The sequence below is a fragment of the Oryctolagus cuniculus genome, chromosome 16 (assembly GCF_051225735.1).
Source record: "Oryctolagus cuniculus isolate XC-2025 breed Fujian yellow rabbit chromosome 16, ASM5122573v1, whole genome shotgun sequence".
Lineage (NCBI taxonomy): Eukaryota > Metazoa > Chordata > Mammalia > Lagomorpha > Leporidae > Oryctolagus > Oryctolagus cuniculus.
This window is the reverse complement of record NC_142882.1, coordinates 13,783,863-13,855,951: the sequence shown is the minus strand read 5'-3', so window position 1 is coordinate 13,855,951 and position 72,089 is coordinate 13,783,863. Positions and strand designations below refer to the sequence as shown.

The following is a 72,089-nucleotide window of genomic DNA, read 5'->3' as shown; positions in this document are numbered from 1 at the left end:
CAAAATCTGCAACTATCAGGCAGCAGGAACTGTGGGTCCATTGTTGAATATGAGACCACTCCCGATACACCTAAGCATAAGATATGCCTCCTGAGGTACAGATAGATTTTTCATCCTAGCTTCTCTGGAGCCATTCCCTGTATACAGAATATGTTTATTAGCCCTTGTTTGAATGTACCAGGCATAAATGAATTAATCAAATTTGTTGAATAAATTAAATAAACCTAATATCTAGGAAAGCTAAATATGTATATTTAGAAGTTAATAATTATAGCTTTCCTCCAGCTTCATCCAATCTGGAAGAAAATCGAGTTTATCAATAGTGCTGGGGATGATGTATCTCCATGAATCAAGACACCATATGGCACACTATGATATCCACAACATTGTGAATTTTCCTGTGGTTCTTGGGTTGATGGTTAAAATTGCAGAGTTTTCCTCCAAGAGTGCACATGTTTATGTGCCCTTGTTTGAATGTTCCTTGGATAAATAAATTAATCTAATTTGTTGAATAAATTAAATAAACCTAATATCTAGGAAAAGGTAAATATGCAGATATAGAAAATAATAATTAACTTTCCTCCAGCTTCATAAATTCCTGAAGAACATCCAGGTTGTTTTAAAGATTTATTTGTTTATTTGAAAGTCAGAGTTACACAGAGAGAGGAGAGGCAGAGAGAGAGAGAGAGATATGTCTTCCATTTGATAATTCACTCCCCAATTGGCCACAACAGCCAGAGCTATGCCAATCCAAATCAAAGATCCAGGAGCTTCTTTTGGGTCTCCTGTGTGGGTGCAGGGGCCCAAGGAATTGGGCCATCTTCCACTGCTTTCTCAAGCCAAAGCAGAGATCTGGATAGTAAGTGGAGCAGCCAGGTCTCAAACTGGCAGCCATATGGAATGCCGGTACTTCAGGCCAAGGTGTTAACCTGCTGTGCCACAGCACCAGCCCAGAAAATACAGTTTACCAATAGTTCTGCACATGATATATCCTTCCATGAATCAAGACACCATACGGTGCACTATGATATCCATAACATTGTGAATTTTCCTGTGGGTCTTGGGTTGATGGTTAAAATTGCAGAGTTTTCCTAGAAGAGTGCACTGACCAATGCTTGGTCCTCAATGAAGAAATGATATAATGGCCTACCGACTTCAAGGAGGTGTGCTTACATTTCAATAGGGTTACACACAGATGGACCTGATATCCTTCTGAGACGAAATTGTGAACCTCTGAAATAAATATCAAACTTTAATTTCACTTCTTGACTATACATAATGTAGTCTTACTTACACATATTCTACGTTGATGTCTATAGAAAATGAAAGTTTGTAGAAGTCATCATACTCTTAGATTGAGCATATTTGCTCCTGTAGCAGTTGAGTGAATAAAATAAATGCAGCTAATGGATATGTTTTTCTTTTTATAGTGAAATGTACACGGCGTTGACATTACCTGTAGCTACCTGACTGTGCCATAGAACTCCAGAACATCTAACTCCCATTGAGTGAGAGAGGGAGAGAGGAAGGGAAGAGAGAGAGAGAGAGAGAGAGAGAGAATTTTCTAAACACCAATGTCCTTTCTCCAGAGATTGATTTTTAGCTTGTTTGTCAAAGATTAGTTCATTGTGTTTATACAGATTAATTTCTGGGGTTTCCGTTCTGTTCCATTGATCTACATACATATTAATATGACAATATTAGGCTGTTTTGATTTTAGTTTCTCTGTAGTATATCTTGAAATGTGGTATTGTGGGGTCTTCAGCTTAATTTCTATTGTTCAGTATTTCTTTAGCTATTTGAGTCTCTTGTGTTTCCCTCTAAATTTTAAGATTTCTTTATTTGAAAGGCAGAGTTACAGAGAGAGATGGAGAGACAGAGAGAGGAGGAGAAAGAATCCATCTGCTGTTTCACACCCCAGATGGCCACAATTTTGCTCAACAGGGAAATATGAAGAATTTCAAACAAAGAAACATGGAGTCTTTTGCCCCTTCAGATGCAGAACAGTGCATCCATGTGCAGATCACGAGTACTCAAACCAGGCGAGAAGTCACTGCCTCCCCAGGCTGGTGATCTTCTTAGCCTTTGAGGAATACCTGGGGATGTCTCTGGCCTGCATGGCTCTGTGCTTCTCAAAACAGTGACCATTTCCACCATGCTGGCCAACACCATCTCTGTGATTCTGGTCTTCTGAAAACCTGGAAGAACAATGAGGTGATTGCTGGTATCAGCTTTTAACTTCATCATTCCCATCTGCTCCTTGATCCAACTGGCTCTATGTGGCATCTGGTTGCGAACCTCTCCTCCATTTATTGAGTTAGATGCACACTCTGAGCAGGGTGTCTGGCTATTTGAAAGAATTATTAAGGGATTCAAAGGGAGATATAGACTCAAATACAATAATAACAGGGGACTTTAATACCCCACTTTTAGCAATGGACAGATCAACCAGACAGAAAACCAACAAGCAAACAACAGAGATAATTGACACTATACACCAAATAGACCTAGTAGATATCTACAGAGCCTTCTACCCCACAGATACAGAGTGTGCATATTTCTGCCTGGTGCACAGAACTCTCTCTATGATAGACCATCTGCTAAGTCATAAAGGTAGCCTCAGCATATTCAAAAAAGTGAAATTATACCATGCATCTTCTCAGACCACAATGCAATGAAGCTCAAAATCAACAACTCAAGAACCTCTGTATCATATGCAAACATGGAGAATGAACAACATGATTCTGAATGACCAGTGTGCCATAGAAGAAATCAAAAAATCTCTAAAAACAAATGAAAATGACAATACAACCTATGAAAATTTATGGGATACAGCAAAAGGAGTATTACGAGGAAAGCTTTTCAGAAAACTCTAAGATGGTGGAATAGGGAGGAAGCACACTGATAGTCCCAGAAAAGATAGTTTAATAAAAGTGGAGATACTATAGTCTCAGGGAAAAAAACTGAGAGAAAACTCAGTTAGGGGAAAAAACTGAGATAAAACTCTTCCAGAACTAGTGGGACACGGTGGACCTACATGGAGGGCACAGGCACCCAGGGCTTGGGACCCCAGCCACCTCATCTATGCACCAGCACTGGAAAGGGAGGTGAGGCAAAACCACAGTAGCCTGAGACACTGGCAGAAAAGCAGCAGGAAGTGCCTAGAGGGGAGGAGGCTTGAAGCCCCATGGGGGAAAGTTCACCAGCCTAACTAGAGGAGAGAAAATAAGTAAATAAAAGGGACAAGTACAGACACGATTCTCTCCACTTACCTTAAAAAGGCAGGGAAAAATACAGCTGGCACCATTTTGGACATACATAAAAGCTGTGCCAGCTCAGGGCTGTGCCCACCCTCAGCCAAGCAGAAAAACCTGACTCTGGTGGGGAGAAATGACAGGAGACTAAGATCCAGTGACTATGTGGAGCTTATGAACTGGGACTGTGGAAAAAAAAAAAAAAACAAAACTGAGGGTGTGTGGGAGAATTCACAGTGTGCCTGAGATGTGAGTACTCTCAGTGGGAGAAGCCAAAAACTCAGTAACCTCGGCAACCCGGTGGGAGACATTGCAGGGGAATCTGATTACACAGAGGACTGCACAGATCCTTTGTGAGGTTTTTGGGACAGAGCAGATGAATATTATACCCGTTGGAGCTAGCGCTCAAGTATTGATTGTCATCAAGGAGAAGAGGTAAGCTGAGCAGAATTATTTCCCTTCTGAAAAGAGAGAGAGAGAGAGAGAGAGAGAGAGAGAGAGAGAGAGAGGTTTTACCACGCCAAACATGGGTGTGTCACATTTGGCACACCTTTAACCCTGAAAAACTGAACAGAGCTCTCTGGCCACACCTACCACAAGCCTCTAGAGATTCACCAAAAGCAGACAGTCCACTTAATCTAGAGTCATAGTATAACCAGAAAAGCCACCACGGCGAGGGAAAAAAAGAAGAAACCAAAGAATATTTATACAATGCCAAAAAACAAATGCAGAAACAGAGGAAACAAGAACAAGGAAGACATTATGATGCTCCCAAATGGACATGAAACTCCAATACAAGATTATGAAGACGATGAGATAGAAGAAATGCAAGATACGAATTTCAAAAAATTTATGATAAGAACATATAGAAGTTATCAAAAACAAATGCATGAACTACCGAAATCCATACTGGAAGTACAGAAAAATCTCTCTCCTGAAAATGAAATCTTAAGGAGGAATCAAAATGAAATGAGGAATTTAATAGAACATGAAATTGAGATATTGAAGAGACATCAAAATGAAATGAAGAATTCAATAGAACAAATGACAAACACATTGGAGAGCATTAAAACAGAATCAGTGAGATAGAAGACAGAATATCAGACTTAGAAGACAGAGCACAGGAAAGTATATAGCCAAACCAAAGACAAGAAGAGTAATTAGAAATCTAAAAAATATTGTTGGGAATCTACAGGATACTATTAAAAAACCCAACATTCGGATTCTAGGAGTTCCTGAAGCATGGAGAGAGAAACTATTAGAAGGCCATTTTAGTGAAATACTGTACTTACAGTATGGACTTCTGTAGTTCATGCATTTGTTTTTGATAACTTCAAGATGTTCTATTATAAATTTTTTAAAATTCATATCTTGCATTTCTTCTATCTCATCGTCTTCATAATCTTGTTCATTTAGGAATGTCATGATGTTTTCCTTGTTCTTGTTTCCTTGATTTCAGAATTTGTTTTTTGGCATTGTGGAGATATCTTTGGTTTCTTCTTCTTTTTTTCCTCACTCTTGTGGCTTTTGTGGTCATACAATGACTCGATTAAGTGTACTGTCTGTTTTTGGTGAGTCTCTAGAGGCTTGTGTTGGGTGTGGCCAGAGAGCTCTGTTCAGTTCTGCAGGGTTAAGGGTGTATCAAAGGTGACACACCCAGGTTTGGCGTGGTAAATCTTCTCTCCCTTTTTTTACTCAAAAGGGAAATAATTCCACTCAGCTGAGTTCTTCTCCTTGATGGCAATCAGTGCCTGGGCGCTAGCCCCAGTGGGTATAATATTTGTCTGCTCTGTCCCAAGGACCACACACAGGATCTGTGCAGTCCTCAGTGTAAGCTCAGATTCCCCTGCAATGTCTCTCACCACATAGCCAAAGTTGCCCAAGTTTGTGGCATCTCCCAATGAGACTACTCAAGTCTCAGCCACACCATGATTTCTCCCACAAACACTCAGTTTATTTCTTTCACAGTTGCAATTAATAAGCTCCATATAGTCACTAGGTCTTAGTCTCCTGTTATTACTCCCAACCAGAGTCAAGTTTTTCTATTTGGCTGAGAGGGGCGTGGCCCTGAGCTGTCACAGCTGTTACGTATGTCCAAAATGGCACCTGCTCTATTCTCTCACACGGCTCTGTAAGGTGAGTGGAGAGAAAGAATAGTGTCTGTACCAGTCCCTTTTAGTTTTTTCTCTCCTCTAGTTAGGCAGTGCACTTTCTTCCATGGGGCTTCAAGCCTCAGTCCCTCTAGGCTCTCCCTGCCACTTTTCCACCAGTGTCTCAGGCTACTGTGGTTTCGCCTCACCTCCCTTTCCAGGGCTGGTGCATAGATGAGGTGGCTGGGGTCCCAAGCCCTGGGCGCCTGTGCCCTCCATGTAGGTCCACCATGTCCCACTAATTCCAGAAGAGTTTCCTCTCAGTTTATTCCCTAACTCTTCCCTGAGACTACAGTATCTCCACTTTGATTAAACTATCTTTTCCCAAACTGTCTGTGAGCTCCTTCCCTATTCACCATTTGGAGCCTTCCATCTGCAATGCATCATCTACTACTCAAATATACAAAATGCTTAGATATAAATATGTTCAGTGTTGAAATTCTAGGCAAATATAACTTATACAGGTAAAGCCAGTATAGTAGTATTTCACGTGATATGACTTCATGACGACATTTCTTAATGGTTTGCTTTTTAATGAATATTTTCTTAAATATCCATTTCATAATTCATTTATTTTATATTAATTTTTAAAAAAGAAATATTTTTAAGAATAGGTAATTATGTTCTTTAATAATACTGAATGATGATAAAATACTCAAGTGTTCTAAGGGCTTTGCTAATGAGTACACCCATCCCAGATTCTTTCACACATATCACTGCCAAACATAGAACACAGTAGCTTTGGAGGATTCTGGGCTGGAAATTGATTGTATTTCCAAGGTAACTCAGGTTATGCTATGGTAAAATATGAACCCCAAAATTGTGAGAGATCAAAGCAGTAAAGATTTACATTAGTTTCAGAGTGAACATATAACAGTGGTTTCTTAAGAGAGGGGGTTGTGTCCAGCGCCGTGGCTCAATAGGCTAATCCTCTGCCTGTGGCACTGGCACACTGGGTTCTAGTCCTGATTGGGGTGCCGGATTCTGGATTCTGTCCTGGTTGGCCCTCTTCCAGGCCAGCTCTCTGCTGTGGCCAGGGAGTGCAGTGGAGGATGGCCCAAGTCCTTGGGCCCTGCACCTGCATGGGAGACCAGGAGAAGCACCTGGCTCCTGGCTTCAGATCAGCACGATGCACCGGCTGTGGCGGCCATTGGAGGGTGAACCAACAGCAAAGGAAGACCTTTCTCTCTGTCTCTCTCTCCTTTACTGTCCACTCTTCCTGTCAAAAAAAATAGGGGGGGTTGTGCTCCCAGAGACATGGAGAAAAGATGAGGGAAAGACCACTGTCCTGATGATGCTATGTGCAAAGTTCATGCCTTCTCAGTTGGAATCGCAAAACTTATACAGCCTGTGGGAATCTTGCATGTTTTCTTCCATGCTCTTAGCAAGGAGTAACTCTCCTTAAAGCAAGGGGCATGTGAAATGTGATCTTATCTGTACTCAGAACAAAGGACTGCAGCATGGGGATGGCCTCATCCACAACAATGTTCCATGTTGTTGCCATGATCCACACCGTACCCCTGTGAAGAAGTATTTTTCCACAATCTGTACATTGACAAGACTCTACATCATCATGTAATAAGCGCACATTTGCAGAGGAAACTGATGCTCCTCTTGAAAACAATAACACTAGTTACTGGGGAAGCCTTTTCTTCACACATTATAGATGTATTTGTCTGGATTTTATCCCTTTATTATCTGAATACATCACTAACATGTACAATATATTTAGGACTCGTATATGCATGTACATAGCACAAACTCATTAATTAAGCTAGTTGGAAAAATTAAAGTCTAGGAAAAGGCAAATGACCATATGTAAAAATTAACCTCAGAAATTTATTTCACCCTCTAATTTCTAGTTTTATTTATAGTAATAGGACTTGAAAATGTCTGTGTCCCTACTTATAGACAGTCCTTAGAAAACAAGTGAATTTTTCAAAGGATTCCAAAGATATATTCCTCATATATCCTAAATTAGAAATCATATGACCCAGAAAGCAAGAGTTAGATCAAACTATAAATAATTTAAATATAGTCAGAAGATTTGGAAGTTTTATTTTTGGTCATACCCAGATTCTCATAATATCAAAGAAAATCACACTCTCATTAAATAGTCCAAGGGTAGAAATGTAAAATAATATAAGTAAATATACATACAATTGCATTTATAAACTGTATACATTTTTGTAAGTTTTGACCTACCAGATAACACAAGGTGTCTTTAAACAGAAATTGTGAACTCTGATGATCTGTGGATCGACTTGTATTTGTTGAATCAAAAATTGACCTTGAATTTCATTTATTCAACTTAAAAACAATTTTTAAAAAACCTACACAAAAATCACAGTAACCTATCCATCCATGTTTTGCTTATGTTATTGAAGAACTACAATTAGCTTCCATAAAGATGCATCCAACCATTGCCACTCTTGCAACTACATTTATTGATCGAGTTAAATCAATCACCAATTTGTTGTAAGGGTGCATGGACAAATGTTTTTCATCATTTGAGCTCATGTCACAGTGGCTACCATACTACAAACACAAAAACTCAGCTTCTACCAAAAAGAAACCTTGACGATAGGGAGATTGAGGGAAAATAAGGACTGCTGAGTACACTTGCATCCCCCACATCTCATTGAGTGCTCTCTCTCTTTCCAGTTATGACTGTCCTACAGCTTCAGCACTTCCAAGGAAAATCCAATTTACAAATAGTGTTTGGGATGATATATCCTTCCATGATCAAGACACCTTGTGGCAAACCATGATATCCAGAGTGTGTGGATTTTCCTCTGGGTCTTGGGTAGTTGGCTAAAACTGGAGTTTCTCTGCAAGAGTGCACATGACCAAAGCTTGTTCATCAGTGCAGAGATGATAGAATGGCCTACTGCATTTAAGGGGGTGTCGTTCCGTAAGAAGAACCAGAAACAGAGGGGGGTGAGAAGAGATGAAGTATGAACCTTTACTGTATTTTGATGCACTATGAACACAATTAGTTTACACAAGATGATGTATAATGGTAAGTTCAGGGATGACCTACTGCCCTTCTCTGGGTGTGTTGACTTATTAGCAATTCATGAAGCCCGTTTCTCTGTTAAAGTACTATGGGCTGAGAGATATTAGGCAGAGCCATGAAGAGGCTTTTGGGGTGTACATATGGTCATCAGTGGCAAATGTGACCTTTCACCTTCTTGATGAATGGTCATGTGGAATGATGAAACTGAGTGTGTTTTTTTAATTCCAATGTTAATTCTTTCTACAGTTGCCAAATGCCTCAAAACAGTTGACTGGCCTAACAACTCTTGGCCCCTCTGCACACAGGTTTACAGAGCTCTGTTCCAGCAATGCCCTAGGGAGCAATGAGAGTCCAAAGCATGTTTTCCAAAGCTGTTTTTCCCCATAATGGAGAGTGGCAGGTGCATAGCCTCAGGGCAGGGTGATGCCATGAGTTCCTGGATGGGACAGAAATGAAGCAATAAAATATATAAAAGCCAGAGTTCTTCTTATCAAAGGGACATTATGGCAAGGCCTCAGCCCTGAGACTCTTTTGATATTTCTTCCTTGAGATTCTGGTTGTGTCCCTGTGTGACTCAGTAGTTAGCACATATTGTCTACAGCTTGAGGGCATACAGAAATACTAGCATCAGTTGTGCCCTACATAAAAATCTGGTCTCCCTACGGGGGTTGAGGCAACAGACATAATCAAAACAATTTTCTCTTAATATCAGCAAAGACTTCAGCCTTTAACTTTATGTTTGGTTCACTTGACATGTTGTTTTCTGTGATTTTTCTCAACATACTCCTGAATTCCTCATACAGTTCACAGGACATATCTCCCAGGAACTGTTATAATTCCATGAGACCAAGTGTCTACAGAGATGGAGTCCTGGTACTGGGTGGGTTTTTCCCCCTTTACTTCCTGGAACCAGAATCAGACATGGTCCGGTTATCTTTTTTATCCAGGCCAATGGATAAAATGGAGACATACAGGTAAGTCCAACATTGATTTATGTGTCAACTGTGGTTCAGACTGTGAGAGAGTGTTTCCTTCTATCTGTGAGTTGTTGATTGCACTTAAGAATTTAAAAAAAAAAATCATATACAGAAGCGGCAGGAATGCAAATCAATGAATCAATGAAAGCTGAGTTCCTTCCCTTCTTTTGCTTTTTGCAACCTTCCCTTTCCATTTTCTGCTTGCTCTCCACTACTGCAGAGAGTGAGAAACAGACATTTTGTATTCACTCTATTGATCTCACCTCCTGATCAGCCTCCAAGAGTCTTGAAATTAATGTGCAGGGACTTAAGACCCGGCAGCCTTCTATATGGGGAAAGAAGAAGTAAACTCATCAGCTTGCAGCTGACAGCAAGTGCTATGAGTGAATAAAAATCACCTTATAGGGGAATTAATTGCAATTAAGCAAAATGATAAAAGTAAGAAACACTTCAAAATGTTTCAAAATGTAATGCTCTTATTTTTCATTCAGATAAGTTAAAGTAAGTATGGAACAGTTTTCAGTAGCATATTTTTTGATGGTTATACTTAGTGTATTATAAGTAAACACTGTTTCTGATATAAAAAGCTTTTGAAATCAACCGTTTACTCATTGGAGGAAAATTTGACTATTTTTAGGTAAAAAAGCAAAGTTTCAAATTCTGTAAGAATAATACAAAATTGTGTGAACCTTGAGAAAAATGCACTTCCCCTAAAATCAAACACTGCCATTTGCAAAATATGTAGACATAGTGCATGAATGTAAATCATCTTGAAATGACAATCTAACAACTACAACATTCAAACACATGAATCAATGCACCTAAACAGCAGATAATCGCATAAATTTATTTAATCCCACATAATCTATTGACAAGTATGTATTTTCTTGACACTCAAATTACATTTAAAATATAGAAGTAAGGAAAAATTTCAAAGAAGAGGCAAAAAGCTATCCACTGTGTGAAAACAAAACATCTAAACTCTTGTTCAGGTAACATTTGTGAGCCATTACTAATACCAACAAATTATAATTCTGCATAAGTCATGCAGAAAATGTTAAAGAATAAAAAAATGAAATGATAAAATAGAATTCAGTGATGTGGGAAACAGTGTATAAAAGTAAGGTGAACATTGTAAATATTCTGAAATTTCACATTCTGAAAAAAATGCTCTTTTTCAAGGCAAATATATTTGAACAAAATTGCTTCTGTGAATGATGATACAGGAAAATTACAGAAAGGGCTCATGAAAATGGCTTTGGTGAATAGATTAGAGATGTTCCCAAATGATAAAATGACTGATAAGTCAGATGGTATTCAACTATTTCAGAAGGTACTGAAAATAGAGATGTTTGCCTCTTGGGTTCCACCCCTAAGTAGAAGTGAAATCCCATGTTGGGACACATCAAGGCTTTTTTTTTTAAGGGATCGAGTAGGTGAATGTGATCATTACAAAATTTTCTTCAGAGGAGTCCAAAGGGGAATCCCACAATTTCCTAGAGCCCTTGGAACCTCACTCACATCTCCTCCAGTTGCCAGAGCTGAGACACCACTCAGTGTGACCATTTCTGCTTCACGGCATGGCTGTGGTGTTGTTCTGAATTCCTTGGTCTCACCCATCTCCCTGATGTTGCTCCTCTCTTTAGGTGGCTGTGGAAGAACTACCAATACGTGCTGGCCTTCCGCTTTGCTATCCAGGAGATCAATAAGGACCCCCAGCTCCTCCCCAACCTGACCCTGGGTTTCCAACTCTACAATTCTGTTACCAGTGGCCAGTTCACCCTGAGGAGCACTCTGCACTGGCTGACTGGAAAGCACCATCTCATCCCTAACTACACCTGCCAGACACAAGGCAAGACGGTTGCCATAATTGCTGGAACCACATCAGCATTTTCAGCTGAAATTGGGACAATGTTGGAGCTATACAAAACCCCACAGGTAAACGGGTTGTGAATTCTTGTGAGAAATGCTTCCATCTCCCACCAGACCTGTGACATCTAAGGCAAGGTCCTGTGGAAGCCAAGTGACATAATCCAATATTAGTTGAAACAGACTTTGGGGAATTCCTTGGATTGTGAGAAAGGGAAAGAGCAGTGGAAGGTGAGAGCCTCAGCCCAGATCCACATCTAGGGCCAATGTATGATTGTTGACTTTCAGAGAAAATACACACAGCAAAGAGATATCCTAGGATGACTGCATGTTAGATATGCATATATAAAGACCTAGGACAGTACTGTCCATTTGGAACCCACTTAGGACAATGGCAGTTCCAAAGATCATCAAAGAGTGTTTGGGGCTGAGCTAGATTTAGATATTTCACTCTCTCCCTATGCTCAGTCCTTCCTTCCTCACATTCAGCAGATTCCTTCACAGGGCCTCCAGTTCACTTTCCATGTTCTACTCAGAGATTTCAATCTTAGTGTGTGTTTCATGGACGGAGAAACAAAGACGTAGGTAGACAGTGTACACCCGTTCACTAGTTTAACAACCAAATCCTGACTATGGTGCTGGTGCTGATTGTCCTTCGAAAACCGAGGGGCCTGGGACTCAATTCAAATCTCCCAAGTAGGTGTCAGGAACCCAGTTACATAAGCCAATTAATCTTCTCCCAAGGGTCTGCATTCACATTCCCAGGACTTTTAAAGGAGACCCACTTCAAACAAGTAGCAATCTACACACATCACCAGCAAGCTCAGACAGGAACGGTATAGAAAAATTCTTTGTGAAAAGCAATTTTAACAAAACTCTGAGATCAAAGGTGAGTGTATTCTTCAAGGCAATTTAGGTTATGCTAGCAAAATTAATGAAATTCAAACTATCAAGAAATCAACACAGTAAAAATTGTCTCAGAGGTAACATATAACACCAGTTTCAGGGGGAAATTTTCCACATACGACATAGGGTGAGAAGTGCGAAGGACCAATGTCCTGGTCCAAAATCCATGCACATTTATTCCCTCAAATGAATATGAAGATTTACAGGTATCTTACACATTTTTGCATGCTGTGAATGAGGATATCCATTCTCATCCTGAAAGCAATAAGCATTGAAGCATGGATTTCTCTGAACCCAGATGATAGAACATGGTCTTCTCTACCCACAAACCTCAGATCATCATGGTTTTCTTTCCATTCAGATCACATACGGTCCTTTTGATCCCATGCTAAGTGAGAGAGACAAGTTTCCATCACTCTATCAGATGGCCACTAGTGACAGCTCTCTGGCCTATGGAATGCTCTCCTTGCTGCTACATTTTGGCTGGATTTGGGTGGCGATCTTTGTATCTAATGACATGAAAGGAGAGCAGTTCCTCCAGGATATTGAAGCTGAGATGGTAAAGAAAGGTGTCTGCTTGGCCTATTCAGTAAAGCTCCCTGACACTAAGTCAAGGTATGAAGAAACTGAAATCTCTTTCCTAGAGGGGATCCGAATTTCATCAGCAAATGTGCATATTCTATATGGTGATGTGATGGGCCTCTATACCATGGAATTTCTAAGCAAATACTGTTTAACCCTGGGGAAGGTGTGGATCATGGATACAAAGTGGGAGATAGTTGTGAAGGAGACAGACCACATGCTGCACTCTTTTCATGGAGGCTTCTCATTTTCACACCACAAGGAAGAAATCCCTGGCCTCAACCACTTTGTCAAGACAGTGGACCCTTCCCACTACCCAGAAGATTTCTTCCTCAGTCAACTATGGCTTCATGCTTTTCACTGCTTACCTCCTGGGCCACTTTGTGGAACAATTGGAGTCTGCCCACCAAATGCTTCCTTTGAGTTTTTCCCAGGACGCATTGACATGCTGACCATATCTGACTCCAGCTATTTCATCTACAATGCTGTGTATGCAGTGGCCCATGCCCTCCATAAGATGCTTTCAGAGCAAATGGAAAAGAGATCTCCAGGAGACACATCTCAACCTAGGATTCTTCCATGGCAGGTAAACGTCTCTCAAAACAGGATATGCATTGCACTTCTGATGGCATTCTCGGGTATTTCTATTGTAGTACCACATGACCATGTTTTCATGCTGAGATTGGCATGATGATTAGTGGGCTCTTTCACACCACACCAGGCATAGATACACCTTTAATTGTTATCTGTGTGTGGAGGATTTTTTTATCTGCTATCGAACACTTAAAAAACATTTCCTGCTATGGAACTTGTTGAAAATATTTAAAAACAGTATACATACTTAGAAATGCACTTAAGTCTACAGATAAATAGTTTTGGTCATCTGATCACACTGATAACCAACACCCAAATATACAACATAGTATTTCTAGTACCCAAATGAGCTCCGTATCCCCCCCACTCAATTTCTTTTTTCACATGTGAAAGAGGAGCATATTGTCATTAACAAGATATGATCCAGTGAAGCAATATTAAAATTACATAGCCAATGATCTGACACCACAGAATTTTATACTCTATATATTAACTAGGACAAATAAGAGAAACATGATATTTTTGTAGTTCAGGCTTATATAATTTACTGTAATGACCTCCAGTTTTAAATGTCATGATTTCATTCTGAATCATGTCTGAGTAATATGCAAATATATATCACAATTCCTTCACCCAGTCATCAGTTGATGGACATCTAGATGGTTGCACTTCTAAGGTATTGCACATTGAGCTGCTATAGAATTCTGAGTGCAGGTGACTCTTTCATGTGTTGATGTCATTTCCTTTGAATACATTCTCAGGTGTGAGACTACTGGGCCATGTGGTAGAACTAGTATTGGTTTTCTGAAAAATTCCTCTCCTGTCTTCCATTATGGTTGTACCAGCTTACAATCATTCTCATAAAATGTATTGGGGTATTTTTTTCCAGACCCTCAGCAGAATTTATTTCTCAAATTTTGGATAATATTCATTCAAAGTGGGGCAAGTGAAATCTCACTTCAGTTTTTATTGGCAATTCCCTGATGGTTACTGGTCCTGAGCATCTTTTCATGTTTCTCTTGACCATTTTTATTTCATCCTTTGAAAAATGCCTGTTCATATCTTTAGTTCACTTCTTAACTAGATTGTTGGTTATGTCGTTGTTAAGTTTTTTGAACTCCTTATACAATCTGGAGATTAATACTTTATTGGATCCATGTTTTGCAAATATTTTCCCCCATTCTGTAAGTAGTGTCTTCACTTGGATGAGTGTGTCTTTTGCTGAGCAGAAGTTACTTAGCTTAATGTATATTGTTGCCTTTATTGCCTTTATTTCTTGGATTTTATCCAAGAAATTGTTGCCTAGGTAAATATCTTGCAGTGTTTCCCCAATGTTTTCCTCTTGTAGTTTGATGGTTTTGGTTTAAAGCTTAAATCCTTGATAAATTTTAAATTGATATTTGTATAGGGTGTAAGGTAGCAGTCTGATTTCATATCTCTAGATGTGGAAATCCAAATTTCCCAACACCACTTGTTGAAGAACTGTCTTTTTCTTGGGAATCAATTTAGCTCCATGTAAAATTTTCAATTCATACTCAATAATGACAGATCATAGAAGAATAATGTTATTCACTGTAGGATGAAATGCTATAAAATACCTTAATAAAGGTCATTACAAAGACTTGGAAGAAGGAAATGATTAAAACTACTCTTTTGTTTGGAAGGATTGCAAAGCTAGGAAATATGGACTATCATGTATCCCACAGCAGCTAAAAATCTATTTGGTTATAAATATTCCCTATAATCTCAAAAGGTAGCTGTATTCTCAACAAAAAATAGTCAAAGTGCAAAGAGAGAAATAAAAGCCATGGAACAATAAACTCTACTGAGGTAAAAAATGTTATACAAATAAACTACACATACACAGCATACACATTTTTGTAAGTTAAGAACTACCAGCGGCAGCCAGAGATGTACAAGCAGATTCGGTAAAATGTTTATTTAGAAAAATTATGCTTGGATTTCTAATTCATTGAATTTAATTCAACTGATATTATTTTCAGTTTTCTTAAACTTTTAAAAAATTATTTCAAAATCAGAATTACTATGAGAAAGAGAGAGGCAGAGAAAAGAGGAGACAGATCTAGCATCTGCTGATTCACTCCACAATGGCTGCATGTACCAGGATTAGGCCAGGTCAAGCCAGGATGCAGGAGCATCAGTTGCTCTCCTACATGAGTGCAGGGGCCCAAGCACTTGGAACCTCAAGTGCTGCCTTCCCAGGCACATTAGCAGAAAGCTGAATCAGGAGTAGAGCAGTTGGGGTTTCCATCGGCACTCACAGGGGTGCTGGGAATTGTGGAAAGTGGCTTGACCTGCTGCACCACAAGATCAGCCCAAATGTTGTTAAATTAAAACAAAATTTACTGATATAAAAGAACAGATTTCATGTATTTCATTGATACAATTTTAAGAAGATAACCATCCTTTCTTCCTTTCCCTTCTCAGTCACCCCTTCTTCCATTCCTTTTTTCCTTTTAATTTTTGCAACAACGTAATTTCAATTTACTTTAAATCATAGAGTTAATGCCTCACTAATCATGATGTTCCTCAAATGAAAAGTAGAAAGATAACTGCTCCAAGGAATTTACACAAGGGCGATAAACACAAATCAAAGCCTGAGATGTCAGTTTCATTTTTATATATTGTGTTTTTTTTTCTTCTATTCTATATTATATAGTACCCATCACCAAAACACACTTATATATTCTATTTAAGGAACTGGTATATTTCACTATGCATAATGGTATCCATGTGAATCTATTTTTTTGCTAAAGAGAGAATTTCACTTTTTGGTGGGGAGACAGGGTCAAAATTTTAAAAGTGCACACAAGTGCACTCACAATAATCAAGATATTTTGCATATAAAGTCATGCTATAAAAAAAAAAGTCATGCTATTCTCATGTGGAAGAACTAAGATGAGCTTTCCTAAACCAATAACCAATCTTTCATGGTCAGCAACCCTGTGGGACTCATCCTGTGATTTCTCTGTTTAGAATCAGATGCTCCCCGGCCGGCGCCGTGGCTCACTAGGCTAATCCTCTGCCTAGCGGCGCCGGCACACCAGGTTATAGTCCCAGTCAGGGTGCCGGATTCTGTCCCGGTTACCCCTCTTCCAGGCCAGCTCTCTGCTGTGGCCAGGGAGTGCAGTGGAGGATGGCCCAGGTGCTTGGGCCCTGCACCCCATGGGAGACCAGGAAAAGCACCTGGCTCCTGGCTCCTGGCTCCTGCCATTGGATCAGCGTGGTGCGCCGGCTGCAGCATGCCGGTTGCGGTGGCCATTGGAGGGTGAACCAATGGCAAAGGAAGACCTTTCTCTCTGTCTCTCTCTCTCACTGTCCACTCTGCCTGTCAAAAAAAAAGAATCAGATGCTCCCCATCACTTTAATAGGGGGGAGGCAGAATTCCCCACTCTTGAACCCATGATTTTTTAAATGTATTTCACAGGTAGAATTATAGACAGTGAGGAGACAGACAGAGAGAAAGCTCTTCCTTCCATTGGTTCACTCTCCAAATGGCCGCTATGGCCAGCACTGCATAGATCCAAAGCCAAGAGCCAGGTGATTCTTCCCGGTCTCCCATGAGGATGCAGAAGCCCTAGCACTTGGGCCTCCTCCACTGCTTTCCTGGGCCACAGCAGAGAGCTGGACTGGAAGAGGAGCAACTGGCACTAGAACCCAGTGCCTGTATTGGATGCTGACACTACAGGCAGAGGATTAACCAAGTGAGCCATGGCGCCAGCCCCAAACCCATGATATTTTGATCAGTCAGAAAAAACAGCCTCTGCCCAATAGAAACCCTGAGGATAGACAGGAGGGAAAAGAAGAATTTCTAAGTCGTGTGCACCTCCACCTCTAATCTGAATGTTCTCTCTCTTTCCAATTGTGCCTCCCCTCCAGCTTCATCCACTTCTGAGGAAAATCCAATTTACCAACAGTGCTGGGGAGGATGTTTCCTTCCATGAAACGAGACACCATATGCCACACTACGATATCCACAACATTGTGAATTTTCCTGCTGGATTTCGTTTGCTGATTAAAATCGGGGAGTTTTCCCCTGAGTGTGCACGTGGAGAATCCTTGGTCCTCAATGAAGAGATGATAGAATGGCCAGTTGCATTCAAGGAGGTGTGGATCCATGGGAATATTGGATACATACAGAGGGTTTGATGAAAGTATGGGAGGATATTATGTGTGAGAATTTACATAAGCATTCAATTCTCAATTCACATATTGGCTTCAAAAGATATGGTGTTCCTTACACATATATGAGCCAGTGTGTATTAGAAGTGCATGTTTGGATTAGATATTGTTGTTTTTCTCTGGGCACGTTAATGCATTCCTAGGTTGAGTGACTAGAAAGAATGTTAAGAAATAGAGATAGAGATCAATACTTAGACATAAAATTACTAAATGTATGTCACTACAAATTCTAAAATTTTATTTCAACTTTGTATTCATATAATGTGAAAAACTTCATGTATTACATGTATATTTATAAAGATAGTGATGTTTTCATCATTTAGTGAGTCATTATTATGTTTTGATGCAGTACAAACACAGTAAATTATGAATTGAACATTTGTAGAAAAATTTCTGATTTTCCTTTGTCATTGTGGGTGCTAATCAGTTCAGTTTTTTTTTTTTTTTTTCTGAATACCACCTCACAGCTGTGATCAAAAATTTTATCATCATTGTGCTGTTGAAATACCCCAGACAGTTTTGCGGGTATTTTTTATAACTATTGTGTGTTATATAACAAATGCATTGGCAGTATCAGAAATTGATGCCCTCCCTGGGTATAGAAGTCCAGAAGTAGATAGATGCACAATCAATGGATTATTACATTTGTTCACCTTTTCTTTGTGGGCTTGTCTTTTTCTTAGTAGTTACTATCAGAAGTGTATCTAGTCATCAGGCTTTTTGAATATTTTTCTGGCATGTAAAATCTTCTACTCAATCAAAGAAAGAGGCGTGTAAAATAGTCTCAGACATACACATTCTAGAAGAATTACCACATAAAAAGCTAAACTGAAAAGATTTCAGAGGAAGCAATTCAATAAAGAGACAAATGCCCAGAAGCATAGATCCAGTGATGAGCAAAATTAAACCCATCAGGTGGCCTCATAATATTTGGTAGGCAGTTGACAAACCTGGAATGAGCATCTTAGAAACTCCAATTGGATGTCTAAATAAAATCAATAAGATACAGCCTGAGGAAGACATAGTGATGACCTTGGGGTGAAAAGGCAATTAGAGACATCCTATCACAGTGCCTAATGTCATGCAAAGCAATGACCATCACTTCTCTTTCCCCATCAGACTCCTCAGTCTTTGTGTAGCCAAAGGTGTGGTCCAGGATTCAGGAAAATGCCACAGGAAGGAAAACATGTCTGCTGCTATACTTGCGTTGTTTGTCCAGAGAGAGACATTTCCAATCATACAGGTAGAATACATATAACTTACCTTGAGAACTCTACCATCTTAACTATTTCTTGATAAAAAGGAAACCAAGAATATTTACGATGAGATAATAGTTTTCACTCACTATTTCCATACCCTTGTTGTATGCTCACTATTGCCATCTCATTATGTGTAAGCTGTTTTCTGGAGGTGCTAATCATCTCAAGCTCAACTGTGACACTGATTCGATCTGGTATCATTCTTTTCGATCCAACACTGAATGAGATTCTCTCAATCTGAAATCTAAACAAGAAATATAATATTTGTATTTGTTAAGGCTCTGTATGGTTATCTAGAAGTCTTGAATTCAAAACTTTTTCATAGACAACTGAAAAACAGGGAGCTAATCCACATGAATTGTGATGGGAATATTGTATTACTTTCTGTGCTACATCTTTGACATGTTGCATGCTGTTCAGTACACAGAATGAATGACACCACTTGTCCTTTTATGGATATACAAGAAGAAGAGAAAAAATAAGCTGAAATATAGACACAAATATCAAATTATATATCAAAGCCAAATGTTTGAGAAATGTAAAAGTGTACTAAGACTCATTGGTAAATAGTTCCACTGTTCAATGTATAATAAATATGTTTATAATAATTTGAATTCTTCCAAAATAATGTTTCAATTCACATCATCTTAGCTCTAGAGATATTTTGATTTCAGTATCTTCAAACATTCTATACAGAGTTTCCAGTATGAAGAAAACAGAAAAATGACTTCAAGTGTCAGTGAAAATATTCAACATGCAGTAATTTAGTGAAAGAAAGAAAACTAAAGTATCATGCACTGACCCATTGTACAATATACACTTGCCTATATATTCCTGGTGTATCTCCAAGATAGGTGCCAGATGTACCTACAGATTCCATGAAAAGTAAAGGGAACACATTGAAAAGAATTTGAGGAGAAAATTCCTCTAAATTTTTGCAAATATTTATATTCTATTTTTTTACAAAATAATTTATTTATATGTTTGAAAGTCAGAGTTGAAGAGGGGGGGAGAGCATAATAGAGAGGGAGAGAGGATACAGTGAGGATCTTCCATCAGGTAGATTCACTCTCCAGATAGCTCCAATGGCCTAGACTGGGCCAGGCCAAAGTCAGAAACCAGGAGCTTCTTCCAGGTCTTGCAGAGGCCCAAGCATTTGGGCCTTCCTCTGCTGGTTTCCTAGGCACATTGGCATGGAGATCGTTTGGAAGTGCAGCAGTCAAGACATGAGCAGGCACCTGTTCAGATGCCATCATTGCAGGCAGTGGCTTTAACCACTACATCACAACTCCACTCCCTGAAGCTTGTACTCTTGCAAGAGTACCAAGGATAAAAACAGAGTAGGACTCTTACTGCAAGTATAGCTCAACTAACACCATTTTCTTTCTTTCTTTCTTTCTTTCTTTCTTTCTTTCTTTCTTTCTTTCTTTCTTTCTTTTTTTTACAGACAGAGTGGACAGTGAGAGAGAGACAGAGAGAAAGGTCTTCCTTTGCTGTTGGTTCACCCTCCAATGGCCACCGAGGCTGACACGCAGCGGCCTACGCACCGCGCTGATCCGATGGCAGGAGCCAGGTACTTCTCCTGGTCTCCCATGGGGTGCAGGGCCCAAGCACCTGGGCCATCCTCCACTGCACTCCCGGGCCATAGCAGAGAGCTGGCCTGGAAGAGGGGCAACCAGGACAGAATCCGGCGCCCTGACCGGGACTAGAATCCGGTGTGCCAGCGCCATTCGGTGGAGGGTTAGCCTAGTGAGCCACAGCGCCGGCCCACCATTTTCTTTCTTTTTAAAAAAGATTATTTTATTTGAAAATCAGAGAATCAGTGAACGAGAGAGAGAGAGAGAGAGAATCTAATTGTTCACTCCTCAGATGGAACAATGGCCTGGGATGGGCCAGCAGGTACTGGGAGCCAGGAGCTTCCTTTTGGGTCTCCCACATGGGTGTTGGGGTCACAAGTGCTTGTGGAATTTTCTGCTGCTCTTTCTAGGTGATTAGCAGGGAGCTGGATTGGAAATTCATCAACTTAAACACAGAAAAATGTCCATAAGGGATCTGGCATTGCAGTTGGTGGCTTTACCTACCATGCCACAACACCAACCCTATTTTGGTTTGTACAATTGAAATTTGATTGAAAGAAAGACATATTTTCCAACTGGCCTGTTCTTAATGACTTCTTTCATGCTGTAGCAGTAGAAGTGCATTATTTCAAGTGAGACAATGTGGTGTCCAACATGCTGTTCACATGAGCTATAATGGTGAACAAGCCATAATTTCAAGTTAACAAGAATGCCTAGTTGTCTTTGAGTAACATGATGAAAATACCACTTATTTCCATAGAACCACAGAATGACAATCAGCTACAATTCCCATCTATTCAACCTCAGTATCACAACATTTATATGGAAACATGGACAAGATGAATCCATGTAGGAAATTAGGAATGGAGGTCCCAGGAATGAAAGATCATTTATATAGGTCATTTCCATTTGAGGATAAGGAGGAAAATCCTTAAACCTGATGATCCCAGACAAATATTCTAACCCATGTGAACAAAGGATTTCTCTAGAGATGACACTGAGGACTGTAGAGAGGAGGGCTGGGAAGAATCCAAGCCCATATGAAATATAGAAAATTCCTCATTGTTTAGAAATTAAACACTGAAAAAAATCTCTGACAGATAGGATGAGAACGCAGATCCCCATGTGCTAAGGAGCTAGTTTGAATGAGTTTCCTTCACCTGCAGATGAACATTCTGCCTTGGTTAGGTGCACAGAAATACTTTAGTGTTTCTTGGTATACATCACCCCAGGCTGAATTCACCATGAAATTGCAAAGGTGAGCTTTTTCCTTAACAGGGAAAAAGGAGCAAATTGTGAAATGGAAACACAGAGTCTTCCTTTTCCCCACAGATGCAGAGCAGTGCATCCCATGTGCAGATCACGAGTACCCAAACATGGAGAGAAACCGCTGCCTCCCCAAGCTGGTGACCTTCTTAGCCTTTGAGGAATTCCTGGGGATGGCCCTGGCCTGCATGGCTCTGTGTTTCTCTGTCCTAACAGCTGCCGTCCTCTGGGTCTTTGTGAAGCACCGAGACACTCCCATCGTCAAGGCCAATAACAGGACCCTCAGCTACATCCTGCTCATCGCCCTCCTCCTGTGCTTCCTCTGCTCCTTACTCTTCCTTGGCCGTCCCAACACAGCCACTTGCCTCCTCCAGCAAATAGCATTTGGCCTTGTGTTCACAATAGCTGTTTCCTCTGTGCTGGCCAAGACCATCACTGTGATTCTGGCCTTCAAAGCTCTGAAACCTGGAAGAACGATAAGGCGGTTATTGGTATCAGGCACTTCTAACTTCATCATTCCCATCTGCTCCATGATCCAACTGGTTCTCTGTGGCATCTGGTTGGGAACCTCTCCTCCCTTTATTGAGGTAGATAAACATTCTGAGCACGACTACATCATCCTGGTGTGCAATAAGGGCTCAGTCACTGCCTTCTACTGTGTCCTGGGCTACCTGGGTTCCTTGGCCCTGGCCAGCTTCATTGTGGCTTTCCTAGCCAGGAATCTGCCTGACACATTCAATGAAGCCAAGTTTCTGACGTTCAGCATGCTGGTGTTCTGCAGTGTCTGGGTGACCTTCCTGCCTGTCTACCACAGCACCAAGGGGAAGGTCATGGTGGCCATGGAAGTCTTCTCCATTTTGGCCTCCAGTGCAGGGCTCCTCGGCTGCATCTTTGCCCCCAAGTGCTATGTTATTCTCATAAAACCTGATAAAAATTCTTTGAAAGCTTTAAGGAACCAATGCACTTGTAGGAGACCCTAAAATATTTTTCTCAATGGTTTCTCTACATTTTCAAATTTTGTAAACAAAAACCAAATTGGTAGTAGATGTCCAACATTGTAAAATAAGCAAAACTAAAAAAACATTTCTGTTTAGGTATTTGGCCTAGCAATTAATTAATCTTGTCCCACATGACAGTAGCTAGGTTTGTGATTTGGTTCTGACCCCTGATATCAGATTGCTACGATATTAAACACTTTGTGTCCCTGTCAATTTTTTTCCTGGCTCCTGGCTTCTGGACTCAATCCAAGATAAACCACTATGGGAAATGAGACGTGAAGTAGTGAAAGGTTGGACTCTCAACCATCTCTCTCTTTCTCTCTGCTGCTCTCTCTCCCTCTCAAAAATGCAAAGCAGGCTAGAAATATTTTCATATAAACTAAAAGGAATCACTGTTTAAAACCGAAACAAAGCTGAGCATCAACATATAAATAGCAATTACATTTCATATGATAGGGCTATCCCTGAAAATATGCAGAGTAATTAATTTCATCTTTGTTTATTACTTTAGATACCATATATGTTCTTATTTGTTGTTTTAACTTTTCTTTAATTAATAGAAATTTCCAAAGTACAGCTTTTGGATTACAGTGGCTTTTCCCCCCATAACTTCCCTCACATCCACAACCCTCCAATCCCCAGCACCTCTCCCATTCCTTTCACATCAAGATGCATTTTCAGTTATCTTTATATACAGAAGATCAATTTAGTATATAATAAGTAAAGATTGCAACAGTTTGCACCCACACAGAAACACAAAGTATAAAGTACAGTTTGAGTACTAGTTATAACATTAATTCACAGTGTACAACACATTAAGGACAGAGATTCTACATGAGGAGTAAGTGCAGAGTGACTTATTGTTGTCTTAACAATTCACACTCTTATTTATGGAGTCAGTATTCACCCTAGGCACTTGTCATGAGCTGCCAAGGATATGGAAGCCTTTTGAGTTCACCAATTCAATCTTATTTAGACAAGATCATAGTCAAAGTGGAAGTTCTCTCCTCCATTCAGAGAAAGGTACCTCCTTCTTTGATGGCCCATTCTTTCCACTGGGATCTCATTCACAGAGATCTTTCATTTAGGTCTTTTTTTTGCCAGAGTGTCTTGGCTTTCATGCCTAAAATACTCTCATGGTCTCTTCAGCCAGAACCAAATGTCTTAAGGGCTGATTCTGAGGCCAGAGTGCTGTTTAGGACATCTGCCATTCTATGAGTCTGCTGTGTATCCTGGTTCCCATGTTGGATCAATCTCTCACTTTTTGATGATATCAGTTAGTATTAGCAGACACTAGTCTTGTTTATGTGATCCCTTTGACTCTTAATCCTTTCAATTTGATCCATTGTGAACGGAAACTGACCACTTGGACTAGTGAGATGGCATTGGTACATGCCACCTTGATGGGATTGAATTGGAATTCCCTGGCACGTTTCTAACTCTACCATTTGGGGCAAGTCAGCTTGAGCATGTCCCAGTTGTACATCTCCTGCCTCTCTTATTCCCACTCTTATATTTAACAGGGATCACTTTTCAGTTAAATTTAAACACCTAAGAATAATTTTGTGTTAATTAAAGAGTTCAACCTATAGCATTAAGTTGAACAAAAAACACTAAAAGGGATAAAGTATTAAGTTTTTTATGTTCATATTTGAAAACATGTCTCAGTTATAACTGCTTTATGTTGTTTCTCTAAATGTCATGGAGAATTTGTCATTTTGTGGTTATAAAGTGGAGTTTGTTTCCAAATACAAGAGTCAACTAGACCATGAGCATTCTTCTCTTTGAACACTGTATTGTTCACAAACATCTTAGTTACTAAGTATTTTCTAGCTATTTGGAAATGGCATTTTTATTTTTACCACATCTGGAGGTGTTTTTCATGAATACATAGGAGTGATTCTATAACTGTCTCATCTACCATTGGACTGCTATCATTTTGGCCTTTGCTTAGAGTTCTTATTCCAGGAGACAATGATGCTATTATTGAGGTGAAATTCACATACCCAGTAAGAACCACTGTAGTATTTGACAAGGATGTGGTATTACAGTACTTTCACATTCAAATTCTACATTGATTTTCTATAAAGTATGTTCAAAAGTTTGAGCAATAATCATGTCTGTAGATTGAGCCTTTTGCATCACCCTGTAATCAAAGCCTTTCTGCATTAAGCAGCCACTTTCAAGTTTCCATGAACGTTGTTTATGCAACCATTCATCTCCTTTAGTTGCTATGTGTTTACCTACTCTGGACAGTTGCTGGCAATGGAGTGAGATAATATGAGACCTCTTAGATCTAGCTTCTTTCCCATGGCATTACATTTTTGATTCACCCAATTATAGCAGGTACCCTTCATTATTTTTATAGCTGTATAAGATTCAATCTTATGGCTTTTCCACATTCAACGTATTCAATCATTCAAAGATGATGATTTGGGTTGTCTGCAAACTTTCATGTTATGAACAGATTCTTCTGAGCATTCTTGTAAAAATATATATTTGGTATGCACCTTCAGCTCTTCTGAGTGCACAGGATATTTCCAATGGTTCTGAGAAAAATGCAGTGAATATATATGTTTATTTCAGTAAAAAATTTTAGTTTTTATTTATTCATGTTTTAGACAAGTATCTAAAGCTGTAAGCAATTAAAAACACACACCCCAAAATAATTGACTTACAAGTGAAAAGTTTTAGAGTGTAATGAAGATACTGAAGAAACAAAACTTTCTATTATCCAAATATATGAAATACTTAGATATAAATATGTTGAGTGTTAAAATTTTAGACTAATATAACTTATAAAAGTATAGTCAGTATAGTAGTATTTTCTATCATATGACTTCTTCATGACATTTCTTAATGGCTTGCTTTTTTTTTTTTATTTTTTGACAGGCAGAGTGGACAGTGAGAGAGAGAGAGACAGAGAGAAAGGTCTTCCTTTTTGCCGTTGGTTCACCCTCCAATGGCCGCCACGGCCGGTGCGCTGCGGCCGGCGCACCGCGCTGATCCAATGGCAGGAGCCAGGAGCCAGGTGCTTTTCCTGGTCTCCCATGGGGTGCAGGGCCCAAGCACCTGGGCCATCCTCCACTGCACTCCCTGGCCACAGCAGAGGGCTGGCCTGGAAGAGGGGCAACCGGGACAGAATCCGGAGCCCCGACCGGGACTAGAACCCGGTGTGCCGGCGCCGCTAGGCGGAGGATTAGCCTAGTGAGCCGCGGCGCCGGCTAATGGCTTGCTTTTTAATGAATATTTCTTAAATATCCATTTCATAATTCATTTATTTATTTTATATTAATTTTTTAAAAAGGAAATATTTTCTAAAACTAGCTAATCATGTTCTTTTTTGTAGGCTCTTTGAAGATTTTATACTCGAATATATCAACTCTTGTCAAATTAGGATTCTTAAGTTAGATTTTCTTTTTTTTAAGATCTATTTATTAATTTGAAAGAGTTACACAGAGAATGAAGGACAGAAAGGGAGAGAGAGAGAGAGAGAGAGAGAGAGAGAGAGAGAGAGAGAGGTCTTCAATCCACTGGTCCACCCCTCTATGAGCCACAACAGCCAGAGCTACACCTATCAGAAGCCAGTAGTCAGGAGCTTCTTCCAGATCTCCCATGCAGGTGCAGGGGCCCAAGGACTTGGACCTTCTTCCACTGCTTTGCCAGGCCATAGCAGAGAGCTGGATCAGAAGTGGAGCAACTGGGACTTGAAACAGCAATCTTTTGGGATGCCAGCACTGCAGGCATTGGCTTTACCCGCTATGCCACAGTGCCAGCCCCAAATTTAGATTTTCAGTGAAATTAATGCATCCAATTCAGGGCTTCAAGCAGTCAGATAATTCACAATGTTCACTTCATCTTCACTTATTGATTTCCTGGGTACTGAATTTATCTATGTCTTTTCACATTTTACAATGGAACCTTCACTATAGATTGCCATATTTCTTAGGCAAAAATATGAATTTTTGCAATTTAAAATGTGTTTATGTTATTGTGAAGAAGAGAACAGATGTTCTGTTTTCTCTCTATGAATTTCTTTGTTCCCCTTTCCTTGGAAATCTGGACTTTTCTAATTTCCTACATTTCATCCATAATTTGAATGTCAAGTAAACTGTTACTTGTTCACTATGCAGGGAGAAATACATTTATCCAATCATTTTTCAGTTGAAGTACATTGATTCTTAGTTTTCAGTGTTGAATGAAATAATAAAGTGCCATAGCACTTTTGCTCCATCATATGAAAATTTTTACAGTATCAAGATGACAGTGTTTCCTTTTTAGCATAAAGATACTTTCCTATTTTGTCATATTATGTTGCACATAGTATCATTACATATCTATTAAAATTTTTTTTTCTGTGTTCTAAACAAATATTGCTTTCCCATACACACCTGAACCAAAATTGGTGTTCTGTTCACAAGCAGCAATTACTTGTTGGACACTAAATAAATGTGGTAACAAAATTATGCTATGGGCTGGTGCCACGGCTCACTAGGCTAATCCTCTGCCTGCAGTGCCAGCACCCCAGGTTCTAGTCCCGGTTGGGGTGCTGGATTCTGTCCCAGTTGCTCTTCTTCCAGTCCAGCTCTCTGCTGTGGCCCAGGAGTGGAGTGGGGGATGGACCATGTCCTTGGGCTCTGCAACCACATGGGAAACCAGGGTGAAGCACCTGGCTCCTGGCTTCGGATTGGTGCAGCACACTGGCCACAACGTGCTGACCATTGCGGCCGCTTGGGGGGTGAACCAATGGAAAAAGGAAGACCTTTCTCTCTGTCTCTCTCTCTCTCACTGTCTAACTCTGCCTGTCAAAAAAAAATAATTATGCAATGGAGTCTTCCAATGTGTCATTATATTTATTTTAATGATAGGAGTGATGAATTAAATTTTTCTTTAATCATTTTACCTTAGTGATACACTTTTTTATTATGGAGGATATATTTGTTCACCCCAGGGTTACTTTTAGCTCTTGCTATCAGCTGAATATTGAATAACTTAATCTGCTTTCCCCAAATGGGAAGTTGTCAGCTATTCTATACCATGCATAAAGTTAGTAGAAAACCTGAAGACTGAAGAATATACACTCATTAAATTCCTGTCTTATTAAGAGCAAACAGAAATATACTAATACAAAAAGTAGGCCTAAGTGTTATGAGAAAAACATCAACACAATGATACAAGCTACAACCTTGGTAAACAGGGAAATAGTGGGCAGTGAAAGAAGCTCATTCCAAAGTGTAACAAAGTGAAATAGAGGTTCTAGATTGTCAGGCATTAGATGGAACAATGATGAGAAAGGCAACAACATTTAATGAGGTAGTGCATATATCAGAATAGATAGGCACCTCTCCAGGCAGATCTGGACAGTGGTAGTAGTGGTTCTGGGTCCCAACAGTCTCACCAATGCCAAGACCCCAAGAGTTGGATCAAAGGGATGTGCTCATGGGGTGGACACAAAAATCTTGATACCTGCCCTCTGCTTCTAAAAGGCTGGAGAGCAATTGGGAAATTCTATGGAAGCACAACAAGGGTGAGGACCTCTGATTTCATTGGTATGCCTTCCTCCAATACATTTTTTTCAGAATTACCAATAGGGACAGAACACACAGGCACAAAAATACACTCACATGCAGTCACAATGATACCTAACACATACACACGATCTTCAATTTGCCAAAATGCTGACACTGTATTTTCTGGCTTGAATATAAGCATCGAGTTGTGCCACTTTCTACAGACCATCTTTGTAGACATTTATCTTCAGAGAATTTTGGCAGCTGCTGACCTTCAGATCCACTGAAGTGTGCAAGTGGTAAAGCTGTAGGTAGAGAAAAATCAGAGATGATGACATGTCAAGATATCTCCAGCATTGAGTCAGAGACCAGAGTGTCAGCTGAAATAGGGAGAACATGGGGTAGATACTGTCTGCAGGGTCAGCCCTCTGCAGGGAGAACTGGTCTCTGTGTAGGGCACAACCAAGTCCCAGAATAGCTGTGTCCTCAGCCTATTTAATGTGTGTGACAGTCTAGTGATTCAAAGACACAGCTAGTAGCCAAATTGAGACATTTCTAAGTCAGTCACTTTGCCAAGAACTCGCCTTTGTGTCTCTGTTGTCAGGAAAGGTCAGACCTCTGGTCATTTTATTGCTTTATCCCTCTCCATCCCAGGAAATCAGGAAAGCACCCTGCCCTGATGCTCTGTGCCTGTGACTGGGAAAAAGATTATAAAGGATGCGTGGAGATGGACATCTGTGAATTATCTCTCCTGATGCCAGGATTTGAATCATCCTTGTGCATGATTCTGAGTTTCTTCCCCAGGATGTGTGAGGACCTGACTGCATCCCAGGTCCAAGGGTATTCTTTCTCTCCAATTAAACTTACCTGAGTATTGCAGTCCCTCTTTCTATAAATTGACATTTAAAATTTATTTAGATAAGCAGGTTTTCTTAATAGATTTTAAACAAATCCAAAGTTTCTATGATTCAACAGGGGAAATACATTTCCTTAATGTTTAGAATGCTTACTTCAGGCTGGCTGCAGCTGCTCTCCCAAGATGGCAGCTCCTTGGGGTGAGTACTTCAGCGATGGGAGCCAGGTGTCATGCCAGACATGCCAGGAGCAGCGGTTGCAGGGCGAGGTGGTAGCCTTCGACTACCAGTCCAAAATGCTGGCTTTAAAATGTCCCTCTTCCAGCGGAAAGCCCAACCACACAGACATCTTGCTCATAAACTTACAGTATGTTGCAGAAGTGGAAATTATGAACGACCGCACAGAAACCCCTCCTCCCTTAGCTTCACTCAATATCAGTAAGCTTGCCAGCAAAGCGCGGACGGAGAAGGACAAGAAGCTGAGCCAGGCCTATGCAATCAGTGCTGGCGTCTGCCTAGAGGGCCAGCCGCTCTTCCAGACCATCCACAAGACCAATAAAGACTGTAAGTGGCAAGAAAAAAACATTGTAGTTATGGAAGAAGTTGTTATTACAGCCCCATATCAAGTGGAAAACTGTAAAGGTAAAGAGGGGAGTGCACTGAGCCATGTACGCAAAATAGTTGAAAAGCATTTTAGAGATGTGGAAAGCCAAAAGATCCTGCAGTGTTCACAAGCCCAGCAACCACAGAAGGAGGCTGCCCTGTCCTGAGTCCACACACACCCAGGACTCTTCCAGCATCCAGCCCCGCAGGACGGTGGCAGGCTGGGAGGGAAGGGATCCTGTATTTCCTGTTGGCTCTTGTTAACAGAGGGTCTGTTAGAGTTTTAAAAAATGTCTGCCACCCCCAAGAATGACTCCAAGAGACTCTCTCATGCAATCAGCAAAGGGTTAAGGGTTTATTGATCCAGCATGCTGGGGCTCTCTGAACGTGCAAGAACAGAGGAGCCCCGAGGAACTAAAGCACAGGGTTTATAAAGGCAAAAACCACAGAATCGGGAGGGGGGATACACGGTTGCTAAAATCAAAAGAGAGTACATAGTTACTGGGGTCAACATAAAAAAAGTGCTAAGTGAAATTAATATCCATTATAATCTTGACAATACCAGTTACAATCGTACAATTATCAATTATGATCTTGACATTAATCCAAATTATAGGTAAGACATAGACAAATCACATATTTATCATTAACCCAGGTGCAACCTTTCTACTTTCAAGCTTGAGCAATCATGCTAGGGGGTTTTTGTGCTCTGCCAAGGGTGATGTAGTGTACTGCTATTGTCCGAATATTTGAGATCATAGTTTCAGACCAGAGTCTCACAGTGTGGGGGAGGGGTGCTTTCCCAGAATGGAGTCTCAAGTGCTACAAAATGGAGTGCCTACTGTGAAGGTGCTACTACAGGTCACTTGAGAGATGGGCCAAGGACCTCAATAGACATTTTTCAACAGAGGAAATCCAAATGGCTAACAGGCACATGGAAAAATGTTCAGGATCACTAGCAAACAGGGAAAAGCAAAGCAAAACCACAATGAGATTTCACAACACTCCGGTGAGATTGGATCACATACAGAAATCTTCCAACAACACATGCAGGCGAGGATGTGGGGAAAAAGGAACACTAACCCCCACTGTTGGTGGGAATGCAAACTGGTAAAGTCACTATGCAAGTCAGACAGGGGATTCCTCAGAAACATGAGTAAAACCCTAGCATACAACCCAGCTTTCCAAACCTTGGAATTTAACCAAAGGAAATTAAATTGGCAAACAAAAAAGCCATCTGCACCTTAATGTTTATTGCAGTTCAATTCACAATAGCTAAGACCTGGAATCAGCCTAAATGCCCATCAACAGTAAAATGGATAAAGAAATAATGGGACACGTACTCCATAGAATACTACACAGCAGTCAAAAACAATGCAATCCGGTCATTTGCAACAAAATGAAGGAATATGGAAAACATTATGCTCAGTGAATTAAGCCAGAAGCAGAGGGACAAATATCATATGTTCTCCCTGATCGGTGACAACTAACTGAGCACCAAACAGGAAACATGTTGAAGTGAAATGGACTCTATGAGAAATGGTGACTTGATCAGCCATATTCCCGACTGTTGATGTACAATATAATACATTATCCATTTTAGCATTTTTTGGTTCAAGTACTATTGGTGAACTCTGTAATTAACGCACAATTATTCTTCGGTGTTATAATTTTAACTGAAAAGTGATCCCTGTTAGGAATTTGTAAAACATTATGCTGAGTGAAATAAGCCAGTCCCAAAGGGACAAATACCATATGTTCTCCCTGATCGGTGACAACTAACTGAGCACGAAAAAGGAAACCTGTTAAAGTGAAATGAACGCTATGAGAAACGGTGACTTGATCAGTCTTTGCCCTGACTGTTAATGAACAACGTAATACGTTATCCCTCTTAGTATATTTTTGGTTTGTTCTACTTAATACTTTTGGTTGAATAATGTAATCAATACACAGTTATTCTTAAGTGTTTAAACTTAATGAAAAGTGATCACTGTTAAATATAAGAGCAGGAATATGAGAGGGAAGAGATGTGCAATTTGGGACATGCTCAAGCTGACTTTCCCCAACCGGTAGAGTTAGAAACATACCAGGGGATTCTAATTCAATCCCATCAAGGTGGCATGTACCATTGCCACCTCACTAGACCCAGAGATGAATTTCTGTTCACAATTGACCATAATGATAGGACTAAGAGCCAAAGGGATCACATAAACAAGACTAGTGTCTGTGAATACTAACTGATAGAATAAAAAAGGGAGAGGACGATCCAACATGGGAAGCGAGATACACAGCAGACTCATAGAATGGCAGAAGTAGAAACAGCACTCTGGCCTCACTCCGCGAGTGAGATCCCAGTAGAAAGAACAGGTTGGCCAGTGATGAGGCTCAACAGGCTAATCCTCAACCTAGCAGCACCAGCATCCAGGTGCTAGTCCCAGTTGGGATGCCAGATTCTGTCCCCGTTGCCCCTTTTCCAGGCCAGCTCTCTGCTATGGCCAGGGAGTGCAGTGGAGGATGGCCCAAGTGCTTGGGCCCTGCACCCCTTGGGAGACCAGAAGAAGCACCTGGCTCCTGCCTTCGGATTAGCATGGTGCACCTGCCACAGCATGCCAGCCATGGCGGCCATTGGAGGGTGAACCAACAGCAAAGGAAGACCTTTCTTTCTGTCTCTCTCTCTCCCTGTCCACTCTGTCAAAAAAAAAAAAAAAAAAAGAACAGGTCATCAAAGAAGGAGGTACCTTTCTCTGAAGGGAGGAGAGAACTTCCATTTTGACTATGACCTTGTCTAAATATGATAAGAGTCGGTGACTCAAAAGGCTTCCATAGCCTTGGCAGCTCATGACAAGAGCCTAGGGTGATTACTGATGCCATAAACAAGAGTGTCAACTTGTTTAGTTAACAACAGGAGTCACTGTGCACTTACTCCTCATGTAGGATCTCTGTCCTTAATGTGCTGTAATTGCAATTCAATGCTATAACTATTACTCAAAGAGTATTTTTCACTTTGTGTTTCTATGTGGGTACAAACTGTTGAAATCTTTACTTAATATATGCTAAACTGATCTTCTGTATATAAAGAGAATTGAAAATGAATCTTGATATGAATGGAAGAGGAGAGGGAGCGGGAAAGGGAAGGGTTGTGGGTGGGAGGGGATTTATGGGGGAGAAGCCATTGTAATCCATAAGCTGTACTTTGAAATTTATATTCATTAAATAAAAGTTAAAAAAAAAAATTAAGTAGAATTTCTTTCCCAAATAGAAGAGTCAACTTGTCCTTGAGCAGTCTTCTCTTTGGACACTGTATTGTTCATAAACCTCTTATTAAATAATTACATCCTAACTATTTTGAAACGGTATCTTTATCACATATGTAGGTAGTTTTCATGGTTACATAGGAATGATTCTATAATTGTGTCCCCTATCGTTTGACTACTTTCTCTTTGGCCATTGCTTAGAGTTCTTATTCCAGTTTAACACAGGAAAGAATGATGTTTCTATCTATAGATTCAATGCAATCCCAATCAAGATACTAAAGACATTCTTCTCAGATCTAGAAAAAATGATGCTGAAATTCATATGGAGGCACTAGAGACCTCGAATAGCTAAAGCAATCTTGTACAACTAAAAGGAAGCTGGAGGCATCACAATACCAGATTTCAGGACATACTATAGGGCAGTTGTAATCAAAACAGCATGGTACTGGTACAGAAACAGATGGATAGACCAATGGAACAGAATTGAAACACCAGAAATCAACCCAAACATCTACAGCCAACTCATATTTGATCAAGGATCTAAAACCAGTTCCTGGAGCAAGGACAGTCTATTCAATAAATGGTGCTGGGAAAACTGTATTTCCACGTGCAGAAGCATGAAGCAAGACTCCTACCTTACACGTTACACAAAAAGCCACTCAACATGGATTAAGACCTAAATCTATGACCTGACACCATCAAGTTACTAGAGAACATTGGAGAAACCCTTCAAGATATTGGCACAGGCAAAGAGTTTCTGGAAAAGACCCGGGAGGGACAGGCAGTCAAAGCCGAAATCAACTATTGGGATTGCATCAAATTGAGAAGTTTCTGTACTGCAAAAGAAACAGTCAGGAGAGTGAAGAGAAAACTGACAGAATGGGAAAAACTATTTGCAAATTATGCAACAGATAAAGGGTTAATAACCAGAATCTACAAAGAGATCAAGAAACTCCACAACATCAAAACAAACAACCCACTTAAGAGATGGGCCAAGGACCTCAATAGACATTTTTCAAAAGAGGAAATCCAAATGGCCAACAGGCACATGAAAAAATGTTCAAGATCACTAGCAATCAGGGAAATGCAAATCAAAACCACAATGAGGTTTCACCTCACCCCGGTGAGAATGGCTCACATACAGAAATCTACCAACAACAGATGCTGGCGAGGATGTGGGGAAAAAGGGACACTAACCCACTGTTGGTGGGAATGCAAACTGGTCAAGCCACTATGCAAGTCAGACAGGGGATTCCTCAAAAACCTGAAGATTACCCTACCATTCGACCCAGACATCCCACTCCTTGGAATTTACCCAAAGGTATTTAAATTGGCAAACAAAAAAGCGGTCTGCACCCTAATGTTTATTGCAGCACAATTCACAATAGCCAAGACCTGGAACCAACCTAAATGCCCATCAACGGTAGACTGGATAAAGAAATTATGGGATATGTACTTTTTAGAATACTATTCCGCAGTAAAAAAAACCCAACGAAATCCAGTCATTTGCAACAAAATGGAGGAATCTGGAACACATCATGCTGTGTGAAGTAAGCCAGTCCCAAAGGGACAAATACCATATGTTCTCCCTCATCGGTGACAACTGACTGAACACCAAAATGGAAACCTGTTGAAGTGAAATGGACACTATGAGAAACGGTGACTTAATCAGCATAGCCCTGACTGTTAATGAACAACTTAATAAGTTATCCTTCTTAGTATTTTTTGTCTGTTCTACTTAATATGAGTGGTTTAATTCTGCAATTAATACACAGTTATTCTTAAGTGTTGAAATTTAACTGAAATGTGATCCCTGTGAAATATAAGAGTGGGAATAAGAGAGGGAAGAGATAGATGTACAATTTGGGACATGCTCAAGCTGAATTACCTCAAACGGTAGAGTTAGAAACATACCAGGGGACTCCAATCCAATCCCATCAAGGTGGCATGTACCAATGCCATCTCACTAGTCCAAGTGATCAATTTCAGTTCGCAATCATAATGAAAGGACTAAGAGTCAAAGGGATCACATAAACAAGTCTGGTGCCTGCTAATACAAACTGATAGAACAAAAAAGGGAGAGAACAATCCAACATGGGAAGCGAGTTACACAGCAGACTCATAGAATGGCAGATGTCCTAAACAGCACTCTGGCCTCAGAATCAGCCCTAAAGGCATGCGGATCCAGCTGAAAGGCCCATGAGAGTATTTCAGGCATGGAAAGCCAAGACACTCTGGAAAAAAAGGACCTAAATGAAAGATCTCTGTGAGTGAGATCCCAGTGGAAAGAACAGGTCATCAAAGAAGGAGGTACCTTTCTCTGAAGGGAGGAGAGAACTTCCACTTTGACCATGGCCTTGTCTAAATGTGATCAGAGTAAGTGAACTCAGGGGGCTTCCATAGCCTTGGCAGGTCATGACAAGAGGCTATTGTGATTACTGAGGCCATAATCAAGAGTGTCAATTTGTGAAGTCAACAACAGGAGTCACTGTGCACTTACTCCTCATGTAGGATCTCTGTCCTTAATGTGCTGTACATTGAGATTTAATGCTATAATGAGTACTCAAACAGTATTTTTCATTTTATGTTTCTGTGTGGGTGCAAACTGTTGAAATCTTTACTTAATGTATACTGAAGTGATCTTCTGTATATATAGAAAATTGAAAATGAATTTTGATATGAATGGAAGGGGAGAGAGAGCGGGAAAGGGGAGGATTGTGGGTGGGAGGGAAGTCATTGGCGGGGGAAGCCAATGTAATCCATAAGCTGTACTTTTAAATCTATATGCATTGAGTAAAAGTTAAAAAAGAAAAGCCCAATAATCACCAAAAAAAGAAAAAGAAAATGATACTTGGTTAGAACTGAGGAAATATCAATAAAGTATGAAGTTTATTAACAAAAAAAGAATGATGTTTCTATTTTGCTGAAATTCATATACCCAATATGAATCAATGAAGTATTGTACAAGAAAGTGGTATTATAATACTTCCACAATCACATTGTACAATGATTTTGCATAAAATATTTTCACAAGTTTTTGCAATTTTCATGTCTGTGTAGATTGAAGCCCTTTACATCACCCATTTTCAAAGCATTTCTCCACCAAGCAGCTGCTTGCAAGCTTCCATGAATGTGGTTCATGCAACCATTCATCTCTTTTAGTTGCTATGGGTTTACCTATTCTGGACAGTTCCTAGCAATGGAATGAGATAACATATGACCTCTTAGATCTAAATTCTTTTAGATGGCATTGCATTTTCAATTCATCCAATTTATAGCAGGTATCCTTCGTTATTTTTATAGCTGCATAACATTCATTCTTACGGATTTCCCACACTCAATTTATTCATTCACAAATGTCTATTTCTGTTGTCTCCACACTTTCAGTGTTATGAACAGATTGTTCTGAGCATTCTTGTAAAAATATATGTTTGGGTAGGTACCTTCAGCTCTTCTGAGTGCAGAGTGGTTCTTAGGAAACTGTAGTGAATATATATGTTTATTTTAGTAAAAATTTTTAGCCTTTATTTACTCATGTTTAGTCAACTTTCTGAAACTTAGGGAAAAAAGACACTCCCCAAAATAAGTGACATGCAAAGGAAAAGTTTTTGAAAATAGTGGAGATACTGAAGAAGCAAGACCCTACTATACAAATAACAAAATACTTAAATATAAATATGTGGAGTTAAATTTCTGGGCACATATAACTTACAAAGCTATAGCCAGTAAAGTATGTTTAACATATGACTTTTTCCTTATGTTGCTTTTTAATGACTATTTTCTTAAACATCTATTTCATATTCATTTAATTATTTATATCAATTTTTAAAAATACATGTTTTCTGAAACTTGGTTATGATGTTGTTTAATAGTAGTAAATGGTGAAAAAATACTCTAGCAGTTTAAGTGCTTTGCCGATGAGTATACTCATCCCAAACTCTTCACATTTACACAGCTACTACAATAATCAGAAAAACTACAGCTATTATTTAAAAGGACACTCAAGTGAGCATTCAAAACATTAAGGAGATGCATTTTCTCCCAGTTAAAACATTAGAAATGTCTAGTTTGCTTAAAATTTAAGATAACCTGCTAAATTTTGCAGTGAAGAATACTGACCATCAATAAAGAATCAGGATAATGAGTGAGTGGATTAATTCTGTGCAGGGGCAGGTGAGAAAGATGAAAGTGCACCTTTATCTGGAATGTGTTCTGCCATTTATAAATCCAGCAGGGTTTTGTAAACCTGGAAGTGATAGGAGACAATAGTGGATAGAGTTCCTGGGGTGCACCTTGATGTTCTCACTTCATCTTCTTGATAAGGCTTCATATGGAATGCTATAATTGGGTATTTGTTGATTACATTATCAATTCTTTCAAACTATGCAAATACCATGAACATTCTACTGAAACAACAGCCTTAGGAGCTCTGTGCACACAGTTTGCAGAGCTGCTTGCTTCTTTCTGAGGGTTCTGTGGTCCCTAAACACTTATTGAATCATGATGAAATTATAGAGGCCAGGGAGGAGAGCCAGTCAAAATATATATTTTTCTAAACAGTTTTTTCAACAAAATGTAGGTGATAGGTGCAGAGCATCAGGGCAGGGTGCTTCCATGAGTTCCTGGGACAGAGAGGGAGAAAGCAATAAAATGACCAAGAGGTCAGACCTGTTCTGACCACAGTGACAAAAAGGCAAGGTCTCAGTACTGTGACTTAGAAATGTCTCTCTTTGTCTTTTAGCTGTGTTTTTGGCTGGTTCACTAGACTGTCATGCATATTCTATAGGCTGAGGACACAGAAATCCTGGGATTTGGCTGTGCCCTACACAGAGATCAGTTCTCCCTGTAGAGGGTGGACTGCAGGTAGCATCTACCCCATGTTATCCCCATTTCAGCTGAGACTCTGGTCTCTGACTCTATGTTGGGGAGATTGTGACATGCCATCATCTCTGATTTTTCTCTGCCTACTTCTGCTTCCCTTGCACACTTCACTGGAAAATATGTCAGTAGCTGCCAAACTAAATGCCCACAGAGAAAGTCTACAGAAAAAGACACAACCAGACTCTTATGTTCAAGCCAGAAATCTTGTAAGCTCAAGGTTGTGTGTATGTGTTAGGTACGACTGTGACTGCATGTCAGTGTATGTTTGTGCCTGCGCATGTTCTGTCCTATTGGCAATTCTGAAATGTATAGGAGGAAAGAAGATCATGAAATCTGAAGTCCTCACCCTTGTTTTGCTTTCCATAGACTTTTCCATTTGCTCCCAGGCCTTTCAAAGGCAGAGGACAAGCACCAAGATTTTTGTGCCTACCCCATAAGCACATCCCCTGATACAGTTCTGGGGGCCTTGGCCTGGAAGAGACTGTTGGAACACAGGACCATGACTTCCAGTGTCCAGATCTGTCTAGAGAGGTGCCAATCTATTCTGATGCGTGCACTACCTCATTCAATGTTGCTGCCTTGCTTATCACAGTTCCATCTTATGTCTGACATTCAGTTCTTATGGGAAGACAAGAATCTCTATTTCACTTTGTCACCCTTTGTGATGAGCTTCATTCCCTGCCCAATATTTTCATGTTTTACACAGGTTATACCCTGTATCAGTGTGAAATACACTTTTCTCATAACATTCACTCAGACTTTTTGCATTAGTATATTTCCAGTTGCTTATAATAAGATGGGAATTTTACAAGTATATATTCATCAGTCTTCAAGTTTTCTACTAACTTTGTCATAGTACAGAACTTAATAGATATGATCCAACATGGGAAACAGGATACACAGCAAACTCATATAATGGCAAATGCTCTAAACAGCACTCTGGCCTCAGAATCAGCCCTTAACTCATTCAGATCTGGCTAAAAAGCCCAGGAGAGTTTCTCAGGCATGGAAAGCCAAGACACCTTGGCAAAAAATGACCCAAATGAAAGATTTCTGTGAGTGAGATTCCAGTGAAAAGAACGAGCCATCAAAGAAGAAGGTACCTTTCTCTGAAGGGAGGAGAGAACTTCCACTTTGATTATGGCCTTGTCTAAATAAGGTCAGGGTTTTTGAACTCAAGAGGCTTCCATTGCCTAGGCAGCTCACGACAAGAGCCTTGGGTGATCACTCACGTCATAAATAAGAGTGCCAATTGCTAAATCAACAACAGGAGTCACTGTGCACTTGCTCCCCATGTAGAATTTCTGTCCTTCATGTGTTGTACTACGAGAATTAATGGTAAAACTAGTACTAAAATAGTACTTTGTATTTTGTGTGCCTGTGTGGGTGCAAACTGTTGAACTCTTTATGTAGTATATACTAAGCTGATCTTCTGTATATAAAAATAATTTAAAATGAATCTGGGCCAGTGCTGTGACTCACTAGGCTAATCCTCCACCTGTGGCACTGGCACCCCAGGGTCTAGTCCTGGTTGGGGCAGCGGTTCTGTCCCGATTCCTTCTTTCCCAGTCCAGCTCTCTGCTGTGGCCCACGAAGGCAGTGGAGGATGGCCCAAGTGCTTGGGCCTTGCACCCACATGGGAGACCAGCAGGAAGCACCTGGCTCCTGGCTTCAGATTGGCACAGCATGCCAGCCATTTGGGGGGTGAACCAACGGAAAACGAAGACCTCTCTCTCTCTCTCTCTCATTAACTCTCCCTGTCAATAAAATAAAATAAAATGAATCTTAATGAAGAATGTGATGGGAGAGGGAGTAGGAGATGGGATGGTTTGTGAGTGGGAGGGTGGTTATGGTGGAAAAACCACTATAATCCAAAAGTTGTACTTTGGAAATTTATATTTATTAAATAAAACTTGTCTAAAAAATACATAAAATGACTCAATAGAAGACATCCGCAAAGTAATTTTTATACCAGATCTATTAGTGTCCCACAGGTGAGTACTCTCTGTGATCAGAAATCCAATTTTAGTCAGGGGTGTATGGGAAAGCAACACCTTTTAGACCACAGGAGAAAATTTTAAATTCATGTGTAAAGATAATACATACAACACAGTATGACAAAATAGAAAAGTACCTTTATACTAAAGATGAAACACTGAAAACTTGAAACTGAAAATACTTCATATGAAGGAACAAAACTGAAATGGCACTTTATTAGTTAATTCAATATTGAAAACTAAAAAATAATGTATTCCAACTGAAGAAATGATTGGATAAATATATTTCTTCCCATATAATTAACAAGTAACAATTTTCCTGACATTCAAATTGTGGATAAAATGTAGGAAATAAGGTAAAGTCCAGAATTCCAAGGAAAGCTGAGCAAAACAACTCATAGTGAGAAAACAGAACAACTGTTTTCTTATTCACAATAACATAAACCTATCTTAAATTCCAAGAACTCATATTTTCAGGCAGGGAATATGGGAAAATACAGAGAACGTTCAATTGCCAAATGTGAAAAGACAAAGGTAAATTCAGTATCCAGGAAATCAATCAATAGAAGCAAAGTAAACACTGTAAATTCTCTGATACCAGAAGTCCTGAATTGGATGCATTTGTTTCACTGAAAATCTAACTTAATAAACCTATTTGACAAGAGTTGATATACAAGAGTAGAAAATTATCAAAAAGGCTGGGAAAATCACACTGGTGAATATGGTCAGAGATGATAATACTCTCACATATATGAACAAGTGGCAAACAAAGTTCTATTCAAACTATTCCAGAACTTACAGGAAACAGAGATGAACCTTGGTTTCTGTTCTTACGCAAAAATGACCTATCACATGGGAGTCTACCAAAGCTTTCCCAAAGGGCTCATGAAGATGAAGCGGTGCACGGACACAGTTTGCCTCCGAGAAGTCAGAGGGACATTACACGATCCTCCAGGGACCCTGAAGCATCACTAACACCCTGAATCCAGACTTGGCTACCTCAGGGTTTGGCTGTGAAACTGCACTGAAAGACAGGCTATCACCCTTCTCTCTAAATCTGCTACTTCATTTAGGTGGTTAGGGAAGAACTGCCCAAACATGTTGGCCTTTTATTTTGCCATCCAGGAGATCAATAAGGACCGCCAATACCACCCCAATCTATCCATGTGATTCCAAATCTCAATACCTTTGTCATGGACCAATTCATCCTTAGGAATGTTTTGCATTTTCTTTACAAAGAGCATTTACTCCCCCTAACTATAACTGCCATACACAATACAAAGCACTTGCTGTCGTTGCTGGAACCCTGTCAGCAGTTTCTGCCTAGACCAAAACACGTTGGAACTCTAAAAACCCCAACGGCAAATGGATTCCTAATTCTAAAAAGCCATATGTGAATCTCCACCCACACCATTCTCTTGCATCTGATGAAAGGGAAATGTAGAAGCCAAGGATGGGTATCCTACCATGGCATAAAACATATCCCAGAGAGTTGGCTGGATTCTGAGAATATTGACAAGTGGAAGAAGTAATACAGGTAGGAAGCAGTGCAACCTGAGAGACCCCATTCTTATTCCTATCTGGGGTTAATATACCTATTTGCACCTTCTGTGAATATTGGCTATTGACTAATCACAGAACTGTGGTTCATAAGCAATATTTACAGCACACAAAAATGTCTTGTCCTAAGACAAGACTCTCTTAGAAGGCATCCAGGGACCAAGGGTTGTTCGATGTGTAGAGGTAAAGACCTGGACATCTGGTTTCCACTTCAGATGAAGCTGAGGGCCGTGCTAGTCCTGAAGATTCCCCAAAGAGCATTTAAGGCTCAGTTACAGTTACACTGGAATTCACACACTCATCTGCCCAAGCCCAAGCCTGCCACAATCTCTTCCACAAAAGCAGATTTCATCAAAGCACACCCAGTGAACATTCCCATTACAACCTCTTACTGTTTTGTTTGAGAGGCAGAGAAACAGGGAGAGAAAGACAGAGAGCTCCTATCTGCTGTTTTCTCACTAAAAGCACACATCAATGGCAGAAGTCCATCTGGCTCTGGTAAGAAACCAAGAGCCAGGCACTCAATAGAAGTCTCCAATATTGGTGTTAGGAATCCAACTACATGGGCCATTTCTGCTGACTCCAATGGTCTGCATTAGCATCTCAGAGATTCTTAATGGAAGAACCATTTCAAACATGCCACAGTCAGGACATATAACTGCCAAACACAGAATACAGTAGCTTTGGAGGGTTCTGGGCTAGAAATTGATTGTTTTTCAAAAGGTAACTCAGGTTATGCTGTGGTGACACATGAACCCCAAAGTTGTAAGACATTAATGCAGTAAAGATTTACATTAGTCACGGAGTGAACATATAACAGTAGTTGCTGAGAGAGGGGGTTGTGCTCCCCAAAAACAAGAGGAGAAAATAAGGGAAAGACCACTGTCCTGATGATGCTACATGCAATGTTCATGTCTTCCTCAGTCGGAATTCTAAAGCATACACAGCCTCGGTGATGGTGCATTTTTTCTTTCATGCTATGAGTGGGGAGTCACTCTTCCTAAAGCACTGGGCATGTGAAATGTGATCTTATCTGTGCTCACAATGATGTAGAACAGCATGGGGACTGCCTCACCCACAACAATGCCCCACGGTGCTGCCACGATCTACATCTTCCCAATGTGCAAAAGCACTTTTCCACAATGTGTACAATGACAAGATTATTCACATCACCATGTAGTATGTGCATATTTGTAGAAGACATGCTCATGCTCATCTTGAAAGCAATATCACTACAATATCTGGATGCCTTTTTTCCAGGAGTTATAGATGGATTTTTATGAAATTTATACCTTTATTATTTGAATCCATCGCTTATGTGTAGAATATATTTAAGAAATATATTTAATTTTCTTTATATATAATTAATTTATTATTATATGTATATATTTATATAATTATTTACATATTTATATAATTATATGATAATATATATTATATAGTTATTATATATTATATTAATATTACATTAATTATATAATGCATTAACTAATACATTGATATTAATATAATATATAATAATTATATAATAATATTTATATATTTATATATTGTATAAATAATAAATAATAAATATATTTATATAATAATATCTTAAAGAAAATTCTATAGAAGATCAATGCTTCTATAGATTATATATGCTTCTATTGAATTAATATAATATATATTATATATATTATATAATTAATATAATATATATTATGTATACTATATAATATATACATTATAATATAATATATAATATACATATTATTATATAATTATTATATAATTAATTAAATGAATTAAAGTCTAGAGAAAACGCAAATACCCAGATGTAAAATTTAACCTCAGAAAGTTTATTTCACCATCTAATGTCTATTTGCACTTATAATAATATTATTTCAAATACTCTGTGTTCTTATTTAGTCCTTAGAAAAGAAGTGAATTTGTCAAAGGATTCCAATGATATATTCCTAATATATCCTACATCAGGCATCATGTGATCCAGAAGAAAAGGGTTAATTCACAGTATAGATAATTTCAATATAGTCAGAAGATTTGGAAGTTTTCTTTTTGGTCATACCCAGATTCCCATAATATCAAAGAAAATCACACTCAATAAATAGTCCAATGATAGAGACAGAAAATAATCTTTATAATATGATATGTGTACATAAAATTGCATTTTTACATTTTTGTAAGTTTGAGCCTACCAGGTAATACAAGGTGTCTATAAACAGGATTTGTGAAATCTGAAAAAAAATCCCTGGATTTATTTGTAATTGTTGAACAAAAAACATCTTGAATTTCAATTCTGAACTAAAATGAAATTATTTTAAAAAACCTAATCCTGTATGTTCACACTTGTGTGAGCTACACAAATTAATATTAATATCTCCATCCATGTTTTGCTTATGTTATTGAAGTACTAAATTAGCTTCCTTAAAGTTGCAACCAAAGCTTTGTGGAATGGACTCTACAACAACTCATACCCTAACCACCCTTGCAATTACTTCATACACTTTTTTCTTTGGACAGGAAGAGTAGACAGTGAGAGAGAAAGAGAGACAGAGAGAAAGGTCTTCCTTTTCCGTTGGTTCACCCCACAATGGCTGCTGAGGCCTGCGCACTGCACTGATCCGAAGCCAGGAGCCAGGTGCTTTCCCTGGTCTCCCATGCAGGTGCAGGGCCCAAGGACCTGGGCCATCCTCCACTTCCCTCCCAGGCCACAACAGAGAGCTGGACTGGAAGAGGAGCAACCAGCACAGAATCCCACACCCTGACTGGGACTAGAACCTGGGGTGCTGGCACCTCAGGCAGAGGATTAGCCTACTGAGTCGCAGTGCTGGCCCATACACTTTTCTTGATTGAGTTAAAACAATTCCCAGTTTGTTGCAAGGGTGCATGAACAATCAATTTCTCACAATTTAAACTCATGAAATGGTGGCCTCAAATATACAAAAAAAAAAAAAAAAAAAAAAAAAAAAAAACTACACTTCAACCAAAAAGAAACCTTGAGAATAGGGAGGTTGAGGAAAAATAAGGACTTTTGAGTACACATGCACCTCTCACCACTCATTGCACTGCTCTCTCTTTCCAATTATGCCTGTCCTACAGCTTCAGTGACTTCCAATGGAAATCCAATTTGCAAACAGTGCTTGGGATGACATATCATTCCATGACCAAGGCACCATTTGGAACACGATGATATCCACAGTGTGTGGATTTTCCTCTGGGTCTTGGGTTGTTGGCTAAAATTGGAGAGTTTCCCTGAAAGAGTGCACATGACCAAGCCTTGGTCACCAGTGAAGAGATGATAGAACGGCCTACTGCATTCAAGAAAGTGTGGCTTCATGAGATGAATTAGAAACAGAGGAAGGTGAGAGGAGTTGAAGTGTGAAACTTTGAAATATGCATTTAATTCTCACTTCACATGTATGCATAAAATATGAAGTTTCTCACACATGTCCTCAGCCAGTGTCTATTAGACGTGGAAGGTGGTATCAGCAGTGGAGAGAATGATAGGAACATGAAGAAAAAAGCAAATTAAGTAGACAGAGGCACACACACAAACACATAGATGCTACATATTTTCCTGTACACATTCTGAAATGCTTAATCATATATGGTGAGAATCATTACTGTATTTTGATGCACTATGGACTCAAGCAGATTACACAAGAAGATGTGTAAGTGGATTAACTTTGTGGAGGGGTCGGTTTGGGGATGAACTTCTGCCCTTCTCTGGATATGCATACTCATTGGCAAATCATGAAGCCCATTTCTCCATTTGAATACTGCAGGCCTGGGAGAGACATTAGGCACAGCCATGAAGAGACTTTCTATTATACACATAGGGTCATCAGTGGTGAATGTGACCTTTGGTCTTCTCTATGAAGAATCATGTGAAATAGTGAAACTGATTTTTTTTTAATTCCAACACTAATTTTTCTACAATTACCAAATCCCAAAAACAGGCGACTGACCTAACAATGCTTGGCCCCTATGCACACAGGTTTACAGAGCTATATCCCACAATGCTGCAGGGACAAAATAGAGTCCAAAGCATGTTTTTCCAAAGCTGTTTTTCCCACAGTGGAGAGTGGCAGGTGCATAGCCTCAGGTGATGCCATGAGTTCTGGGATGGGACAGAAGTTTAGCAATGAAAATATATAGAAGTCAGAGCTCATCTGATCTTAGGAACATTAAGGCAAGGCCTCAGCCCTGTGACTCCCTTTGAAATGTCTTCCTTGTGATTCTAGCGGTGTCCCTGTGTGACTCAGTAGACTAGCACACACTCTTTATAGGTTGAGGGCATACATGTAGGTGTGCCTACATAGAGATCTATTCTCCCTGCAGGGGGATGAGACAGAAGATATAATCCAAAAGAATTTTTTCCTAATATCAGAGACTTTCCTAATAACAGAGACTTTAACTTTATGTTGGGTTGAGTTGACATGTTCTTTACTGTGATTTTTCTCAACATACTCCTGAATCCTTTATACAGTTCACAGGACATACCTCCCTGGAACTGTGATAATTCCATGAGGTCAAGTGTCTACAGAGATGGAGACCTGGTACTGGGTGGGTTTTTCCCCCTTTACTTCCTGGAACCAGAATCAGACATGGTCCGGTTATCTTTTTTTATCCAGGCCAAAGGATAAAATGACAGTAAACTGGTAAGTCCAACATTGAGTTATGTGTTAACTGTGGTTCAGACTGCAGTGAGTGTGTGCTTGTATTGGTTAATCTGCTTAAGAATTCTAAAACATGTACACAGAAGTTTCAGGAATGCAGATCAATGAAGGCTGGTGTTCCTTCCCTTTCAATTTTACTTTTTTCTCTACTCCTTCATGGGAGGAGAGAGAGATGGATATATTTTGTATTCATCTGATATCCTGAACAGACTCCTAGAATCTTGAAATTAATGAGACAAATGGAACTCCAGCCCATATCCCCATCCCCACCCCTGCCTGCCCCATCCAAAACCCATGGAACAGAGAATGGCCTGAGGACAGTGTTATATCTAAGGCACTCACTCTAGGTGTCATTACTAACAAATGTGCCTGGTAGAGAAGCTGTTTTTGTCTGAGATCCACCACCTGACATACACACTGCCTCCCATACATCAACACTTGCAATCTACTCAATGGAAGTCTTTTGGGAACCTGCCCCTGAAAATAAATCTTTACTCTTTAATCTATGGTATTCTGTATGGGAACTTTGAGAATTTCTTTTGCTCAGGAGGAGCCCATGCCACAAGCATAGATGCCTGTTGTGGAGACTGCATAGAAATTGATTTGTTATCATCCATTGACTGGCACCTTTCACTGCACAATGTTTCCATGTTTTATCCATTTTGTGGCTTTTATCAACCTGTAGCATACTTTTCTCATACTATTTTTTAAAGATTTATTTATTTATTTGAAAGTCAGAGTTACACAGAGAGAGGAGAGGCAGAGAGAGGTCTTCCATCTATTGGTTCATTCCCCAGTTGGCTGCAATGGCCAGAGCTGTGCCAATCTGAAGCCAGGAGCCAGCAGCCTCCTTGGAGTCTCCTACATTTGTGCAGAGGCCCAAGCACTTGGGCTATCTACTGCTTTCCCAGCCCATAACAGAGACCTGGATTGGAAGTGGAGCAGCCAGGACCTGAACTGGCAATCATATGGGATGCCAACATTGCAGGCGGCAGCTTTATGGGGTATGCCACACTGCCGGCCCCCTTCTCATAATATCGTAACAGCTAGGTCTACATTTGGTATCAAGATACTTGTGCTTACTTATTATTGATGTAAAATATTGATGTAAATTATTGATGTAACTATTAAGAATACATGTTTTTCTTTATTATCAAAATTCTATTCAGTCTTTTTTATACAACTTATTTCATATGATTTATATCTCACAACTTGGAAAACCTAAACCTTATGAATGTTAGGATATACTGAACAAAATATTGGTTATTCATCAAATAATTTACCAAGCACCTCTCATGTGACAAACTAAACACGCTATGCATGGTTACAGTATGCATCATGAAATTAGTGGATGTCTACATGTGAGACAGACTTATTTTATCTAGAATGATCACACATCCTGGTTTGCTTCCTACAGCCTATTTATGCCAATAATCCTTGTGTATTCATTAATATCATCCTATATTATTGTTAAAAGTGTACCAGTTTGGAAGGTCAATTACATGGTCACTGTAGATACTGGAAGGAGTATGAGAACTGTTTACAGAAAGGAGATAAAGTTCTGACTGTGCCTTCTCTCTGTTGATGACATCAAGCCTTATGTTCTTCATCTGCTAATTAAGGATATTACTACTACAAAACAAAATTCTTATTATGATAAAGTTAAAGGTTTATAAAATGCTTGTTCCCCCACCAGCAAGTGTCCAGCATCTTTGTAGATGAAATGTAATTACTTCATATGTATTTACTAAGAATATATGTTTTTCAATGTTCTGAATATAAACTTTACCATTGGTGTTACCTATAAACTAAATATTTGGCAAAATTGATCAATGAAGCAATCATAGACTTGTTCTGCCTCTAGACATCATATTCTAAAATCAATCTTGCTTTATCATCAAATTTTTAAACATCTTCCAAGTTTAAAAAATATTTCATACACAAGTACTTTTGCACATTTTTATGAAACAAGGCCATATTTCAAAACATGGATCCTGTGTCAAATCACCATTCTAAACTGCTTTAAGTTCCATGTTTTGTGAAATAATAGCATCGAGATCACTAAGTGGAATCTAATTAAAAACATTTCTTATATTTTAAATTTGTTTCAAGGTTATAGGAATCACAGTAATAGTTTGGAGAGATCTCTATTTTATTATCACTGCAGCTTATTGCATACACTTGAAAGATGAGTTAAGAACACTGAAAAAATTTGGGTTTTGAGTGAGATGTCAGTCATGAATACACATATCTAGCACTAATGCTTATGATCTCTATAGGATTTTTATCAACTTTGTACATGGTCCAGAACTTAATACTGGGCAGGCATGTATTTGGGGGAAAAAGAAGCAAACTTCTCAGCTTTCAACTGACAGCAAGAGCTACAAGTAACCAAGCACTGAAAAATAAAGCCCTTCATGAAATAATTAATTGCATTTAAGCAGAATGATTAAAAGCAAGAAACATTTCAATTAATGCTATTAATTTGCCATTCAAATAAGTAAATCTAAGAACTAAACAGACTTCAGTAGCATATAGATAGAGAAATAGATAAAATGGAATTTCGTGCATGAGGAAAAGAGTGAATTAAAATAAACATTGTAAGTATTCTGACAATTTGAAATTCTGAATGAAATGCTCATTTTCAAGACAAACATAACTGAATGAAAATACTTCTGTTGGTATTTGTATATTATAACAGAAAATTACAGAAAGGGCTCATGAAAATCCCTATGGTGAATAGATTAGAGATGCTTCCAAACGCTAAAATGACTGACAAGTCAGAGATGCTTGCCTCTTGGGTTCCATCCCTAAGTAAAAGTGAAATCCCATGTTGGGACACATCAAGGCTTTCCTGAAGGACTAGGGAAGGTGAGTGTGATCATGGACACAGTTTGCTTCAGAGGAATCTGAGGGTCATTCCAAAATCTTCTAAGAGCCCTTGGAACCTCACTCACACCTCCTCCATGTGCCAGAGCTGAGGCACCACAGTGTGGAAGCCTGAGTCTGACCATTGCTGCCTCAGGGTGTGGCTGTGTTGTTGCTCTAAATTCCATAGTCTCACCCTTCTCCCTGATGCTGCCCCTCTCTTTAGGTGGCTGTGGAAGAACTACCAATATGTGCTGGCCTTCCACTTTGCTATCCAGGAGATCAATAAGGACCCCCAGCTCCTCCCCAACCTGACCCTGGGTTTCCAGCTCTACAATTCTGTTACCAGTGATCAGTTCACCCTGAGGAGCACTCTGCACTGGCTGACTGGAAACATTCATTTCATCCCTAACTACACCTGCCAGACACAAGGCAAGACGGTTGCCATAATTGCTGGAACCATGTCAGCATTTTCAGCTGAAATTGGAACAATGTTGGAGCTGTACAAAACCCCACAGGTAAATATGTTGTGAATTCTGGTGAGGAATTCTGCCATCTCCCACCACACATGTCCAATTTGAAGCAAGGGTCATGTGGAACACAACTGCACATATAGCACCACGATTTGAAACAGATTCTGGGGAATTCCTTAGATTGTGAGAGAGATCACTGTCTAGGCCCAATGTATCCATCCCCACCTGCTGAGAAAGTTGACTGCTGACTATTGACAGGAAATACCCACAGCGCAGAGATATCCTAGGAAGACTGAATGTTAGACATGGGTATATCAAGACCTGGGCCCAGACTTTCCATTTGGAACCCACTGAGGTCCATGACAGTCCCGAAGATCATCAAGGAGTGTTTGGGGCTGAGTTACACTTAGATGAGATTTTACCCTCTCCTATACCTAATCCTGACTTCCTCACATTCAGCAGATTCCTTCACAGGACTCCCAGTTCACTTCCATGTGCAACTAAGATATTTAGATCTTAGTGTTTGACAGAATAAAAAACAAATACAGGCAGACAGTGTGCACCCATTCACAGTATAATCACAAAATAGCCACCATAGTGCTGGTGCTCACTGGCCATGGTGAAAGTACTCAATCCAAATCTTACAAGTAGGTGTTAGGAAACCAATCACATAACCAATCAAGCTGCTTCCCAGGGCCTGTATTCACATTTCCAGGATTCTGAATGGAGACCCACTACAAAGAGGTAGCAATCTGCACACATTACCATCAAGCTCAGACTGCAATAGCTGTGGTCTGAAAAGCAATTTTATGTATACTCAGAGATGATAGGTGAATAAATTTTTCAAGACAATTTAGGATATGCTGTGAAAACAAATGAAATTCAAAGTATCAGGAGATCAACCCACACAAAATATTTGTCCCCGAGGAAACACACAACACCAGTTGCAGTGGGAGCTGTTCTCCACATGTCTCATGAGGTGAGAGGTGGGAAAGACCAATGTCCTGGTGATTCTGAATCCAAAATACATGCCTTCTTCTTCCTAAATATACATGAAGAACGTGGGTATCTTACACATTATCTTTCATGCTATGCATGAAGATGTACATTTCTTCTGCTAAAAGCAACAGGCATTGAAGCACAGTTACTCTGATCCCAAGTGATAGAATTTTCTTATGCCTACACATGATATTTCTTCATAGGACTTTTTTTAAATCACTTCCCAAGACAGAAAACTCAAAACCCACAAAAGTCAAATCACAGCGGTTTTCTTTCCATTCAGATCACATATGGCCCTTTTGATCCCATGCTAAGTGAGAGAGACAAGTTTCCATCGCTCTATCAGATGGCCACAAGTGACAGCTCTCTGGCCCGTGGAATGCTCTCCTTGTTACTACATTTTGGCTGGATTTGGGTGGTGATCTTTGTATCTAATGATATTAAAGGAGAGAAGTTCCTTTGGGATATTCAAACTGAGATGGTAAAGGAAGGTGTCTGCTGGGCCAATATAATAAAGCTCCCAGACACTAAGTCAAGATATGAAAAAACTGAAATGTCCTTCCTAGCAAGGCTTCGAATTTCATCAGCAAATGTGCATATTCTATATGGTGATGTGAGGAGTCTCTATACCATGGAATTTCTAAGCAAATACTATTTAACCCTGGGGAAGGTGTGGATCATGGCTACAAAGTGGGAGATAGTTGTGAAGGAGACAGACCACGTGCTGCACTCTTTTCATGGAGGCTTCTCATTTTCACACCACAAGGGGGAAATCCCTGGCCTCAACCACTTTGTCAAGACAGTGGACCCTTCCCACTACCCAGAAGATTTCTTCCTCAGTCAACTATGGCTTCATGCTTTTCACTGCTTACCTCCTGGGCCACTTTGTGGAACAATTGGAGTCTGCCCACCAAATGCTTCCTTTGAGTTTTTCCCAGGACGCATTGACATGCTGACCATATCTGACTCCAGCTATTTCATCTACAATGCTGTGTATGCAGTGACCCATGCCCTCCATAAGATGCTTTCAGAGCAAATGGAAAAGGGATCTCCAGGAGATGCAACTCAACCAAGGATTTTTCCATGGCAGGTAAACATCTCCCAGAACAGGACATTTATTGAACATCTGTTTGCATCCTCAGGTATTTTTATTGCAGTACCACATGACCATGTTTTCATGTTGAGATTGCCATGATCAGGTATAATGGAGAGTGGGTTCTTTCACAACAGACTGGGCATAGATACATCTGTAATTGCTATCTGTGTGTGGAGAATTTGTTATCTGCTATGGAACATTTTAAATATATTTTCTGCTATGCAACATGTTAAAAATAATTTTAAAATGGTCTATATGCTAAGAAATGCACATAAGTCTACAGATAAAAGAGTTTTTTATCATCTGATCATACTACAACCAACACCCATATTAATAACATAGCATTACTGGTACTGCAAGAGTCCTCAGTAGCAACCACTTAATTTTTTTTAATGTGTGAAAGAGGAACATATTGTCAATAATATGATTTGATTTATTTTTTTATTTTTTTTTTACAGGTAGAGTGGACAGTTAGAGAGAGAGAGAGACAGAGAGAAAGGTCTTCCTTTGCCATTGGTGCACCCTCCAATGGCTGCCATGGGTGGTGCACAACACTGATCCGAAGGCAGGAGCCAGGTGCTTATCCTGGTCTCCAATGGGGTGCAGGGCCCAAGCACTTGGGCCATCCTCCACTGCACTCCCGGGCCACAGCAGAGAGCTGGCCTGGAAGGGGGGCAACCGGGACAGAATCTGGTGCCCTGACTGGGACTAGAACCCTGTGTGCTGGCGCCGCTAGGTGCAGGATTAGCCTATTGAGCCATGGCGCCGGCCTATGATTTGATTTAGCAAAGCACTGCTTATAATTACATAGGAAATTATCTAAAGTCCACACAATTTTATACTCATATATTAACTAACACAAATGAGAGGAAACATAATATTTTTGTACCTCTGGCTTATGTAATTTACTGTGATGACCTCCAGTTTTAAATGTCAAGATTTCATTCTTAATTATGGCTGTGTAGTATTCATATATGTGAGATGATATAATATGATATTTTATATATATATAAGTATCTCACCAATTCCTTCTCCCAGCCATCAGTTGATGGACCTCTAGATGATTCTACATCTTATGTGTTGTGCATTGAGCTTCTATAAAGTTGGGAGTGTAGGAGACTCTTTCTTGTGCTGATTTCAATTCATTTGGATACATTCCCAGGTCTGAGACAACTAGGCCATGTTGTAGAACCAATATTGGTTTTCTGAGGAGTTCCTCTATTGTCTTCCATTATGTTTGTACTGGCTTATAATCCTTCCCATCAACATTGTATTGGGGTACCTTTTTTTCCTGATCCTCAGCAGAATTTGCTATTTTTCAAATTTTGGATAATATTCATTCAAAGTGGGGTGAAGTGAAATCCCACGTTAGTTTTTATTGGTGCTTCCCTGATGGTTAGTGATCATGAACCTCTTTTCATGTTTCTCTTGGGCATTTGTATTTCATCCTGTGAAAAAATCCCTGTTCATATCCTTAGTTCATTTCTTAACTAGATTGTTGGTTATGTTGTTGTTAAGTTTCTTGAATTCCTTATACATCTGGAGATTAATACTTTATTGGAACCATGTTTTGCAAATATTTTTTCCCATTTTGTAAGTAGTGTCTTCGCTTAGATGAGTGTGTCTTTTGCTGATGAGAAGTTACTTAGCTTAATGTATATTCTTGCCTTTATTGCCTTTACTTCTTGGATTTTATCCAAGAAATTCTTGCCAGGGAAATGACTTGTAGTGTTTCCCCAATGTTTGCCTCTTGTAATTTGATGGTTTCAGGTTTTAGGTTTAGATCCTTGATAAATTATGAGTTGATATTTGTATAGGGTATGAGGTAGCAGTCTGATTTAAAATCTCTGCATGTGGAAATCCAAATGTCTGCATTTGTTGATGAGACTTAATCTAGGGAGTGAGTTTAGCTCCATGTAACATTTTCAATACAGATTCTATAATGACATATCATAGAATAATGTTTCTCAGAGTATAGTGCAATGTTTAGAATATCCTAACACAGCTCATTACAAAGACTGGGAAGAAAAAATGATCAAAAGTACTCTTTTTGTTGGAATGTATGTAAGGTTAGGAAATGTGGACTCTGGACATATCCCACAACAACTATATACCCTATAATAATATCCCCTACAGGTGTGCTGTAGTCCACGCCCTCTGTGAGACATTACTGGGGCAAATAGCAGTGGGGTGCACATTTTATCATAAAATGACTCTGAAACAGGAAAATATCCTGATCAAATTATTTGAGTAAATCAAATAAATTGAATGTCTCACAGAAGATAAATATATATTCTATATTATACATATATGTAAATTAAATTGACTTCAGCATGTTTACTTCACTATGTAATTTCTGGGATTACATCCAATATTAATTAACATCCTATTTGTGATTTGATAGACTCACATTTTAAAAGTAAATGTACTGGCCGAGAAGGCTTACAAATATAAGATTAGAGAATATTTATGAAGTTCTTGGTTCAAATTAGTGAAGACATAATGATAGTCCTTTAAAGAATTGGCTGTCCCACAACAGGTGTCAGGAGACTCTGAAAGTCAAGAGTTAATACACACTGTTCAGATACTAACTGCCATCAGGGTATTTTTTTTTATATAGTAAATAAAAATTTACAAAGTACAACTTTTGCATTGTTGTAGCTTTTTCCCCCATAACCTCTCTCCCACCCATAACCGCCCTATCTCCCACTCCCTCTCCCATCCCACTCTTCATCAAGATTCATTTTCAATTATCTTTATATACAGGTGATCAACTTAGTATATACTAAGTAAAGATTTCAAAAAGACTGCACCCACCCAACCGCACAAGATATAGAGTACTGTTTGACTAGTTGTTTTACTGTTAATTCTTACAGTACAACACTTTAAGGACAGAAATCCTACATGGAGAGCAGGTGCACAGTGACTCCCATTGTTGAGTTAACAATTGACACTCTTATCTATAAGTCAGTAATCACCCGAGGCTCTTGCCATGAGCTGTCAAGGCTTTGGAAGCCTCCTGAGTTCACCAACTCTGATCTTATTTAGTCAAGGCCATATCACAGTGAGGGTCCATTCCTCCCTTCAGAGAAAGGTGCCTCCTTCTTTGATGGCACATTCTTTCTGCTGGGATCTCATTCACCGAGATGTTTCATTCAGGTCATTTTTGCCACAGTGCCTTGGCTTTCCATGCCTGTGAGACTCTCATGGGCCTTTTAGCCAGATCCGAATGCCCCAAGGGTTGATTCTGAGTCTGGAGTGCTGTTCAGGGCATTTGCCATTCTATGAGGCTGCTGTGCATCCTGCTTCCCCCGTAGGATCATTGTCTCCCTTTTAATTCTATCCTTCATTATTTACAGACACTGGTCTTATTTGTGAAATCTCTTTGACAATTATGTACTTAAAATGATCACTTTAACAAGTGAGATGGAATGGGTACATGCCACCTTGATGGGATTGAATTGGAATCCCCTGGCATATTTCTAACTCTACCATTGGAGGTAAGTTGGGTGTGCATGTGCCAAACTGTATATCTCCTCAATCTCTTACTCCCACTCTTATATTTAACAGAGATCACTTTTCTGTTAATTTTAAATGCCTAAGAATAATTGTGTATTAACTAAGGAGTTCAACCAATGGTATTAAGCAGAACAAAAAAATACTAAAAGGAATAAAATAGTAAGTTCTTCCTCAACAGTCAAGACAAGGGCTTATCTGGTCATTGTTTCTCATAGTGTCCATTTCACTTCAACAAGTTTCCCCTTTGGTGCTCAGTTAGTTGTCATCAATAAGTGAGAACATACGATATTTGTCCCTTTGGGACTGGCTTAATTCACTCAGCATGATGATTTCCAGATACCTTCATTTTGTTGCAAATGTCCAGATTTCATTTATTAAACAGCTGTACAGTATTCTGTAGAGTACATATCCCATAATTTCTTTATCCAGTCATCTGTTGATGGGCATTTAGGTTGATTCCATGTCTTAGCTATTGTGAATTGAGCTGCAATAAACATTGAAGTGCACACAGCTCTTTTTTTCCAGTTTAATTTCCTTTGGGTAAATTCCAAGGAGTGTGATGGCTGGGTCATGTGGTAAGGCTATATTCTGGTTACTGAGGACTCTCCAAACTGTCTTCCATAGTGGCTTTATCAGTTTGCCTTCTCACCAACAGTGGATTAGTGTCCCTTTTTCCCCACATCCTCGCCAGCATCTGTTGTTAGTTGATTTCTGTATGTGAGCCATTCTAACTGGGGTGAGGTGAAACCTCATTGTGGTTTTGATTTGCATTTCCCTGATGGCTAGAGATCCTGAGCATTTTTTCATGAGTCTGTTGGCGATTTGGATTTCCTCTTTTGAAAAATGTCTGTTAAGGTCCTTGGCCCATCTTTATATTGGGTTGGTTGTTGTGGAGTTTCTTGATCATTTTATAGAGTCTAGTTGTTAATTCTTTACCAGTCATATAGTTTGCAAATAATTTCTCCCATTGTGTTGGTTGCCTCTTCACTTTCCTGACTATTTCTTTTGCTGTAAAGAAACTTCTCAATTTGAGGTAATCCCATTTGACTATTTTAGCTTTGACTACCTGTGCCTCTGGTGTTTTCTCAAGAATTCTTTGCCTGTTCCAATGTCTTGAAGGGTTTCCCCTATGCTCTCAATTAATTTCATTGTGTTATGGCATATATCTAGATCTTTGATCCATGGTGAGTGGATTTTTGTATATGGTGTATGATGATAGGGGTCTTGTTTCATACTTCAACATGTTGACATCCAGTTTTCACTGCACCATTTGTTGAAGAGGCTGTCCCTGTTCCAGGGGGTTGGTTTTAGCTCCTTTGTTGAATATGAGTTGGTTATAGATGTTTGGATTGATTTCCAGTGTTTCCATTGATCTGTCCATCTGTTTTTGAACCAGTACCAGGCTGTTTTGATAATAACTGCCCTGTAGTATGTCTTGAATTCTGGAATTGTGAATACTCCGGATTTGTTTTTATTGTAAAGGATTGCTTTAGCTATTCACGGTCTCCTGATTCTCCATATGAATTTCAGCATCATTTTTTCTGGGTCTGTGAAGAATGACTTTGGTATTTTGATTGGTATTGCATTGAACCTGTAAATTGCTTTTGGGATAATGGACATTTTGATGATATTGATTCTTCCAATCCATGAACATGGCAGATTTTTCCATTTTTTTGTTTCTTCTTCTATTTCTTTCTTTAGTGTTTTGCAATTTTCCTCATAGAGGTCTTTGATATCCTTGGTTAAATTTATCCCAACGTACTTCAATATTTTGTGGCTATTGTGATTGGGATTTATCTTAGAAGTTCTTGCTCGGCCACAGCATTGTCAGTGTATACAAAGCCTGTTGATTTCTGAGCATTAACTTTGTATCCTGCTACATTACCAAACTCTTCTATGAGATTCAATATTCTCTTACAAAAATTTTTGGGATCCCCTATACATAGGATCATGTCATCTGCTAACGGGGATAGTTTGACTTCCTCTTTTCCCATTTGTATTCCTTTAATTTCTTTTTCTTGCCTAATGTCTCTGGCTAAAGCTTCTAGGACTATATTGAATAGCAATAGTGAGAGTGGGCATCCCTGTCTGATGTCAGTTTCAATGGAAATGCCTCTAACTGTTCCCCATTCAATATGATGCTGGCCATGAGTTTATCATAAATTGCCTTAGTTGTGTTGAGGAATGTTCCTTCTAACCCCAATTTGCTTAAAGTTTCATCATGAAAAGGTATTGTATTTTGTCAAATGCTTTATCTGCTGCTATTGAGATAATCATATGATTTCAGTTTCTCAACTTGTTAATGTGATTGATTCTCGAACACTGAACCATCCCTGCATACCAGGGATAAATCCCACTTGGTTCATGTGAATGATCTTTCTGATGTGTAGTTAGATTCGGTTTGCCAGGATTTTGTTTAGTATTTTTGCATCTATGTTCATCAGGGAGATAGGTCTATAGTTTTCTTTCTCTGCTGTGTCTTTCCAGGGCTTAGGGATTAAGGAAATATTGGTGGCCAGCGTCATGGCTTACTAGGCTAATCTTCTGCCTGCAGCACTGGAACCCCAGGTTCTAGTCCTGGTTGGGGTGCCGGTTCTGCCTGGTTGCTACTCTTCCAGTCCAGCTCTCTGCTGTGGATTGAAAAAGCAGTGGAGGATGGCCAAGTGCTTGGGCCCTGCACCCACACAGGAGACCAGGAGGAAGCACCAGGCTCCTATCTTCAGATCCGTGCAGCACGCCGGCTGCAGTGGCCATCTGGGGGGTGAACCAACGGAAGGAAGACCTTTCTCTCTGTCTCTCTCTCCCACTGTCTAACTCCCCTGTCAAAAAGAAAAGATGATATTGGCTTCATAGAAAGAATTTGGGAGGATTCCCCCCTTTCAATTGTTTTGAATAACTTGAGAAAAACTGGGGTTAGTTGTTCTTCAAAAGTCTGGTAGAATTCAGTGGTGAAGCCATCCAGTCCTGGGCTCTTCTTTTTTGGTAGTGTGTTTATTGCTGATTCAATTTCTTTCATGGTTATGGGTCTGTTTATGTTTTGTATATCTTCATGGCTCAGTTTAGGAAGGTTGTAAGGGTCCAGGAATCTATCCATTTCTTCCAGGTTCCTCAATTTGTTAGCTTACATCTCTTTGTAATGGTTTCTGATGATTCTTTTTATTTCTGTTGTGTCTGTTGTTACATTTCCATTACCATCATTACTTTTATGGATTTGGGTCTTCTCTCTCCTTTTGTCAGTTCGTTGGTCCAATGGTGTGTCTATTTTGTTTATTTTTTCAAAGAACCAGCTCCTGGTTTTGTTGATCTTTTGTATTGTTTTTTTGTTTGTTTGTTTCAATTCTGTTTATTTCTTCTCTAATCTATAGTAGTTCTTTTCTTCTGCCTGGTTTGGGTTGGATTTGCTGCTGTTTCTCTATATCCTTGAGGTGCATTGAGAGGTCATTTATTTGGTTCCTTTCCAGTTTCTTGATGTAGGCACCAATTGCTATAAGCTTTCCTCCTAGCACTGCTTTTACTGTATCCCACAAGTTTTGATAGGTTGTGCTGTCATTTTCATTTGTTTCTAGAAATCCTTTGATTTCTCTTGATTTCTTCTATGACCCACTGTTCATTCAGAATCATGTTGTTCATTCTCCATGTATTTGCATATGGTGTAGAGATTCTTGGGTTGTTGATTTTGAGTTTCACTGTGCTATGGTCTGAGAAGTTGCATGGTATAGTTTCAATTTTTTTGAATTTGTTGAGGCTCCCTTTATGGCCTAGCATATGGTCAATCCTAGAGAACGTTCCATGTACTGGGGAGAAATACGTGAACTCTGTGGCTGTGGGGTGAAAGGTTCTAAAGATATCTATTAGGTCTATTTGGTCTATAGCATCAATTAACTCTGTTGTTTCCTTGTTGAATTTCTGTCTGGTTGATCTGTCCATTGGTGAGAGTGGCATGCTGAATGCCCCTGTAACCATTGTATTTGAATCTATATCTCCCTTTAAGTTCTTTAGTAATTCTTTCAAGTAGTCAGGTGCCCTGTAATTAGGTGCATATACATTTATAATAGTAATGTCTTCATGTTGGATTGATCCTTTAATCATTATATAATGCCCTTCTTTCTCTCTTTTAATAGTTTTTGTGTTAAAGTCTATTTTGTCTGATATTAGGATGGCCACCCCAGCTCTTTTTTGATTTCTGTTAGCTTGAAATATCTTTTTCCACCCTTTCACTTTCAGTCTGCATGCATCTTTGCTGATAAGGTGTGTTTCCTGAAGGCAGCATATAGATAGATTCTCTTTTTTAATTCAATCTGCTAGTCTGTCTCTCTTGGTTGTCGAGTTGAGGCCATTTATATTCACTGTGACTATTATTAAATACTGTCTTTTTCCAGTCATGGTTCCTTAAACAAGCTGTTTATGTATTTTGAGATTTGTTTGTAGTTTAGTTGGCTCATTTTCTACATTCACCTTTTTTTGTAATGAAGTTCTTGTTTCTGTATTTCTGTGTGCAGCACGTCTTTGAGCCAGTGTTGTAGGGTTGGATGTGAGGATACAAATTCCTTCAGTTTCTGTTTGTCGTGGAAAATCTTTATTTTCCCTACATTCATATATGATAGCTTTTCAAGGTATATTATTCTAGGTTGTCATTGTTTGTCTTTTAAAACTTGGAATATATCATGCCATTATCTCCTTGCCTGTAGTGTTTGCGATAAATCTGGGGTGAGTCTGATTAAATTATCCTTGAATGTGATTCATCGTTTCTCTCTGGCACAATTTAGGATTTCTTCTTTGTGTTTCACTGAGCTGAGTGTTGCCACAATGTGTTGCAGTGAATTTCTCTTCTGGTCTAATTTGTTGGGGCTCCTGAGTATTTGTTGAATTTGGTTGTTTCTATTAATTTGCCTCTGTTGGAATTTTTCTGATATTATTTCATTGAAAATGTTATACAAATAGAATTACACATAAACTGTATACACATGTTTATCAGTTTGGACTTGCCAGCAACAGCCAGGGATGTCAGGTTCCAGAAACTTTATTATGAAAAATTATGCTTGGATTTCTAATTTATTTAACAGAATTCATCTGATATTTTATTCAATATTGTTAAACTCTAAAAAAAAATTATTTGAAAATCAAAGTTACTGTAAGAGAGTGAGAGACAGAAAGAGAAAAGGAGACAGATCTTGCATCTGCTGATTCACTCCACAATGGCTGCAAGGACCAGGACTGGGAACACTCTAAGCCAGGATGCAGGAGCTTCAACTGGGTCTCTCATGTGAGTGTAGGAGCCCAGGCAGTTGGACCATCATCTAATGATTTCCCATGTACATTGGCAGAGACCTGAACCAGCAGTAGAACAACAGTAATTTAACCAGCACTCACAGGGATGCTGGGCACTGTGGACAGCAGCTTCACCTGCTGCACCACAAGGCCAGCCCAAATTTGCTAAAGTAAAAAAATATTGATATGAACATAATAGATTTCATGTATTTCATAGATACATTTCTAAGAAGATATCCATTCTTCCTTCCCTCCCTCTCTCATTCTCCCCTCCTTCCTTTCTTTTTAATTTTTGCAAAAATAGCATTTCAATTTGCTTTATAATCACAGGTGTAATGCCACAGTAATCATAATGATTCATAAATGAAAAGTAGAAAGACCATGTTCCACAGGAACTTACACAAGATGATAAGCAAAAATGAAATCCAAGATATCAGTTTCATTTTGATACATGGTGGGGTTTTTCTTCGCATCTATAGTAACTACTACACATCACAGAAAACAAATTGTATTTTCTGATTGGAACTGGTTTATTTCAGTAAGCATAAGCATAAAGGTCTCCAGTTGCATCCATTTTTTGTCAAAGAGAGGATTTCATTCTATTTGGTAGGGGGTATATTTTGAAAAGTGCACATGTTTGCACTCACCTATGGAACCATCACAATAATCAAGATATCACATATATAAAGCCATGTTGTTTACATTTGGAAAACTAAGATGAGCTTTCCTAAACCTCTAACGATCTTTCATGGTCAGCCACCCTGTGGGACACATCCTGTGATTTCTCTGGATTCAAATGGTCCCCATCATTTTAATGGGTGTTGGGGGGTAGAATTCCCTGCATTTGAACAATGATATGATGATCATTCAGACAAAAGTCAGCCTCCACCAAATAGAAAACCTGAGGATACACAGGAGGCAAAAGAAGGATTTCTCAGTCATATGCAGCTCCCACCTCTCATCTGAATGTTCTCCCTCTTTCCAATTGTGCCTCCCCTCCAGCTTCATCCACTCCTGAAGAAAATCCAATTTACCAACAGTGCTGGGGAGGATATTTCCTTCCATGAAACAAGACACCATATGGCACATTATGATATCCACAACATTGTGAATTTTCCTGCTGGATTTCGGTTGCTGATTAAAATCGGGGAGTTCTCCTCTGAGAGTGCACATGACCAAGGCTTGGTCCTCAATGAAGAGATGATAGAATAGCCTATAGCATTCAAGAAGGTGTGGATCCATGGAAATATTCGATACATACAGAGGGTCTGAGAGGAGATTAAGTGCGAGATTTTAAATAAGCATTCAATTCTCAATTATCATCTTGGCTTCAAAAGATATGGTGTCCCTTACACATATATGAGTCAATGTGTATTAGAAGTTTATGTTTGTATTAGTTATTGCTGTTTTTACTTTGGAAATAATTATGCATTCAGATGTTGAGTGACTAAAATGAGCAATGTTAATGAATAGAGATAGATATCAGTATATAGACATAAAATTACAAAATACATGTGTACAGAAATTCTAAATTTTTTCAATTTTTTATTTATATAAGGTGAAAAATTTTCACTTCATGTATATATATAGATATATAGATTTAGAAGAACAGTGATATCTTAAATATGGTGAGAGTCATATATTTTAATGCAGCATGAACACAAGTAAATTATAAGTTGATCTATCCATCGCCTATTTGTAGCAAGCATTCTCATTTTCATTGTCATTGTGGTTGCCAATAAGTGCAGTTTCTTTTCTGCATAGCATCTCACAGCTGTGGTCAAATGTTTTATCATCATTCTACTGTTGAAATCCCCCAGGGAATTTTGTGGGTGATTTGTGTAACTATCATGCTTTATGCCCAAAATGCATTCTTAGTTTCTTGAAATTGATACTCTTCCTGAATCTAGAAGTCCAGAAGAGGATTAGATACACAATCCATATCTTTATAACATTTGCTCATCATTTCTCTGTGGCCTTGTCTTTTTCTGAATACTCAGTCTCAAATATACACATTACAGAATAATGATATGAATGTTAAAGATTTCAGAGGAAGAAATGTAGTAGAAAGAAACAAAGGCCTAGAAGAATAGATCTGGTGATGAACAAAATTACAGCAATCAGGTACCCTCATAATGTTTGGTAGACAATTGACAAACCTGGAATGAGCATCATAGAAACTACAAATTGGATGTATGAAAAAATCAACAAGACAGAGAATGGTGAAGACAGTGATGACCTTCAGAGTGATGGGGCAAATAGAGACATCTTATCACAGTGCCTAATGATGTGCAAAACAATGACCATCGCTTCTCTTTCCCCATCAGACTCCTCAGTCTTTATGTGGCCAGAGGTGTGGTCCAGGATTCAGGAAAATGCCACAGGAAGGAAGAGCTGTCTGCTGCTATATTTGTGTTATTTGTCCAGAGAGAGACATTTCCAATCATACAGGTAGAAAACATGTAACTCACTATGAAAACTCCACCATCTTAACTATTTCTAGATAAAAAGGAAACCAAGAATCTTTATAATGGGATAAGAGTGCCCCATTGTTCTCTATGCACACTTTCACTCACTCTTTCCATATACTTGTTGTATGCTCACTCTCGCCATCTCAGTAGTCTGGTGGTGCTCATCCTCTCTAGCTCAACACTGACACTGATTCTCTCTGATATCCTTCTTTTCCATCCAGTGCTAGATGAGGCTGTCTCAATCTGAGATCTTCTAGTAGGCCTACTAATGTCTGAACAAAAAATATCAGATGAGCATTTGTTAAGGCTCTCTAAGGATTTCTAGAAATCTTGAAATCAAAACTTTTCCATACACACCTGAGAAACAGGGAGCTACTTCACAGGAATTGTGATGGGAATACTGTATTACTTTCTGTGCTGGGTCTTTTACATAGTGCGTGCTGTGTAGTACACATAATGAATGCCTCCCTTTGTCCTTTTGTTTTCTATACTAGAATAAGAGAAAATAAGTGTGAAATATACAGACAAAACATCCTAATAACTATGCAACTACATAACACCTCCAGTCCTCCAGTCCATGAAGCTTGTATGATTACCAACTTAAAACCTGAGAAGCACTTTACTACAAGTGTGGACCAACTAATATCATTTCCTTTCTTTTAAAAAATATTTTTTTAATTTCAAAGAGTTACAGAGGAGAGAGAGAGAGAGAGAGAGAGAGAGAGAGAGAGAGAGAGATTCCATCTACTTATTCAAGCCCCAGACATGCACAATTGACCAGGTTTGGCAAGGCAGATGCCAGCAGCCAGGTTCATTTGGGTCTCCCACATGGGTTCAGGGGACCCAAGTACTTGGGCCATCTTCTGCGGCTTTTTCCAGGCCATTAGCAGGGAGCTGGATTGGAAATGGATTACTGGAACACAAAACAATGTCCATAAGGGATGCTGGCATTGCAGCTGGTGGCTTTACATATCATGCCACAACACTGAATCTACTTTTGTTTCTTAAATTGACATATGATTGAGAGAGAGACATGGTCACCAACTGGCCTGTTCTTAATGACTTCCTTCATGCTGCTGCTGCAGAAGTGTATTACTTCAACAGAGACAATGTGGTGTCCATGTGGTGTTCACATGACTAAAATGATGAACAAGCCATGCTTTCAGTGAAAAGGAGTGGAAAGTTCTCTTTCAATACTGTGATGAAAATATCACTTACTCCCATACAACCATTAAAAAACTAGTAGTGGTGGCGCCGCGGCTCACTAGGCTAATCCTCCGCCTCGTGGCGCCGGCACACTGGGTTCTAGTCCCAGGTGGGGGCGCCGGATTCTGTCCCGGTTGCCCCTCTTCCAGGCCAGCTCTCTGCTGTGGCCAGGGAGTACAGTGGAGGATGGCCTGAGTCCTTGGGCCCTGCACCCCATGGGAGACCAGGATAAGTACCTGGCTCCTGCCATCGGATCAGCGCAGTGTGCCGGCCACAGTGCGCTGGCCGCAGCAGCCATTGGAGGGTGAACCAACGGCAAAGGAAGACCTTAATCTCTGTCTCTCTCTCTCACTGTCCACTCTGCCTGTCAAAAAATTAAAAAAAAATAAAAAAAACTTTAAAAAAAACTAGTAGCAATAATTCTTTTCTATGCAATCACAGCATATCAACATTTATATGGAAAGAGTGATGAGTCCATGCAGGAAATTAGAGTATTGACTGATGTATGGAAGTCCTAGGAGTGATAGATATTTTAAATAGGTCATCTACATTTGAGTATTAAAAAAAAAAAACCTTAAACCTGGTGACTGCAGACAAATATTTTAACCCATGTGAACAAAAGCTTCTCCAGAGAAAAACACTAGGGACAGTAGAGAAGAGGGTTTGGAAGAATCTATGCCCATATGAAATACAGGAAATACATCACTTTGAGAAAATAAAACACTGAAAGAAATATCTCTGAGTGACAAAATGAGTCCCCAGAGCCCCATGTGCTAAGGAGCTTGTTTCAGTGAGCTTCCTACACCTAGAGACGAGCATTCTCTCTGGGTCAGGAGTACAGAAATATACTTTAGTGTGTCCTGGTACACATTAGAGCAGGCTGGACTCACCATGACATTGCAAAGGGGACCATTTTCCTTAACAGGGAAAAAGGAGCAAATTGTGAAGTGGAGACAGTCTTCCTTTTCTCCGCAGATGCAGAGCAGTGCATCCCATGTGCAGATCACGAGTACCCAAACATGGAGAGAAACCGCTGCCTCCCCAAGCTGGTGACATTCTTAGCCTTTGAGGATGACCTGGGGACGGCTCTGGCCTCCGTGGCTCTGTCCTTCTCTGTCCTCACAGCTGCAGTCCTCTGGGTCTTTGTGAAGCACCGAGACACTCCCATCGTCAAGGCCAATAACAGGACCCTCAGCTACATCCTGCTCATCACCCTCCTCCTGTGCTTCCTCTGCTCCTTACTCTTCCTTGGCCGTCCAAACACAGCCACCTGCCTTCTCCAGCAAATAGCATTTGGCCTTGTGTTCACAGTGGCTGTTTCCACCGTGCTGGCCAAGACCATCACTGTGATTCTTGCTTTCAAAGTTACAAAACCTGGAAGAACTATCAGGCGATTGCTGGTATCAGGAGCTTCTAACTTCATCATTCCCATCTGCTCCTTGATCCAAGTGGCTCTCTGTGTCATCTGGTTGGGAATTTCTCCTCCATTTATTGAGTTAGATGCACATTCTGAGCCTGACCACATCATCCTGGTGTGCAATAAGGGTTCAGTCACTGCCTTCTACTGTGTCCTGGGCTACCTGGGCTCCTTGGCCCTGGCAAGCTTCACTGTGGCTTTCCTAGCCAGGAATCTGCCTGACACATTCAATGAAGCCAAGTTCCTGACCTTCAGCATGCTGGTGTTCTGCAGTGTCTGGGTGACCTTCCTTCCTGTCTACCACAGCACCAAGGGGAAGGTCATGGTGGCTGTGGAGATCTTCTCCATCTTGGCCTCCAGTGCAGGGCTCCTGGGCTGCATCTTCCTCCCCAAGTGCTACATTATTCTCATAAAACCTGATAAAAATTCTTTGAAAGCTTTAAAGAACCAACGCAGTTCTAGGGGATCCTGAAATTTTTCTCATGCATTTCTTCACATTTTCAACTTTGTAATCAAAAGGAAGTTGCATTCCAACACTGTAAAATAAGCAAAACTAAAAACCGTTGTTGTTTAGGCAATGAGTCCAGCAATTAAGATCACCTTGTTCCATGATTGTACAGTTTCCATATATGCATGGATATGTCCTCAGTTTGTCCTTTTCCACTGATCAAACCAATTCTGAGCCAATGCCACACTCTTACTTACTGTGGTGTAATAAAAAGTTTTGATATGTAGAAGGGTGTGTACCTTTGTTCATTTTCAGAATTGTACTATCTGTTTTTGGACTTCTATACTAACTTTAGTTTCAGTTTGTCGAGTTCCACTAAAAATCTTTTTTTGGTATTTTGCTGAGTTAAATTTATAGGTTCAAATGGGGAGCTATGACATCTTTATAAAATTCTGTCATCCAATATATTAATATTATGTTGCTTTTTAAATATCCTTCAAAAACATTTCCTAATTTGGTGATAAAACTCTTGTATGTCTTTGTCAGCTTTTTTTCTATGTACAACTTCTGTTTCTAGTATCAAGTCAGATCTTTTTTCTATTAAATTTTTAAGTTTCTTGCTGCTTCTGCTATAGATTCTGCAATAAAGTGGATTTATTTACCAAAAAAATCACCTTGTTCCACATGACAGTATTTGGGTTTGTAATTTGGTTCTGACCCCTGACCCCAGATTCCCAGGAAATAAACCCTTTCAGTGAGTGGTGATGACTCAGAGATATTGGGTCCCTTTCAATCAATATTTTTCCTGGCTCCTGGCCCTGGCCTAAGTTCAGGCTCAGCTACTGTGGGCACTGAGATGTGAAGCAGTGAAAGGTTGGTTTTTCAGCCATCTCTCTCTCCATTTCTCTCTACCTCTCAAAAAACACAATGCCATCTAGAAATAGTTTAATAAAAAATAAGAGTGATATTTAAAATGGAAACAGAGCTGACCAGCAAGTTATAAATACCAATGCCATTTTATATGATAGGGCTATCCCTGAAAATATACACACTGTTTGCTGCTTAGGACTCCTGTCATTCTATAATCTTTTGTGTGGACTGCTTCCCATGTTGTAACATTCTCTCCATTTTAATTCTCTCTATTGTTATTACCAAACACTTGATCATATTTATATAATCCCTCTGACAGTTAATCCTATCTATATGATCAATTAAACATAATATGATCACTTTAACATGTAAGATGGCATTATTACCACCCAGTTTCATGGGATTTGGAGTATCAGAGTGAGATTTTAGGTTTACCCTTAGAAGTAAGTCCATGGGGATGTATGCAAAACTATACAGTTCCTCTCTCTCTTATTCCCACCTTTATTTTTATAGGGATCTACTTTCAATTGACTTTATACACATATGATTAATTCTATGTTAAAGAAAGAGTTCAACCAATGTTATTAAGTAGGCAAAAATAAAAATAATTAAAAACTGTTCCTCAACAGATAAGACAAAGGTTGTTTAAGTCATTGCTTCTCATAGTGACAGTTTGATTTATATAGCTTTCATTTTAGGTGCTCTGTTAGTTATCACAGATCATGGAGAACATATGGTTTTGACCCTTTGAGACTGGCTTATTTCTCTCTAAGTATGACGTTTTCCAGATTCATCCATTTTGTTGCAAATGATCAGATTTCACCTTTTTTTACCACTGTGTAGTATTCCATAGAGTACATATCCCAAAATTGCTTTACCCAGTCTTAGTTGATGGACATTCATGTTGATTCCATGTCTTAGCTATTATAAATTGAGCTGCAATAAACATGGGAATGCAGATAACTCTTGCATATGCTGATTTCATTTCCCTTGGGTAAATTCCCAGGAGTGGGATGGCTAGCTCATATGGTAGGACTACATTCAGATTTCTGACATGTCTCCAAACTGCCTTCTATAATGGTTTTCCAAGTCTACATTCCACCAACAGTGGATTAGGTTTCCTTTTTCCCCACAATCGCACCAGCATTTGTTGTTTGTTAATTTCTGTATGAGAGCCATTCTAACTGGGGTGAGGCGAAATCTCATTGTGGTTTAGATTTGCATTTCACTGATGGCTACTGATCTCGAACATTTTTTCATGTGTCTGTTGGCTATTTGGATTATATCAAAAGTACTGTCAATATGTGAAGTGGTGCTAAATTTTAAGTTTTGATAATATAAAATGCTGCTGATATAAATAACTGACACTCACCTGCCAGTGGCCATTTTGCCATGGCTTTCTCATTCCACCACACATAGGTGGCAGGCCTATTAAAGGCAGCTCTCTACAGGGATCTGCCCTCAAAGAGACCCAACAGGCCTGTTCACTGCAGTGGCTTTCAATGTGGAAATCCAGGGCTTCAGCATAAGTCAGCTTATGAAGAGCCCTGGCAGCTGCCAGCCAAGAGTTGGATCACTGGAAATGAAACTGTCCTGGAGTCAAAGAACACCCAGGTCAGAACCACAGATCTTTCTGGCTCTAAGCTGAAAGCCCTTCACTCAGTCCAGCTTCCAGAGTAACCACCACTGCTGAGGGAATGGCCAAGTAAGGTCAGTAATATTGCAGGCAGAACTGTAAATTTCCTGTTAGAGATGCCACCTGCCTTTACCTGGCCAGCTCTCCTCACAGGCCAAGTAGGTAATGGAAGTCAACAGGATGCCTTCCCAAGGAGGTTCGCACCTCCCTTAGGATGTACCCCATGGGAAGAGATGAGGTCTGGACCTCATAACTGACAAGGCCTTAAAACCCACCAGATTATTATCAGGCCCTTTCTGTCAGTTTCTATTTGCCTCCAAATTGGAGAACTCATGTGTGACTTTGAAAGCACCTTTCTTAGGTTCTCCAATAATGAGAACTTTTGTCTTTTGTTCTTTTGTTCTAGATCATATCTAGCTCATCTGGGGCCTCATTCCTTTGTAATCATAACCTCTACTCTAATATCAATGGCTCTACTCCTGGCCTGTGTGTATTGATGGTTCTCTAACCCACTTAATGTTGCATGATTTTTCAGAATTTCTCTGCAGAAAAACCCCTCTACCCAAAAAAGATGAGTGGCTTTTCTCCAAGTCTTGGCTGGAATCAGCTTTAAACCATATCCATCAAAGTCCTCCCAAGGGTCCAGAGACACACCCCCTCATTTCCTCTCCTCTATGAGATCCTCGCATTACTTGGTTAATGCCACTCTTAGGATCATTAGTTGCTATTATCACCCTGTCTTTTATTCTACCATGTCTGTGTCTGGTGGTTGGGCCATGTGGTCACCTGGGTTCCAGCAATGTCAGCAGGGGCTAGAGCCTAGGAAGGTGTCCAGGTGTAGATCAATCCATAGATAAGATTGTGGCATTTTACTAACTTCCTGCTATTTACTGGAAATGATAATGTTTACAGTGTTTACAGGAAGTGATAATGGAACAAATCAAGGCCTTCACCATCCAGGTGGTCAACCAAATGCTGCTACAGGGATATACTCAGCTCCCCACCCAGGAGACAGTGGCTTGAGACATCACTCCATGTAGCAAAGAGAACCTCATTGCTCAATGTTAGCAGAAAGTAGCTTTAAACACTGAACATCACCCCTCTACCCTTCCTGGTCTTTTGGGGTGAATATAATCCCATGCAACCCTTACTTTATAAAAAACACAAGGGGGGAATGTCAGTAAAATGCCACATTCTTATCTATGGCTTGATCTACACCTGGACACCATCCTAGGCTCTAGCCCCCACTGACATTGCTGGAAGCCAGGTGACCACATGGCCAAACCACCAGTGTCAGCTCCACCCCTTTCCTAATGGGAATCACTGCTCCTACTTCCCTGCCCATCCCCCAGGAAAATTTTTGGAGGGCCTGTTCCTGAACATGTGGCTCTCTTTCTCTCCATCTCCTGATCTCTCTCTCTCTCTCTCTCTCTCTCTCTCTCTCTCTCTCTATATATATATATATATATATCCTCTCTCTCTCTGTCTCAATATCTTCTCTCTCTCTCTCTCTCTCTCTCTCTCTCTCTCTCTCTCTCTTACATTCTCCTCCCTCTTTTCCTTCTTTGCCCTTCCCTCCAGTCTGTCAGGCTTCCTCGAATTCACTCTTTCCTTTAAAAATAAGTAAACAAATAAATGAATGAAAACAAACTCATTGGAAGATCTTCATAGAATAAGCCCAATTGGCCTTAACCAGACAGCAAGAGCCAGGAACTCAATCGAGGTTCCCCATCTACATACAGAAATCCAACTACTTGAGCCATTTCTGCTGCCTCCAATGGTCTGCATTAGCATCTCAGAGATTCATAATGGAAGGACCATTTCAAACAAACCTCTATCAGGAAATATCACTGCCAAAACCAGAACACAGTAGCTTTAGAGGATTCTGGGCTGGAAATTTATTTTATTTCCATGGTAATACAGAGCACATGAAACCCAAAGTTGTAAGATATCAATGCAGTAAAGATTTACATTAGTCTCAGAGTAAACATATAACATTGGGTTCTGAGAGAAGGGATTGTGCTCCTCAGAGACATGGGGAGAAAATGAGGAAAATACCACTGTCCTGATGATGCTCATCCAAAGTTCATGCCTCATCAGTTGAAATTGCAAAGCGTACAGAGCCCATGGAGATCATGCATGTTTTCTTGCATGCTAAGAGCAGTAAGTCACTCTCCTTAAACACTGGGCATATGAAATGTGAGCATATCTGTGCACAGAACAACATAGAGCAGCATGGGGACTGCCTCATCCACAGCAATGCCTCATGTGGCTTCCACGAACCACACCTTCCTCATGTAAAGAAGCACTTTTCCACAATGTGTACAGTGACAAGACTCTTTAAATCACCACATAGTATGTGCACATTTGCAGAGGAAATTATTGTGCTCATCTTGAAAGCAATATAACTATATTCTGAGCATGCCTTTTCTTCCTCAGTTATAGATGGATTTGTCTGGATTTTATCTCTTTATTATCAGAATACATCACTAACATGTACAATATATTTAGAACTCATATATGCCTGTACATGGGACAAACACATTAAATAAATTAGCTGGAGAAATTAAAGTATAAGAAAAAGGCAAATAACCATCCGTAACAATTAATCACAGAAAATTCATATCACCATCTAATTTCTATTTGTACGTATAGCAATAGGATTAGAAATACCCTGTGTTCTTATTTAGTCAGTTTTTAGAAAAGAAATGAATTTGTCAATGGATTACAAAGAGATATTTCTAATATACACTACATTTGGTAACATGTGACCCAGAAGACAAGGGTTAGCTCACAATATAGATAATTTAAATATAGTCAGAAGATTTGGAAGTTTTCTTTTTGGTCATACCCTGATTCTTATAATATGAAAGAAATGCCATTCTCATAAAATAGTCCAATGGTAGAGACAGAAAATAACTTAAGTAATATGTATACAAAGAATTGCACTTATATAATGTATACATTTTTGTAAGCTTGGGCCTACCAGATGATACAAGGTGCATAAAAACAGAAATTGTGAATTCTGAAAAATCTATGCGTGCATTTGTAATTGTTGAACAAAAAAAGTAGCTTGAATTTCATTTTTTGAACTTGAATAGAATTTTAAAAAAAACCTCTCCCTGTATGTACATACTTGTCATTTGTCCAACCTACACAAAAATCATAATAACATTTCCATCCAGGTAGAGTTATAGACAGAGAGAGAGAGACAGAGAGAAAGGTCTTCCTTCTGTTGGTTCACCCCCCCAAATGGCCACCATGGCCAGCACTGCACTGATCCAAAGCCAGGATCCAGGTGCTTCTTCCTGGTCTCCCGTGGGGGTACAGGGCCAAAGCACTTCAGCCATCCTCCACTGCAATCCTGGGCTACAGCAGAGAGCTGGACTGGAAGAAGTGCAACCGGGACTAGAATTGGCACCCATATGGGATACCAGTGCCACAGGCAGAGGATTAACCAAGTGAGCCACAGCGCCGGCCTCTCTGTTATGTTATTGAAGTACTATGATTAGCTTCCATAAACTTGCAACCAAACCTTTGTGAGATAGGTTAAACAAGAAGTCACATCCTAGGCACCCTTGAACTATATCATACGCCTACACTGAATAAAATACTCCAAGATTTGCTGGAAGGGTACATGGACAAATAATTTCTCACCATTTGAACTCATGAGATGGTGGCCACCAAAAAAAAAAAAATGTATTTCAACCAAAAGACACCTAGAGGATAGGGAGGGTGAGGAAAAATAAGGACTGCTGAGTACACATGCACCTCCCACCTCTCATTTGAGTGCTCTTTCTTTCCAATTATGCCTTTCTATAGCTTC

General features: G+C 39.6%; 1 protein-coding gene and 2 pseudogenes across 1 annotated transcript; all 3 read left to right on the top strand.

The window, feature by feature from the left end:
- Positions 1-18,688: 18,688 nt before the first annotated feature.
- LOC149121511 (vomeronasal type-2 receptor 116-like) lies at positions 18,689-22,636 on the top strand. The gene is made up of 2 exons (XM_089315552.1): positions 18,689-18,797; positions 21,723-22,636. The coding sequence occupies exons 1-2, from the start codon at positions 18,722-18,724 to the stop codon at positions 22,634-22,636; spliced, it is 990 nt and encodes a 329-aa protein (XP_089171678.1). The 5' UTR covers positions 18,689-18,721.
- Positions 22,637-29,203: 6,567 nt separating this feature from the next.
- Positions 29,204-29,788, top strand: LOC149121510 (protein LSM12 pseudogene; annotated as a pseudogene).
- An 8,087-nt stretch (positions 29,789-37,875) lies between these two features.
- LOC127486256 (vomeronasal type-2 receptor 116-like) lies at positions 37,876-65,781 on the top strand (annotated as a pseudogene).
- The last annotated feature ends 6,308 nt before the right edge of the window (positions 65,782-72,089 follow it).

Excerpts from the sequence above, each read along its gene's own strand:
- LOC149121511 (XM_089315552.1), top strand. The coding sequence starts at position 18,722 with ATGCCACAGGAAGGAAAACATGTCTGCTGCTATACTTGCGTTGTTTGT. Across the intron at positions 18,798-21,722 it reads AGACATTTCCAATCATACAG|ATGCAGAGCAGTGCATCCCA; the intron begins GTAGAATACATA and ends TTTTCCCCACAG.